Here is a 52,715-nt window from a genome sequence, read left to right on the forward strand (position 1 = left end):
TAAAGTAGCAGCAAGTCATTTCCCCGAGTGAGCAGGGAACACAACACGAGCGACTGTGTGCTAAGAGGTTTTTTGTCTCTCGTCTGTGGCGGAATCCTCCCCATGCTTTTTTTTTGGATGTGGTGACGATGATATGACGTAGGCCTATGCATGCATTTAGTGCAAGCGCAGTTTGGCCACTAGGTGTCAGGCCGCACCTGTTGTATGTTGCACATCTGCAATGTTAATGAGTGTTTAATGAGAGTCTATGGAAAAAGTGGACGAACTCCGCTGGTTTTTGCCTGCACAATGGATTAATAGGCTTAACGCACACTGTAGTTTCTATGATGAAAAGCACATAAGTGGTATATGAAACATTTTGAAAAGGTAAAAATAAATGTAGGCCTATAGCGGTTCCCCATGCCATGGGTCTTCGTCGCCCACTTCCACCCGGGCTGGTGCGTTCACTGCCCTCTGTGAGTCATCAGGGAGGCTGATATCCGATATCCACTCCTCTCTCCTCTCCACATCTGTGACTTTCGGTTCCCCTGTGTATGTGATGGCTGTACCGCTGTCTCCACGGAATATGATTATTATCTTTTGAATGAATTTTTGGACTTTATCATCAATATGCTGCGGGTCGTTGTTGAGTCCGCCAGTGGGATCCCTAAGAAGAGACTCGGAAACCCAGATCCAATCACAGGGATTGTGTTCAGAGGTGAGACATAGCATTGACTTTGACTTTGTTTTTGTTTTCTCATGGGAAAAAGCTGTTTGCTCTGTTCTGTTATACATTGTATCGTTTCTATCATATCCTCTGTCTATCAAATGCAGAAGTGTATAGTAGGTTATGCATATTTCCACAAAGTTTAATTTGAATATTTTGGCAGTGATTCATACACATCTAAGAGTAGAGTAGGCTACATCCTTATATGGTCAGAATAACCCTTTGTCCCCAGATGACTTTTTGGCCACAAGGATTGTTATTAATGTTTTAGAAATGCCATTGTTTTAGATGCCAGTTGTGCATCAAGTGTTCCTATGTTTCTATCAGATTGTTAAATGTTCATTCAGTCATTTATTGTTTATTGAAGGAAGCTTGTAAGTTTGTCTGTCATTGCAGGTCTAGCTCTCTCTTTGTTGTTCATCCTTCTTGAGTTTTTTGTCAATTTATCCGTTTCACTTTCACAGGTGAAAAGAAGAAAACCAAAACGATAGACAATGAACTGAATCCTGTATGGAATGAAGTAAGTGGGGGGATTTAAAGATAACTGTAAATATGGATTTGTGTATTTGGAAAAGATTACTCACTTGAGAGCTTCTGCACTGGGGTGTTGTAATCCTAGATCAGCTATGTTAGCACATTGTATCTTTGCATGCATAAATAAGGGGGTTATTATTATTAAATATATTAAAGGTGGAGTCAGTGATTCTGGAGAATGCATGTTGTCAAAATCACTTTTCGTCAAAATCCGTGAATATCTCCTCACAATCCACTACTTGTCCGAACTGTTTGTGGGCTGAAAAAAAAAAGCCAATGTTAATACACAGCCTTGGCTCTGTAAACTGGCATGTTGCTAGCTACTGTACAGTGGGCCCCACTTTGTTTACACACTTTGTTTACATACCAGTTTGTAGAGCCTAGGCTGTGTATTGACACCATATTTCTTTTCAGCAAACACACAGTATGGACAGGTAGCGGATAGTAAGGAGATATTCACAGATTTTAACAAAAAGCCTTCTCCAGAATCGCTGACTTCACCTTTAAGAGTGCTGTATGTTGGTGTATGATGGTAATTGTCTGTTCCTTCTAACCACAGGTGCTTGAATTTGATCTGAAAGGCTCTCCCTTGGATGCTTCTTCATTCATCAACGTAGTCGTAAAAGACTATGAAACAATTGGCAAAGACAAGTACGTGCATGGAACTTTTAAACAAGGACATATAAACCATATAAGCCTTTCACACAGAGTGACAAATTACTGAAGTATTTAAAATACACGCCGCCTTTGTGGAGGAGGGTCTCGCGGTTAAAAACATCCTCCTCATGACTGTGAATGATTGTCATTACGGCAAAAATTCCCAACTCATGTTACCCTAGGTATAAGGCGTGACTGCATACCTGACCTCAATGATTTACCTTTTTAGAATATCCTCTTACGTCACAATTTGTTCTAACAGTGTTGCTTTAACAGTTATTTTGTTCTTTTCCTGAGGTGCAGAGCAGTATTTTTTTTTACTTCAATGAGATGTTTAGAACCAGGAGTCACTGCGACCGTGTTAAGACTTGCATTGCCACGGTTGTGTCCTCACAATGACACTGCAGCTCTTAAGAGGAATGTTGCCTTAAAAGGGAAAAAAAGTAGTTTTTTGTAACCTTCCCCGCTATAGACTCATACTAAGTTATGTATTACTCTGCTTAATGTCCTATTGTTTATGCCTTTGTTAGGCTTGTGCATGCATTTTGTTCATTGTAAATCTGTCTCCTTTATTGTCTGTGTGCAGTGAAGACAAAGGGATATATATATATACCCAGTAAAAATTTTCCCAGTGAGTCATTGTAGTGATTGATTGTGTTTAAATCTAAATGTGTTTGAGGCAGACACTAGGGGTGGGGTGAGGGTGGTGGGAAGGCTGCCTTAGCCACGAATGCACTATGATATTTTTCCATGATCACTGCGTTGGAATAGGAAAGCCTGCGCTGGCTTGTCATTGGCACATATGTGATGACTGTGGAGCAGCTCATTCTGTTATGCTTTGGCAAATTAAGTTTTAGTCATTGCGCAAAGCTGATTCCAGAGGGAAATATAATTTAATTGAACATGCAGGCAAACCCAAACTTTTTATCATGTCTATATGTTTGAAAAAAATCATAGAAAGGAATGTGACTTTGAGAGGGTATATCTTATCTGTTGTTCTATCAAGATGAGCCATTTCTAGTCGCTCGACTGCTTGTGCAGACTGCTCAGTTTGTTTAGCAAATACCTTTTTTTGGTTTAGTTTTACAGGGGAGTTGTGTGTGTATACAATCTTTAATCTGTTACAGTAACACTCCTTGCATGTGGCCTCCTCTGCAGTCATGGAGACTGTAAATTGCCAAACCAGATTTCCTCTATGTCTCATCCTCCACAGCTGTCTGTGCTTGCCAACGACAACCACAGTTGTTTATGCTCTGTGCAATGACAACGAATGGCACACAGGTTGAGAACAAGAGAGGAGAAAAACCGAGCCCGAGCATAGGCATGAACTTGACTCTGCCTGTTTGCATATTGCTTACTTAAGACTTCCTTTTTCACCCTCCCCCCTTAGCCCTACATTTGTCATTCCTTGAACCGGGCAAAGACCGCCCAACACATGCCTGTGGTGGATGTTAATAGCTTCCATCCAAAAAGTTTTCTCTTATGCTCTCTCACATCATCTCGGGGGCCGGCCTGTTGTCACCAGCTGCTCCTTGTCACACAGCAAAGTATCCCACTTTTTCCCCCCTCTTGAAAGATGCTACTGCTGTTCCCAAATGGCCCCTTTGCCAAAACGAGACAGGAAAAGCAGAGAGAAAAATGTTTCTTGTGTACAGTAGGAATGTTATTTAGAGCTCAAGAGACCATTTGGCATTGTGGTATCCGTCTGTATCCAACATTCTAACTATGATGGATTTATTTGGTTTGGGATAAATTTAGAAAAAAATGTGGTTCATTGTGGTTATTAATCACTGCTGCCACATGACTTCTGTTTGGTAGCGAAAACAAATGAAATGTAGGTGTTGCTAGATTTGTCATAATTTATGAAGAAGTGAAATTGGGAAGTGGTAACCGTCAGCCACCGCCCCATTGTTTCATGTAGCTTATGCATCCTTTTGTACCAATGCCTTTTTAAAACACAAACCTTTGCTTCCCCTTCAGCTAAAACGGTTCATTTACTGATGTACTTACGATTGTCTGACAAAAATGTGTGTGATTGCTTCTCAGGTTCATTGGCTCGGCAAAAATCTATCTGAGAGACTTGGCCAGTGGTCAACTGAGGTCCCTCCCATCCAAGAATGTGCCCCTGCTCAGTGAGAAACAACAGGCTATCGGGGTAAAGTTAATTACATTCAATTCAAACAACTTTATTAATCCCACTAGGGACAATTGGCTATGAGCAGGTTTTCTTAGCATGAATAGCATGATCCCAAACAGATTCATTGGACTCACATATGACACTTTTGCAATGGTACCAGTAGAGCTGATCAAATGAACTGAGGTAACATTGACTTGTTACAGGCAACCATTAATTTGCTCATTGGGTATGAGCCACCTGGCGGCGCTGCTCCAAACCTCAATAACCAAACTGATGGAGACGTGTCTCAAGTGGATGCTGGTGAGTAGTTAGTTACTTAGTTAGTTAGTTTTTATCCCTGTACTACCCGGATGCATTATGTTCTCGGGTTGTCTATCTCTCCATCTGTCCGGAACATTCTTGTGAGCACAATAACTAATGAATGAACGCTTTGACGGATTTTCTTCAAACTGTGCACACATTTCGACTTTGACTCAAACATGAAATGATTACATTTTGGAGGTCAAAGGTTATTGCGACCTTAGATATTGTGAGGTTGCATTGACATTGTACCATATTGTAGCTTCTTAGAAGCATCACCTTCTTTAAAGCGTTGCCTACCACCACTGTACTTTCATCGTTATGCAATTGTTTGCCTCCCAAAGGCATATTTCTGCCATATAACTGTTCTAGTTCTTTCAGTGAAAGGGTGTTTGCTGAAAAATGGATTTCAAACATTGTTGTGATTTGGGTGTTTTCTTTCATCACAGGAGGCAGTGATGAGGGTGATGAGGGTGATGAGGGTGAGAAGGATGATATGGAGGCTGGAGGTCAGGGTGGAAGTCCAGGAGCTTCACCGAACCAGCCCGGGAAACCTGCCCACAAGCCGGTCCGCCTCAGCAGAAAGAGGCATAGAGCCCTGGCCAACAAGATACAGGACTTCCAGGTATTGTCTGGCCTTTTCATAACTCTGTTCCTGGATTATCACTAATGCCAGGTCAGGGGGTAATCCATACAGTTAATCACAGGAATGACAGCAGGCTCCAACAGTGCCAATCACTGTTGGTGAAGCTGGTTTAAAAGCATATACGTAGCTTTTCAAACTACCAATTACTTCCTTCTGCAAGAAGTTGAGCTACAGTAAAGCTAAATCTAGTTTTGGTTAAACATATTTAAAAAGTAGTTCAAACTGCTTTTTAAATGTGACATGACATGAAATTAGAAAAAATATAATAGATACAATTCACATGCTAGCAAAAAATGCCACTTACAATTTGTTCTTCACACGTCATGAATAAATCTTTTAACTTTTTCAAGTATCTAGATAAAGTGTCTCACTGTTTGTGTCACTGCCTCACTTCCTCCTCTTGCGATGTCCAGATTCGTGTGCGTGTGATCGAGGCCCGACAGCTGCCTGGCAACAACGTCAAGCCAGTAGTTAAGGTCAATGTGTGTGGACAGACTCACAGGACCAGAATCCGGAGAGGAAATAACCCGTTCTTTGATGAGGTCATTGCCATATTCATTATTGATCACTTGATTAGCATTGCCCTTTTTGTCTTTGCTTGTTTAACATCCTCTTGTCTCCTCTCTTTGCCACTCAATTTCTAACCAGAAATCTTTGAATAACTGTACAAATTTGGCAATATCTAACTAATTAAATGTGTACATTTGCACCTCTTTACCAAAAATATAGATGTTGGCCAGTGATAAAATCTTTATTTTATTTTTAACAACACATTTGAGATCAAAGAATTTACTGAACACATTTTCGATACAGACTTTTTTCATTGTATAAATCTAAGAATTCTATATACAGGTCTACAGGCATTTTTTTTCACCTCTTTAGCTTAAGCTTTCTCTTGCATCTAATTCCTCTGCTATGCATTTTTCCCTTCTCAGTCTCAATCTTTGGCAAAGCAAATCTCAAGCTTAAACAATAGTAAGTTCTATAATGTTTGTCAAAATCGCCACTTGACATCAAAATGTATCGTGGATGCAGTGACAAGAGAAATACTCTGACCTGTTTTCCTGCCCCTCAGATGTTTTTCTACAATGTCAACATGCTCCCCTCAGAACTGTTTGACGAGAGCATCAGTCTTCGGGTACGTAATTAAAAACATTTTATTAATATTTTTCCTGCAATTTTAGATTTTTTATGTCATTTCATACATCTGCTGAAGCTGTGATTCTGTGTTTTTTCTCGACAGGTTTTTGACTCCTTCTCCCTCCGAGCTGACAGTCTAATGGGAGAGTTCAAGGTACATGCCAATCAAAGTCCTCATCTAGGCGTTTAGTATCTGTGTCAGGGCTCAGTGAAGCAGAATTGTGACTTTTTATAAGATTTGGAATACTTCCAATAATTCCAATTTATTTTGCTTCCCCAGCTGGATGTTGGTTACATCTATGATGAACCAGGTCAGTTTTTCCATGTAAAATGCACACTCTGTGAGACATTCTGATTTGTTTGGATATATAACAGTAGGTATTTGAACTTGTTGAATAATTTCTCGTGTCCAGGTCATGCCATAATGAGGAAATGGCTCCTCCTGAGTGACTCTGAGGACTCCAGCTCGGGGGCCAGGGGTTACCTGAAAGTCAGCATCATTGTTGTGGGCACTGGAGATGATCCACCGGTGAGTGTTGCTTCTTACTCACTTTCAAATGACTTTCTACAAGACAACTATCAAACTATAGATCACGTTTAAAACAAGACACGGCAGGTGAATAGGGTAAAATGTTACATGCCAGTTGATTATTTACATTGTAACAATTATTTTTTGTATTACAAATATTTTTAATTTCTTTGTAATATAGGTCTGTATTAAAAATAATAATATGCACAGTCAAATGGGGCTATCTAACTGTACTGTCTGTTTATGGATGTTAGGAGTTTTGGGGTATCTGACATTTGTCACTCAGGGAAAGGAAACAGGAAATTACCCTTACAGATGGAAGAGACAATCTTACTATAACACTCATAACCGACTTGTCGGGACGATTTATTTAATTGAACTAAATGTACTTGTGAATGCATCTCTGTCTTGTCATTTGTATTGTTGTATTGAATGTGAGTGAGTTGAAAAAAAAGATGGTGGTATAGGAGAAATACACAGACGCAAATAGACAACGTTTATTCAAATTAACTCCTAAATGTACATTTTGGGCCTTTCTACATAAATACTGGTATGAAAGAAAACAGGTTATGGAAGCAAAATAGACAAAACTCTCTAAAAAGACCAGTGCTTGAATTTTTTTTAACTGCAGTTTCTTACCATTATAAACAAACCTCTCTCCTCTCCTCTCCTCTCCTCTCCTCTCCTCTCCTCTCCTCTCCTCTCCTCTCCTCTCCTCTCCTCTCCTCTCCTCTCCTCTCCTCTCCTCTCCTCTCCTCTCCTATGTACAGACCGAGAAGAGAGATGTAAGCGAGGAGCAAGACGACATAGAAAGCAATCTCTTACTGCCGGCCGGTGTCACCATGCGATGGGCCACACTCAGCCTCAAAGTCTACCGTGGGGAGGATTTGCCACAGAGTAAGTCGCCCAAAATTCCTTTAACCACTGGAGCTTCCAATCACGTTGGAAAACATGTTTTAAGAACCTGCTTTACATTGCAGTGGATGATGCCTTTGTCCAGTCGGTAAAACAAGTCTTCGGAGGGGAAGGAGATAGGAAGAATTTGGTGGATCCATATTTGGAAGTCAGCTTTGCCGGCAAGAAGGTATTTCATGTTTAAGTATAAATATATATGTATATATATATTTAAAATGTTGTAACAGTGTGAATATCATTAACTGTATATGCCTTTTGCATTTTCTTTGTTTTTAGCTGTGCACCAAAATCATTGAGAAAAATGCTAATCCGGAGTGGAATCAGCTCATCAACCTCCAAGTCAAAGTAAGAAAGATGGATATTTTGATGTTTGTTTATTGGCTTGATTGAAAGTCTTTAGCACAATTTAACACACACTCTATGTTTCTCTGCAGTTCCCGTCTATGTGTGAGCGCATCAAGTTGACTGTGTATGACTGGTAAGAGCTAAAAATAAATTCTCGCACAGATTAACCAGGGACAATAATATCTCAATCAATATTTGACGTGTTAGTTTCCTCTTGGCAGGGATCGTCTAAGCAAGAACGATGCCATAGGAACCACGTTTTTGAATCTGAGCACAATGTCTTCCTCTGGTGGAGAGATCGAAGGTAATCACATAATCTGTTATTTTTCTAACGATTGTCGTCACTCTGGGAATTTAGCTACAGAAATATGATGCTTAATATACGTGAATATGTTTTTTTTTCTCCCTCTGGAAACAGATGCACGGGCTGAAAACTGCAACACAGGGTCTGAAAGTACGTACGAAAATATAGTCGTATGCATGTTTCAAAATGTTTTACATTGAAAAATTATAACTGTTGTGTTATAGTAGTTTGGAAAATACTATTCATATAAGGACATACTGTAGTTAACCCCATAACAAGCTATTATTTCACCTTATTGCTTTGGACCTTAAAAACTGTGTGTGTGTGTGTGTGTGTGTGTGTGTGTGTGTGTGTGTGTGTGTGTGTGTGTGTGTGTGTGTGTGTGTGTGTGTGTGTGTGTGTGTGTGTGTGTGTGTGTGTGTGTTCAGTGAGCACCGCAGCATCAGAGGTTGGTTTTCTCCCAGCTTTTGGACCTTGCTATGTCAACCTGTACGGTAGCCCAAGAGAATTCACTGGTCTGCCGGACCCATACGATGATCTCAACTTTGGGAAGGTAAGACTCCCTTATCAGCCCAGAGATTAGTGTTCAGTATGGATCGTAACATGATATATTTCACCAACATGACAATGTGTACATGTATTTTTTTTCATTTTTATCCATTTGCAGGGTGAAGGGGTGGCCTACAGGGGAAGGGTCCTTGTTGAGTTGTCCACTCAGCTGGATGGAAAGGCTGAGAAGAACGTGGATGAGATCTCCAATGATGACATCCTGGTGGCACAGGTAAACACTGTATACTGTAGTTACTTGTGTATGTACTAAGATATTTCAAGTCAATTGGAGTCAGGGGGTGAGGGGTGTGGCCTTTTAAACATAAATTTTTTGATGGTTCAGAATAGTGCTAAGAATGATTATAGAAAGTTTAGTTGATGTAAGTGCTTTAGAAGTTGAGATTTTTGGTTCAGAGTATTGAAAAGACTAATGTTAAGATAATAGCTGTTAAAGATGCTTATATAGTAGAAATAAACAGACAACGTTTAGAAAAATAGACACCTTAATGCACATTTTGGACATTTTAGTTATACTAGTGTGAAAGAAATATAGGGTTCTGGGTAGATATAATAGGTAAATAGGTTTTAAGGTCAGGAAACACCAATAGCATACTACATAGGACACATAAACAAAAATAATCACAGAATAACCACCGACACTGCTGTATCCGCTTTGATTGCCGTCAGAAATACCAGCGAAGGAGGAAGTACTGCCTGTGCGCTGTGTTCCACAGTGCGTGCATGCTCCAGGAGCCGGGGGAGCCAATCAAGTTTGAGGTCAGCATTGGTAACTACGGTAACAAGCTGGACTCCACCTGCAAGCCCCTGTCATCCACCACACAGTACAGCTTTGCAGTGTTTGATGGTATGAAAAAAGTTCAGATATTAAAAAAAGAATTCTCAACTTTATTCCTTTTCATAATGTGGGGTGTTTTTTCTAGCCTTTGACCCTGTTTGATACATTTTTATTGAAAATAATATGAATGAAATAATAAAAAACATTGGACATATCTTTAGAAAGACTGTTTGCCATGACCGGGACCCAGACTTTAGAAAGTCTGGGTCCCGGTCATGACACCAAAGACACTGAGGACCACATGGGTAGCAAATGTTAGTTTGCGGTATACTCCACAACCTGTTTTTTAAAATGACTGGGTATATTTTATTTTGTATCCCTTCAGGTAATAACTACTATTACCTGCCCTGGGCTGACACTAAGCCTGTAGTGATTGTCACGTCATGCTGGGAAGACGTCAGCCATCGACTGGACTCGGTCAACGTTCTCCTCTGCATCGCTGACAGACTGGTGAGTTCAGTTCAGTTCAGTTTAGTTAAGTTCATTAAGATCTCAATTTTCTTCCGTCTTAAACAGTAGCTACTCTTTCTGGGGTCTAAATGATTTCATAAGAATATTACATTATCTGGATAACATAAATCCGTAAGAGTGTAACTAAAGTCAACGCAATACATCACAGACAGACAGACAGACAGACAGACAGACAGACAGACAGACAGACTCACAATAGAGAGTAAATAAGTGAGAGTTGCACATTGACACAGTGTATACCCAAGTATTGTGCATGTCTACACAGGTGGTACTGCTTATTAACATGTTCTTCTTTGTCTTTGTGATTCACCATAGGAGTCCCACCTCACCTCTTTAAAAACAGCCATCTTAGCCAAGATGTCTGAGACGCGTCTGGCAGAGATTTGGCTCAAACTCATCGACCACCTGACTGAGGATCTTGACAGGTAATGACAGGACCAGACAGATCCTGTATAATGCAGTAATGCTATGATGTTACTTAACTTTCACTAACAAGGGCTTGTGGTGTAGTGGTTTGAGCGCCCCCCATAAAGGCTCAGTCCTCATCACAGCAGACGTGGGTTTGTCATCCCCCTCTTTACCCCATTTTCATCTCTGTCTTTCTGCACTTTCAAATAAAGCATGTAAAATGCCCCAAAAAATGTATTTAAAATAAATAAATAATGATTTAATTAACAAGATTTGGACAGTTTCCAGCTTCCAGAGCTTGAGAACCAGCCCAATGTGACTTCACTGGATCTCCAGATGAAGAAACTGCGTGATGCAGCTGTGGACGGTATCAGACAGATGGCCAATCGCATGAGAGAGGAGGCAACCGACGTCAAGGCAACCGTCGGCGACATTGAAGACTGGCTGGATAGAATCAAGCAGCTGGCAGAGGAGGTCGGGAAGAAAAATAAACTGTTCCATGTTTTTTGTACTATTTTATTATTCTACTTACCTGGACTACAGGTGGAACATATCAATTTGCCAAAACCTGGTACAATATATCTCTCCTTACCTTAAACAAGATTAATGGTTCTTTTTTGTACATTTTCCCCTGTTCAAATAAAGCAACATTACATTACATTATGTTTCACACGGGATCTTTACTACAAGGGGGCCCAGGCTGCCACCTCTAGCAAAACAATAATATTATGATGTAACTGAAATGCTCTGTGTCTCCATCAGCCTCAGAACAGCATGCCAGATGTGATCATCTGGATGTTGAGAGGAGAGAAGCGGGTGGCGTTTGCCCGAATCCCTGCAAACCAGATCCTTTTCTCTAACTTCAGCGAACAGGCACATGGCAAACACTGTGGACGCACCCAGACCATCTTCATGCAGGTACAGAAGTAGTCATTCATTCTTTAATATTTTTTTTGAAACTTATATTTTAATGGGTTTTTCATTTTTTATACAGACAAAAAAGACAAAATAAGTAGACACATACAATACACACACAACCCCCACCCCCCACACCCCTCCCTCACACAGACAGACAAGAAATAATAAAAAAAAAAAAGATGATTAAGAAAACAAGCTATAAATACACACACAGAAACAAAAAGAGAAAAATAAACAAAACTGGGGCACACCACTCATGTCCACTGCAGATGTTGCTGTTATTAAGGGGGGTCAGACGCTTCGGGCTTTAATCTTTTTAATGATATATATCAGATACACTTCTCACTCTGGTAATTTCTTTTGTCAGTATCCTATGGACAAAAACAAAGGTGTGAAGATCCCTGTTCTTCTGCGGGTCAACATGTGGCTCGGTCTCGCCGCACATGAGAAGAAGTTCAACAGCTTCTCAGAGGGGAACTTCAGCGTGTATGCAGAAATGGTACAGTAGCTACTAAAAAAATATAGCCTACAGAATATGTACGTTTATATCCAACTTCAATATATCCTTTGTGTGCACATCACTCTTTAGCTAACCTACTCTCTCTCCTCAGTATGAAAACCAGGCCCAAGTGTTTGGGAAGTGGGGAACTACCGGCCTGGTCGGTCGCCATAAGTGCTCAGATGTGACCGGGAAGGTGAAACTCAAACAAGAGCGCTTTCTGCCACCACGGGGATGGGAATGGGAGGAAGACTGGTTTGTTGACCCTGAGCGAAGGTAAGTTAAAGAAATGTTATTCATCACAGACACACACACACACACACGCACGCATGCACGCACATACACACACACACATACACACACACACACACACACACACACACACACACACACACACACACACACACACACATACACACACACACACATTCTCAAATGGGAGCATCCTGTTATCACTGTGCAGTGGGGCACGCTCCATGGAGCCCTACTCACTCTATTTCTTCTCTGTCCTATATTAATTGACAGTAATGATACATCAGTGCCCATACCAGCCACAACACTGTACCAGATTATGAACACACACAATCACAGGAAATGAAAAGGAATTTCAGCATTAGCCAGTGTTTTGCTTTAAGGAGGTCTCTCTCAATCTATTAGTGACTGACTCCTACTTCTGAAGTGTTTACATTCTCCCCTCTAAGGTTCATGTAAATAATTCTTGAGGCCCCGTCTTCCTGTTCCTCTCTGTTGATAGTGGTTTTGCATTGCTACTATGTGAGTCACTGAGCTTTCCATCAACCTGTGTGTGGTGTTTTTTTTCTCCGCAGCCTTTTGACAGAAGCAGACGCGGGCCACACAGAGTTCACAGATGAGGTTTTTCAAAACGAAACCCGATTCCCTGGTGGGGAGTGGAAGACCGCTGGAGAGCCCTACACAGACGTGGTAACGGCTTAGGCTACTCTGCTCTCACGCACACAAACTCATTCAACTACATGAAGGCTATGTGAAAAATGTCCCTGAAGATAACATTACAAAAGACTGTCTATTCATGTTCATTTTTACAATGTTATCCGTTGATCTTGTGCTGATATGTGCTCACTCCAGGTGAGTTGCTTTGTAGTAACATTGACGTGTATAAAGATTTAGCTTTTTATGGGTGTGCCGGCCAAGTATCTTTGAGGTTGTGATTTGTAGTTTCAAATAGGGCTGTTACTAATCGTGAGGTCATCATTTTGGATTCTTGGTCTGAACTAAACCCCCCCAAAAATCTCTGATACACTGTCGAACGCTGCTTAACCAACAACGAACGTCAAACATACAACATTAGCCGCTAGCTTGTAAATAGTGGAGCATTTAGCAAGCTTAACATCACATAAATAAATGAGTATCCATGTTGAATGAGTGTCTATGTTGTGTAGAATGGCGAAAAGACTCAAAGCCCAACAGAGTTTGAGTGTCCACCTGGATGGAGCTGGGAGGACGACTGGAGCTTTGACAGTAACAGGGCCGTGGATGAGAAAGGTGACATGAACACAAACATTTTAATATGTGATCAGAATCTTCTCCTCAAAATCAGTGTTTTCACGTTTCGAAATACTGCAAGTCTGACTAGGTCTGTGTGTGTGCCTTCTGGCACCGCTAGGTTGGGAGTACGGAGTGACCATCCCTCCTGATGATAAGCCCAAATCCTGGGTTGCAGCAGAGAAAATGTACCACATCCATCGCAGGAAGAGACTCGTGAGACCGCGGAAAAAGACATCTGATAAAAAGGCTGTCGTTGATGTGAGGAAGCGAGTGATAATATGATGAGATTAACTATATTTGGGAGAGATGATACTTATTTCATATTGTTTTCTTGTCGTTTTACGCAGAGGCGAGAACCAGGGGAAGGCTGGGAATACTCTTCCCTGATTGGCTGGAAGTTCCACAGGAAGGAGAGATCCGCTGACACATTCCGCCGTCGCCGCTGGAGGAGGAAGATGGTTCCGTCAGACTGCATCGGGGCCTCCGCCATCTTCAGACTGGAAGGAGCATTAGTGAGTCCTGCTTAAAGGAAAAATTTATCGTTAACTTGTGTCTTCACACTCGAATTCAAGACAAGGCGATCCACATCCCTTTAACTGCGTGAATTTTAAAGAAATGAGCGTAGGTCACTCATCGCCATTTAGCTTAGCTCAATCACTAGTAGTCAATGGGCTGACAGTCAGAAGATAAACTTTACCACATCACTAAATGGTCCCGTGTGGTTGTTGTGACCTGTTTATTTACCACTTTATGTACACTACATACCGTTGACCTACTGACCTACTCTGCACAAACTATAGAGAGCATCATGATGTGGTGAATAAACAAGTTTGAGCAAACACACATGAGCATTTAGTGATGTTGTAAAGTTTATCTTCTGACTGTCAGTGGATGCAGGCTAACGTTCCCATTGACTACCAGTAGTTGAGCTAAGCTAATTAGCAATGATTGACAATTTCTTCTTCAAAAATGCACACACATTTAAAGGAATTGTTCCTGTAGCCTTGTCTTGAACCCTGAGTGAGGCAACAAGCCAAAAATATATTTTTTTGAACTATTCCTTTAATTCCCAGGATAAATATTTCACAATATGTATTGTGTTTAACAAAGAAGCCCCTAACGAGGCAGTTGTCATGGGAACAATAGTTGCTCTATGCCATCTGAGTCATATCCTCTTATTATTCCCCTTGGTGCGCCTGTTCCTGTCACACGTTGGCATATAAGGCCAAAGGGTTTATTTTAGTTCTGCATTCTTGTCATCACATTTTCTTCAACTTTGCTCAGATGTTTGGCCCTGAAGAGGTTTTTCGTTAGAACCTCACCTTGGGTTCTCTGTTCACAGGGTGTTGATGTTGATGAGAAGGCCAGTAAAACGGATGCAGCCAAAGTATTTGGTGCCAACACACCCACTGTTTCCTGCCACTTTGGTCGTAAGTAGTTTGGTCAGATAAAGTTGATTTCTGGTCACTCGTCGGTCTTCAAACTTCCTGGCTGGCTCTAATGCAAGATAACATTGAATAATAAACTCTGGATGAACACACAAACGTACCTAATCAGCAGTGTATCAGGTTTCCTGTGAGTTTACTTTTATTTTGGTAGTGACACAGTTTAAAATGCTTTCTCACCTCAGGGTCTCACACTTACCATCTGAGAGTCTACGTGTATCAGGCGAGGAATCTCTGTGCCATGGACAAAGACAGCTTCTCAGGTAAAAACACGTGGAACAATAACCACACAAAGCACAAGCCCAAGAGGGACGAATTAAATGTAATGCACCAGGAATGTACGATTTTTTACAAAGTCAAAATGAAAATACACATCACAGGTTAAGAGGTGGAGTCAGCAATTCTGGAGAATGCTTTTTCTCGAAATCACGATACACTACCTGTCTGTACTGTGTGTGTGTGTTGGAAAAAAAACTTTGGTGTTAAGACACAGCCTAGGCTCTGTAAACAAAGGGTATGTTAGCTTGCAACACGTCCTTTACCAAAGCCTAGGCTGTGTAATAACACCGGACCTTTTTCAACGCACACACAGTACAAAGAGTTATTGGATCGTGAGGATATATTCACTGATTTTGACAGAAAATTCATTTTGACAACAAGCGTTTTCCATAATGGCTGACTCCACCTTTAAATATTCCCCCCTCACATTTCCATCTGAAAAATTCCCTTGTCCTCTCCAGATCCCTACGCCCATGTGTCATTCCTACATGTGAGTAAGACCACAGAAGTCATACGGACCACCCTGAACCCCACGTGGGATCAGACCCTCATCTTTGACGACATCGAAATCTACGGAGACCCGCAAACTATCGCCCGCAACCCTCCTGATGTGGTGCTGGAGCTGTACGACAGTGATCAAGTTGTACGTTGATACATACAGTATATATTTAATCTACCAAATGTATTCTTCACAACTGTGTGGGCCCTGCTGCTAAAAACAACAACAATTAAACAGTAACCTTTATGGTAGCTTCACCTCAAACATCGTTCCAGGGATACAATTTTTATGTGAGGAAAGTTTGTTTATTCAGTTATAAGAATATACCTTAGAAAATGTTCACTTTTCTGACACGCCCAAATTTACATAGTGCACCTTTAATCTAACTAACTACTAATCAATTAATTTGTTACTAAATCCTTGTGTGCTGCTGTGCTTTGTTAACCAGGGCAAAGATGAGCCCATGGGTTGCTGTACTTGCCCCCCAGTAGTGAAGCTGAACCCCAGTGTGCTCGTCAGCCCCAAGCTGCTGTGGTTCCCCGTCACCAAGAAAGGACGCAGTGCTGGAGAGGTGCTGCTGGCTGCAGAGCTCCTACTAAAGGACAAGGTAAAGATAAAACAAAGAAAGTAAACGTTTAATACTGTTTAGTTTAAAGCCTCTGGAAACCTGGTCTAAAATAGTAAAAATCTAAATATGATATGATATCAAGTTCGGTGTCTCAATAAGCTTTTACTAAAATCAGATTGAAAAGAGATGTTGAGAAATATATAGCTTTTTTACTGCCCGTTTAACAGGACTGTGTGGGGGTGGCTGTATCAAACTGTCTCCATGGCAACAGACATTGTTTTTATAGAACATTTGGTCAGAAACTGAGTTGATTGGTTCAAAATACTTATTGTGTAATAACAACCACAGCATAGCCCGCATCATCTAAACAGAATTTCTGTGTATCCAACTTAAATGACAATATCTATCATTTGGATTGATGAATGTGCCTTACTCTTTTCAGATGCTTACTAACTCCCCTAATGCATTTACTTTAACTTCATGAGACTGTACTGAGTAAGGGATGCTGTGCTTTGCCTTTCAGGGGAACGAGGGGGATATGCCCCTGGTGCCTTCTCGGCGAGGAGAGAAGCTCTACATGGTTCCACAGGGAATCAGGCCTGTGGTTCAGCTCACTGCTATTGAGGTACTCCATCAAGCCATCAAGCCACTCTGCTCTTTTGCTTGGCTGTTATAAATTCCCTTCACACACTTTACATGATCAGACAAGACCAGCCCAACCCCAGCTCTTCAGATATCTGTAGTGGCTGCATTTCTCATCTGTGAATCTCCTACCACCATGTTAGTCCCTTAATCTGCCTTATAGGCTGTGAAAGTGTACACTATCAAGTTGAGATTTCTTGTTCAGAGTATTGAAAGAAAACTAATGTTGAAATAATGGCCGTTAAAAATGGTTGTAAAGGAGAAATATACAGACAAGCTTTAGTAAAATAAACACCCAAATGTACTATACACTTTGGACCTTTTTATATAATGTACACTAGTATAGAAGAAGACATGTTATGAAAGCAAAATAACCAAAAATCTCAAAATCAGTGCTTGAAAAAGCAATGTTTTCCCTACAGTGTCTCGCCTTAATGTGTTTTATTTGATCCCAGGTCTTGACTTGGGGCTTGAGGAACATGAAGACCTACCAGTTGGCCACGGTTTGCTCCCCTAGTTTGATAGTGGAATGCGGCGGAGAGATTGTTCAGACGGCCGTCATCAAGAACTTCAAAAAGAATCCAAACTTCCCTGGATCTGTGCTGCTACTGAAAGTGGTACGAACCTTTAAACTATATAAAGAGAATATGATACTGCAGACACCTGCAAGTATCAAGATGTACATACATTGCTTTATTGAAGAGACACAAGGTCCATTTAAAAGAGATACAACACACATAGCATGGAACATATTTTCTTACACGGCCCTTTTTATTGTTTTCTCGCCTAGCTTCTCCCCAAAGAGGACATGTACACTCCTCCCATTGTGCTGAAGATAATCGATCACCGGCCGTTTGGTAGGAAACCTGTGGTGGGTCAGTGCACCATCGACTGCCTGGAGCAGTTCCGCTGTGATCCGTATCGCATCAACAGTGAAGTCTGCATGTCTGCCAGAGGTATACACACACACACACACACACACACACACACACACACACACACACACACACACACACACACACACACACACACACACACACACACACACACACACACACACACATAATGAATACTGTATATATGCAAACACGTGTGCACTCAGGTAAATATTGACACACTCAGCTACATAGAGGAGATTCTCATTGTAATCTGTTTGCATTGACCTTGCAGTGGCGATGATATCTGCTGCCCAGAGAGATATCGTCATTGACATGGACGAGAGACCCATCCTGAAAGCTGAGGTAAATAAAAACGCTACAAGTGTTAGACGTACTTTTTTTTTACTTATTTTATTGATAAATTCATGGTCATGCATATATTTTAAACAGCAGCGTAAACTGGGATGTATGTAAATGTATGTATATTTAGCTGTATTTTTATTTATTTATGTACTTTGATAGAGCTGAATATGAGTTGATTGATCTCAAGGGGCTTATCTTTCTAATAGACTGCTATTAATACATTTTTTTGTTTCCAACTTTGCAGCTTCAAGCAGAAAAGGTGAGATTAACTTGATTTTACTGATCAGTCTACTCAAAGGTATAATCTCAATAAAGAATTAAGTTAAGTGTTCCGTTATTTTCCATTCTGTAGGAGGAGGAAGCAGTGGACTGGTGGAGTAAGTTCTACGCCTCTGTCGGAGAGCAGGAGAAGTGCAGGCCTTACCTGACAAAAGGATATGACACATTACAGGTGGGAACAAGTCATCACACATTGCGAAAAAAAACCATCACATCATTTATTTAATCTTTGCTCGAGTGTGTGTTGCGTTTACGAGCTTCAGCTTGCTAGCTGTGTGCAGACAGGGTTGAGGCCAGAAACTGCTGAGATTGTGTTCTCACATGTTGACAAGAGAAGGCAAATATTGAACTTCCAGTAATTAGTTTTTGAATGAAAAAAGAAAAAATAAGACAAATGCGGTAGTTCTGTTAAGACTTGCAACTGAGGTGTTAAAGTTAAGTCATGTTGAAAGCTTAAAATAATCGAAAATGTAACCTGGATTTTAAAAATTTTCTTGTGTGGTTTTTCAGGTCTATAACTCTGAACTGGAGGAGATTGAGGAGTTCCAGGGACTCAATGATTTCTGCAGCACGTTCAAACTTCAGCGCGGAAAGACTGAAGATGAGGAAGAGGATCCCTCTGTGGTGGGAGAGTTCAAGGTAAAAAAGACAGCATCACTGTATATATATATACCTGAACTATTTAAATGTGAGCAATCACTGCTTTTGGCTGTTGCATTCCTTCTTTTTGTGGCCTCTGTCTGCCCTCTGGTGGATACTTTATGAATTTCAATAAAAGTCTGTTTCATCGTCCCTAATTTTACATACTGTTATATTGGTAGGAATGTCATTTTAAGATCTTATGCAATGTATTTAATGTGTAAAATACATGTTAATTGACTAATGCCGCTGTCTTCTTTGGTGGTATTCAGGGCTCATTCAAGATCTACCCGCTGCCTGATGACCCAGGGGTGCCGGTTCCTCCTCGTCAGTTTAAGGAGCTTCCAGAGAGCGGACCTCAGGAGTGTCTGGTCAGGATCTACGTGGTGCGCTGTATTGACCTGCAGCCCAAGGACACAAATGGCATGGTGAGTCAGAATGTGATCTAGTATAAACAAAGGGCCCAACATGTAGGAGAAGATTCTGATGTAGGATTTTAACTCTGGCTCAACGTTAGGGATGGGGCCGATCCGATCCAGTATCGGTATCGGGTCCGATATGGCCGAAATCTGCGTATCGGATATCGGACTGACAGCTCCGATATTAAAATCCGATTTTTTTTTTTTTTTTTTATATATATATATATATATATTTTTTTTTTTTTTTTTTTTTTTACTATGTAAGAGCGAACATGCGCCGACGTTCGGTGGAGGGAGAGAGGACATCACTTTATAATTTGACATACAGTACATATCAGTTTGTTAGCCAGTGAGCTAACCAAAGCTAATCCAAGTCAAGGAAGTGGAGAGGCTTGTGACAAATTCTACTATGTAAAATACAGCCAGAGAGAGAAAGACTGTTTAGACAAACAGACCACCACATATTCTAGTGAGGCAGAAGTGATCATTGAGAAGGATTTCTGCCTTTTAAGATAAACCTATATGCATTTGTGTATATTTATTGCTCTTTTAAATTAGAATTGCTTAAGCCTTCCTAGCCTAATACATAACATCACCACCAACGAAAAAATGTATAACAATTATGATATCGTATCGGTCAGTATCGGTATCGGCCGATATCCAAACCCCAGGTATCGGAATCGGATCGGAACTAAAAAAAGTGGATCGTCCCATCCCTACTCAACGTCTAGATTTTTGGTCTTTAAAGCGATTTAAATGTACACATAATTAGTTGGGTATTGACAAGTTTGCATATATATTCGAACATTTCTGAAAAAAATGTAATAGTTGTTTTAATGTAAGTAATCTACTGGCAAAGTTTCACGATATCTAGAAGTGGAAGTGAAGCGGAGAACATTTGTTTTGCATTCTCATTTCAGTGCGACCCGTACGTCAAGATTACACTGGGGAGGAAAACCGTGGATGACAGAGATAACTACAAACCATGCACCCTCAATCCAGAGATCGGGAGGTGAGGGCATGCCAGTGATGTGTCCAGCTCACTTCACATTTTAAATTTCTGTTCATTCAAATGATTTAGACCAGTTTGTTTTAGTATTTGTTTAGTAAAGGAGTCTTAAAGGAGAAACAAATGCATTATATGTTCTTCATTTTTTTTGTGCAGGGTGTTTGAGATGTCCTGCTTCCTGCCTCAAGACAAGGACCTGAAGATTGCCGTGTATGACTACGACTTACTGAGCAGAGATGAAAAAGTGGGCGAGACGGTCATCGATCTGGAGAACAGGCTCCTGTCTCGTTTCAGGTCGTGCTGTGGCGTGCCGCAAACTTACTGTGTGTAAGTAATGGACTCCACATCTACAGTACAGATAATACACCCTACAAACAAGCGTGTTGGTCCCTTAAAGCCATTCTAACAGAGCTCCAATTGTCTTGCAGTTCCGGGGTGAATCAGTGGAGAGACCAGCTTAAGCCTTCTCAGATCCTGCAGAATGTGGCCCGGGTCAGAGGCGTCCCTCCTCCACGCATAGAGGGGGACGGCAGCTCACTGTCCTACTCGGGAAAAGAGTACAACCTGCAAGATTTTGGTACAGCCATTTAAGTTTTTAATTATTTCCATTGAAGTTTGCCCTGTAACATACTACAACAATTTATTATGGTGCTACTTTTGTATTTTGTTCTTATTTTGGCGTTCATATCTTGCACCGTAGGTAGTTATAATGTCCCTTTCGTCCTTGACTTTTGTGTTCCACCATGTCCTTCGCAGAGGCGACCACAGTGATCCACCAGCACTTGGGCCCAGCGAGGGAGAGGCTGGCCCTGCACGTCCTCAGAACAGTGGGCTTAGTACCAGAGCATGTGGAGACCAGAACCCTGTGCAGCTCCTACCAACCCAACCTGTCTCAGGTTAAAACAACATCTATTGATATAGACAGGGGGGGTAGAGATAAATTATGACCGTAGTGCTGTGAAATTGTTGTTTTATGTTAATTTATGATTGATTTGTCATTCTCCATAAATGCAGGGACAAATTCAAATGTGGGTGGACATTTTCCCCAAGAGCCTGGGTTTGCCCGGTCCTCCCTGTGACATCACTCCACGCAAAGCCAAGAAGTAAGAGACATGGTTTGACAAGCTGATATTTCATTGCAGCGAATTGAGGCGTATAATATAATAATATATAATATATACTGTAATATAATGGGTATCATTTAAAACAGGTACGTCTTGCGAGCCATCATTTGGAACACAAGTGACGTCACTATGGATGAAACGAGCATCACTGGAGAAGACATGAGTGACATCTACGTTAAAGGGTATATCACTAATCCTTTCTCTTACCTCAACCCTTTCATTTGTACTGTATTTACATATACATATGTTTGCTTTAAAGGCGGAGTCAGTGATTCTGGAGGGAGCTTGTTGTCAAAATCCGTTTTTGTCAAAATCTGTGAAGTATTTTCACTGATCTCGACATTCTCCAGAAACCGCTGACTCCACATTTAAATATAAATCTTTTTACCCACTGGCCTAATTTACAAATAACTAATCTGAATTGAACTCTAACACCTTATCTAGATGGATGCCAGGTATGGAGGAGGACAAGCAGAAGACCGATGTCCACTACAGATCTCTGGATGGGGACGGAAACTTCAACTGGAGGTTCATCTTCGACTTCGACTACCTGCCCACAGAGCAGCTGTGTGTCGTCTCCAGAAAAGTGAGTGAGACCATGGAACTTAAGCCTCAAGTCATAACTGTATAATTTGTGTTGTGATGGTACAATGGTGTAATGATTTCAATTAAGTTTCACAATTTTTTTTACAGGATCACTTTTGGAATCTGGACAAAACTGAATACAGGATTCCCCCGAAATTGATCGTCCAGATATGGGACAATGACAAATTCTCCCTGGATGACTACTTAGGTGAAACAGCATTGTCCAGAACCCCATGCTATTCAGTTACCATAAGATAGTGCTCTTATAAAGAGAAGTGACCTTCTACAATAAAAGACAAATTATGAATGTTCATCTATTCTATTTTCTATCTCTATTACAGGTTCAGTTGAGCTGGACCTACTCAATCTGATTCCTCCTGCTAAGACTCCAGAGAAGTGCAGCACGAAGATGTTGCCCGGGATGGCGATCTCAGCTTCCTCCAAAAAACCCCAGCCCAACTCACTCTTCTCCCAGAAGTCTGTTCGGGGCTGGTGGCCATGTACCACTGAGCAGGACGGGAAACCTGTGCTTGGTGTATGTCTTTTATTCTTATTTAACCTGTTATTAATACAGGCAAGTCATTAAGAACAATTTCTTATTTACCATGGCGGCCTGACAAGCGACAAAAGCCACTTAGGGGAAGGGAAGGAGATCTTGGACATAAAATACAACCTAAATACCAAACTGCAATTGGCAATGAGATCACAGACAGCATTTAACAAGTATAACATGAGAAGTGCACAGGTAACATGGATGAATATGAAGGGAGAAACCTTACAAGCATACATAGATGCATAGATCAGTGAAGATTTATGTATGCAGCACAGGCCCTATAGTTAAGTTTTTTATTTTTTTTCATGGTAACTGGTTTGAGATTGTGTTTCAATATATTTTCAGGGTAAAGTAGAGATGACACTGGAAATAGTGGAGGAGAAGGAGATGGAGGAGAGACCTGCCGGGAAAGGCCGCGACGAGCCAAACATGAATCCCAAACTGGACCAACCCAAGTGAGGAAACCCTTAAAAACACTAAGAAAGCATCAGAAATATGGATTTTTGTTGTTTGATTAATTGCTTATCTTAATATGAATGTACCTGTCGTGAATTAATTTAGCTGTTTTTCTCCTCTCAACAGCCGCCCCGACACCTCGTTCTTCTGGTTTACGAGCCCATGCAAGACCATGAAGTTCATAGTTTGGCGAAGATTCAAATGGATTTTCATTTTAGGGGTTATCCTTCTGCTGGTTCTCTTGTTCCTCGGCATCCTGTTCTACTCCCTTCCGGTAAGATTCCTGAATTTGTTGATTATATACTGGTTTTAATATTTCTGAAACTGCTATAAATGATTTTTTTATTCATTATGCATATGTATGAAGTTTGTCAGTATTTTGTGATCTGACTGAATTATTCCAAATCCACAGAACTACATCTCAATGAAGATTGTGAAGCCCTTCTCTTGAGGAGCATTGCAGAGCAGCTGTCTGTCTAACCCTCCACTACAGAATCTACTGTCCTTTTCACTGTTCACCCTCCCTCACGAATATGCAATAACATCCTCTGTTGATGCCATAGCACACTGATATTCAGCATCACCTGGTCACATAATTAGACCTGTCTGTTTTTCATTTCATGCACTATCAATGTTTTTTATATTCCTTGTGTATAATCTCTCTAATTCTCAAATAATAAAGTAATAAAATAAAGTAATAAAAAAATCAAGAATGTTAAGAATTACATATTTTAATAAACTGTTATAAAGAAATTGTCAGTATTTTGTTATTTTGTTTGCACACATTTGAATTCAGTAAAATAGTTTGGAACTATCTAATAACACATATATTTGATCTTATTAAAATACCAACATCAAGATAAATACAAACTGAGTACGCCTGTCCATTTTGGTAAACATAAAATGCCAACCAGAGCATGACTTTACCTAGACGTTTTTTATTTCACTTTATGAATAAAAACTTAAAAAAATAGAAAACCCATTAGCAATTTAACAAATTGCAAATATAAAAAATAAGTTCAACAAGAAATAAAGTGTTTTATTAAAGTGTGGAAAATGTGACTTGTTAATATACATTTCAAATATATATATTTTTTATATTGATTGATAATATTGTTGTTACTTTGTTACTTTTCATGACTACTCAGTATGGGCCATAGATAGTATAATAAAGGTATGGGCATGCATTTATGCTTTTAGACAGTTGCACGACAATAAACTCCCATTTCTGACCCAGTTGCTGGGATACCATCTCAGGATCCCGCCTCTTTAGAGTAGGAAAAGCGATTTGATTGGCTCCCGACTCTCCTGCCGTCAAGCGTAGCAGCTGGCTTGAACAACGGGTAAAAAGTAAACCAATAACCCAATAACCCATAACCGGACGGTGACAATTGGAGAGATATGTTGTCCGGGGAGAAATAGTTGTATATGAAAAGGATTAATGAATAATGTCATGCATCTCTGTCGGAAGTCTCACACAAAGAGGGGCGTGCTCGTAAGTTGTATATTTTTGTTTTTAATGGAGACTGCAGCGCTAGCTTGATTAGGTTGAATTACGTTAGAACCATTTACGAGAATAGGAGCTAGCGAATAAAAGCTAACGTTGTATATCTGTAGCCAATCAAAGCTAAGTTAGCTAAAGATGACTTGTTGTTTTTGCCCCTGCAAGACGTGCTCGCCTCAAGGGAGTGAGCTCCTATCCATGTCTCTCGTAAAATGATATATTGTGCCAAAACTCGAGTGACAATTATTACTATTAATATTGTTTAACTTGAAGCTAATGTCCAAAGTATAAGTGTGAGGGTTAGTTAGCTAGCCATTGTAGCTTTGTTTAACCTGCCAAAAGCAGCTTCGTCATTGTACACAATGACAGAAACTGAAACCAAAAGGTTTAATCAAAAGAGGGCGAATTAAAAGCCTAGCTCAGCCTCATGACACGAGAAAGTAGACCGAGCAAAGTCCAACAAACACACCTCAGAAGTTTTACTGGCTCCAATGTAGCCTCCGTTCAACAGCAGACAGAATGTAAACAAAGCTTTGTATTGGGATCATGTCGCTCTGTCATAACTTTGTAAGTTTGTTATGTAGAAAATCGTAAAATACGGCGCAGATAATCAACCTCTGAATGTTTTTCTTTCTCAAGCAGCTGTTTTTGACCCACCCCTTTTGACCTGTCAAAGATGGATGAAGTGATGGATTCTCAGATGAGGTAATGCAGTCAAGTTAGGTTTAGGTTGCATGCTTTATTGTAGCTTCTATTTAAGAAGTATAACATACCTGTTATAACGGGTACACTGTCATCCCGGGGAAAGGGAATTTATTGTTTTCATCAAGATAAAATAAACTCTGTAGATTCAGCTTACTAACAACACCCTCTCTTCTCTGTTTCTGTCCTGCTCCAGCGTGACGGCTGACGTCATGCCAGACAGTGTAAAGAGTGACGCGCCAGAAACAAACTTAACAGATGTTAAAGAAGACAAACTATTTTCTGAACCAGAAAAGTGTGACACTACAAAAGACTGTGCGGTAACAGAAACGGAGAACACACAAGATGGCGTAGTAGTAACGTCTCAGAATTCAATGGACTATGGGTCTGCGTGTGGGCCGGATGAATCTGCCCTCACGGTCGGCCAAAGTTCAAACAACGCTCAAACGCACTCTTCAAATGGACAGAAATCTAAGAGGCCTACTTCTCCTAGTCCACACCCTGTTAAAACAACCAGTGTTGCTGCTGGACACTCCCCAAATCCCAAACTCACCCTCTGTCTTAGCATGAGTCCCATGAAGGGCAAGAGTACACCCAGTGACGTAGAGATGCTCAGTCCAGACAGCCCCGTTTGTAAATCCATGCTGGAAGTCAAGAACTCTTCAGACAAGGATCCCGATGGCAGTGCCAGTGCCGAGGCTAAGGTATCGGCATCTCAGCCGTCTGTCAAGGACTCTGATGACTCTAGATGTTCGGCAAAAGACGGGGGCCATTTTGTTGCCATGGGAACTGAGGATGCTGAGACAGCGGAGTGCAGTGGCCCGTCAGATATGAGCCAGGACTTCATTGGAAGCCAGTCGGGTGCAGGTTGCGAAAGGTACAAATGAACATTTTCACTTCTCTGTAGGGCAAATAATAATATAGTAATATGTTGAAAAATGTATGGTTATCACAACTGTTTATATAGCGGTATATTATGTATGGCAAAGACTGTTTGAAGGGCGATACATTACAGCCTATTCCATGTGGTATTTAAGTATTTGTTTAATTATCGCAAGTGATATTGTCCTTGCAATATTCAACAAAAGTATGGCGTAGTATTGCATGTTTTCCTGATATTGTGCAGCCTTACTTCTCTGAACCACCTTTGTTTTTAATATAAGTGAATAACATTTCCTGTTGTGTCCTGGCTCTCAACCTCCTTCAATAGTAGAGTGATGTACTGACCAGATCTCTTTTTTAAAAAAATTCTGTGCAGTGCTCCATTCGAATTGGATAACATGGACAGAAGATGGCTGGGGACGCCCATAGACGAGCTGAACAGAATGCCCCAGTGTGCCCCGCCACTGTCTCACCTGAAAGCACTGCCTAACCACACTGTCGCAGTCAGGGTGAGTCTGAGCCAACAGCCAACGTTTTCTGTAATGTGTAAAAGAGAATATAGTGCAGTCAAAAAAATATTGTGGATGCAGATGTGACTACATTGCGTGATTATGGGTTTAAACTTGGGTGTTTTGAGCAAGATAGGGAAACGTGGGAGAGAGAGAGAGAGAAGGAAAAAGAAAAGCTTGTAAGATACGGACAGTGGGAATGAGACATTTCTTGGCAGAGTGAAGCAATCCTACACGATCCCCTCAGGGCATCTTGTCACTATAGCTTTAAGTCCTATCAGACTGTGTCCTCCACGGTCCCACGGGAACACTGTCAGTGCGGCTGTCTAGCTATTATTTACTCTAACCATCAACTAACCACTGCCACCAAGGCTATATCCCCCCCGCCCCCCATATAAAAATAATACTACATATTTATTTAATTTTTTTAAACAATTACATCTCCTCATTACTGTCAGGACAGCCTTCAGTTGTTTATTCAGCCAGTAAAGAAACATGACTTTTAGAAGTAATGAATTTGAAGGACTTCTAACTTTCACAACTTCACCAATACCAAGTTTCATAACTATTGCTACTATTGCACCTTACAGTAAGTTATCTCAATCACTACTTCTCTACACACAACTGTAACCAGACAAGACATTTCATTTTCTCTCTGCTAATTGTCTTCCCCTGTTACAGACAGATCTCCTGAGAGAGGGAGAGCTCCCTGTCCCGTACCCAACCAAGTTCAAAGACGCGTGGGATGAAGTGTCCGTGAAGATGCCCTGCTCCGAGAAGAATCTGTTTCCTATGGAGACTGAGGTGAACTACTGCATCACAGCTTTACATGTGTTTCAAAACATGACAATATACCACAACAATGTTATTATTACTTTTGAACATAGTAGTAAAACTAGTATGCCATTTTGCTGTGTCATGTAGGACGGAGGTGGTGTCCAAAGTCGGTGGGAGCTTATCCACACAGCCTTGCGCGGAGGGTTCAAAAGTTCTCTGGATGTGAGGGTAAGAGACCAAACATACTCTAAATAAAGCCCCTTTCACACTGGCCAATAAACCAGCTTACATCCAACCTTTCTCTGCAGTGTTAAAGCATACAATCGGCATTCACTCCCACATCAAATGACTCTGCAGTAGACACGTGTATTTATCGGCTTTGCCTCCATTTATGTGGACATCACACCCAGATAAACAAGTTAATTTGCACATTGACGTGGGCGCCAATGTCCGTCATAGCATTGTGCAGCATTTAGTGGGGTTTGACCAAAATATTAGCCTACCCGCTGATTTTGTTGTGAAAAGGGTATAAGACATATCTGTCCAGTCCATCCTTAAACAGCCTTTTAGATGTAAAATGGATTGCGTGTATCACTTTGTAGTGCTATGTCCTCACTAAAAATAAGTTAATTGTATTTTCCTTCTTCTATATGTTAGCAAACAATAAAATTGTGCATTATATTTATCCCCGGTAGGAAGGAGTAGCACAGGCTTGGTTAACTGTCCTGAACCCTCATACTCTCCACTATCCTCTATATATTGTCTCAGTAGAGCTGAACACTCTAAGATTGTAAATAAGTGGCACCAGAGAGACACAAAGTTGGCTTCTGAACATGACTGAGCTGTCATATATCACCAGTTAGGCTGTTTGCCTAACTGGTGATATATGACATCACTTGGAGTGTTAGCTCATTTGGCCAGCATGCCTTTGATACATGAGACTTTCTGCCCATACATTAACCCAATTGAACTGTCACAGCAGTTTCAATTATCCTAAAACCTATTCCATGGACAGCCACATGGTGGCAGAATTTGCAACAAATACAGCTTGTAATGTCATGTATTGGAAGACGAATTGTAATCTGTGCTCCTAAATATATCCTGAGTATTAAATGTGTTGTTAGTCTGCTGCCATACAGTTTAAGATAAATGAAAAAATACAGTTCAATAAATAAATAACTCCTTATTCTTCCCTCTAGGATGCGATATTGAGATACAACACAGCCCATGCAAAGAAATGGGACTTCACGGCCCTGAACCTTCTTTGCACAGAGGTAAGCTGTCCAAAACATGACTGGTCTTTTAGAAAAGATGACGCAGAAAGCTTATAACAATTTCCGTTATCCCCACTGAACATAATGTATTGCCTGAACATGTGTTAGGGCCGCTTAAAAAACACACAATATTTGTGTATTAATATTTAAGAAAAAAAATCCTGAATGAAGTTAGAACTGATCCTAAACTAGAATTGTTATAGCAAAGGGAGCCTGTATTTCTGTGTTTGGCTGAAAACCCATCTGTGAGCATACCCCCCCCCCCATAACCCCTATGGAGTACCTGAGAGTCTCCCAGGAGCACACAGCCATCACACAGTTAGGACAGATAAGCAGCCAGCATGGCGGCAGCAGCTGTTGCAGGTGAATCAGGGGAACGTCTTTTCTTTTTTTCTTCTTTCTTTCTCCTGTTCTCTCAATACTTCTTAGACTGTATTATAGTTAAGCCCTGTAATTAACGGCACATACCTGTTGTTAGAGAAAACCTTTTCCCCCTGTGGGATGAATCAGGCTTTTGTTGTTATGAGATTGCTTTTTAAAACAAGAAGAATTTCCAAGCATCAGTCCTTTTGTAGAAATCCCTTTTCTTGTAGGTACAGCTATTAGTACTACATGTCTACTGGCACCATATTAATTTTAAAGTGAGTTTACTGAACGTATACGGTACATTGCCACCTAAAGTGGCCATAAAAAGTCTTCTTTGGAATACATAGCAAACCATTTTTAGCTAGAAGCCTAATTTGGTCACATGCATTTAGTAAAATGTGTAGCTTATCAGCAAACTCTTTCTGGGTGAGTTCTTTTCTGTGTTGGAGCCTTAAGAAAAAAGATAATTATTTTAATGGAGCCTTTACAATAAGTAAGAACATTTGTACTTGTTATAGTCTATTCAGATAGATATTAGGACCTAATGTTCGTCCCTACTTTGTCATTGATTACTCAGCCAAATTCAGGCCGTTCCAAATGGTCTTTTCTTTAATCCTTTCAGAAACTTTTTATTTTTTTCTCTGGGTGGATCAATAGCGGTCCAAGCCTTTTTATAGCATGATCCAATTAAATTAAAAGGTTCCATCAAACCTGTAAAGATGCCGAGCACAGCCAGCAAAAACACTCGCCCTTCTAGGAGTCAATTGCGCCAATTGCGTTCTTTTTTCTGCTGAGGGATACAGCAATGCAGGCTGGTGCTCACAGGAGACGGACAAGTCATTTATCGGATATCAAAAAGAATAGTTTATTATATAATGTGTACAGTCATTTGCATAGTGGATAGAAAAACGTGAATACATGCATGTGTACACAGATACAAAATACATACTGTTCGTGACTGCTTTCTGTCAGTTACATTTGGATCAGTAGATGGTTGCAGGGGGATGGAGCTTTTAGATCGTCATGCCAACACACTGAGTATGAATGATTTACAGATGCCATTCCAAAGCAGACATGCTGCAAGTCAGCGATTTATCTTTCACACACAGACTAATGTAGTGAAGAATCACATAGAATTGTTAAACCATTCGTTGGGCAACCCAGTTGGTTACTAATAGACTGTTTACATTTCACTGCTTTTCTGATCATAACATTTAAAAAAATAAAAAAAAATAAAATTGTTTGCCTGTTTTGCTTAAATTTGTTTCTGGTTTGAATCCAAACTCAAGATTCAAGATTTAATATTAATGTTTTGTACTCGCGTACAGAGTGAAATCGAAATGCTGTTTCTCACCAGCAAGCACCATCAAAGACTAAAAATGAATTGAAATAAAATAAAAACACATCCGACACACAATTATGCAACCACGTTTAAAAACACAAGAGTTATGCAGGATTCTTGGTCAAGGCAACTGTTGTACTACTCAATCGGGCTGGCTAATTAAATCTGGAGCAGCATTTTTTTTTACAGCATTGGGGTAATTGTGGAGAGGTACATTGCCCCTGGGCAGGTGATTGACACTTCCGCTCAACGTGTAATAGCCATAGGGGGCTGTAAAAAAGAGTTATCCAAATTAGAGCTTGTCCGTAAATTGTCTTAGAGATTGTCCCCCTGCCAAATGAAACTGTCACTGTGTCACTTTCTGATAAATGTCTGGGAGCTGAGCGGGAAAACGGTCCGGGAGTAAGTACGTATGCACAGCTGATGCTCCGATAGAGAATGCACATTTAGCTTCAAGACAACAACACAATCCCTCTCACGTTTACTTTTTGTCACTTGGTCTCTCTCTTACACATTGATTACAAATACATTGAAATATCAGAGTTTCCCATTAAATGCATTTTTTTGCAGCAGGTTACAGAGCAAATACACAGTCATACAACACAGGAGAGGGCAGCAATCTTCAACCTCATAGTACAGCCATTGACAAAATAAAATGCCGGGGAAAAAAAGAGTTTTACAACCACTAATTGACACACCTTCTGTTCAACATTTCTTACAACTATTCTAACAAAAACACTCTAAATAGAGATGTCCTGCCAGGATATGAAAATAACTTATAAAGACCAGAATGGATGGAAGATCAATGTGTAATCGATCATTGGCCCATGCAGCAGTAAATCTGGATTGTCCTGTTGGATATCAGTCTCTCAGAAGTATTGATGTGAAAGATGTAAATTTCTGTATGCAGCCCAACGTGTGTGTTGTCGTAGTGGCCAGCTGCTGTAGCGACAGGTCAGAAGGATATTTGTACCTATTTTGGGGAGAAAAGGGTTGTCTTTGTCATTTTTTTAAGGGGGATAACCTCCCCCCCCCCTCCCCTGAAATCTACGCCTATGGCTGTGCAGAGGCTGCGGAGTCATCTTTCTGCTGCATCACTTACCAGCCTACCCATCTATTAGTCCCTTAGGAGCGCTTCACTATGTCTGCCAGCTCATTACAACTGACAGCGTTTAGTCAGACCCGCTCTGCTCTGCGGCCATATAAATGCCCTCGGCCAAATCACCCACCAAAAGACTTCCTGCCTGAAATCGAGCCACCCTGCCACTCTCTCTCTCTCTCCCCACAATTGGTCATTTGCATGTGCTCCAGAAGGTCCATTTAATCAACGCATGCTCCCACTGCTTACCTTGATAGAATAAGGAAAGAGATTGATGATTGTGGGTGACATTCCAAGCCAATACACTCATAAGTGATTGCGTTGTAAATCTGGGTCTATGATGGAATAACTGGGTGTTTATTTTAGCGGGGATTGCAGATGGATGCTGAGGTAAGCTACATGCTGAAGTATGGATGTCCCGGCAGCAGGCCATGGCAGGGGGAGCTCACAGATTGATGGTGGTTTTCTTCTAAGACTGGTTCTGTGTAGCGAGTAGCTCTGCAGCTCTTTCACTGCTGAGGTGTTGGTGTGGATTATTGATATCCAAGGAGTGAGAGTTCACCCTAAAACAACAATAAAAAACTCCCTATACCTACACTGACACTGAGTTTTCATGTTGGATATGAGAGAGATGAGTATTTTTTTCTTAGATATTGGTTACTGGTATTGGGTTATGACCTCAGGCTCACTGTCTAACAGTTATTAGACCGACTTTTTCATCTAGTAGTTGGCTGTGGCCGGCTACTCATATTTTTCCGACTCATTCTGTCTCTTTGACAAGCCAATATTGAACCGTATTGAACCCTAAAATACATTACCATAAGGTGATCACATTACTTGTTGTAAATCATATTGTATACAATTAGTTTTTTTCTTAATTTATAAAAGTACGCTAAAAACTATTAAAAACTAATTATAATAGATATTGAACAGAATCTCTATCAACACAAATTGTATATTTGAAAAGGGCGTAGTTGGAAAGGTATACATTTTTATAAAATCATATACTTACGGTATATGGCATTACTGAACCAACCTGTTACCTGTATGTGGTTGAACATTTTTTTTAAACTTATTTTTTTATGTCTTAATTGAACAAATGTTCTAATATAAATCATGAACTAACACTGTCAAAATAATGCATTTTTCTATGACTTTTTTTTCCTTCTTGATGTTCTTAGAATGATTTTTTTCTAACTTTGATCAGTTTACTTTGAAAGAAAAACTGCCGACATAAGAGTAAGATGTTCCAAGTTTTTCTTTACTCTGCCAAGAAGTGATTTGGTTGGACTTCAATGCTCTTGCTGGATTCATCTTTTACTAAACATTTTAGCTTCTGTGGCGTTCCAACCCAATATGTCTCTCTTCCGCTGTAATCAGTCACTCTGCCTGCCTGTTCTGAGTAACTGCCTGCCTAATCAGGCCGTCAGCTCCACAGAGAAATCCCATTTAACAATATTTCTGCTTGCATGTCTCCTTTTATTGTCTCTTATCTCCAGTTTCTTGAGCATCGCGAGGTCCAATGCCTGTTTGAGGAGATACTACCAGCCATGGTTGACCTGGCACTCAGTGCTACTCGTGTCTGTACAATGGTGAGTGCAGTTTATTTCTTTTTTCTATTCTACATACTACAGCTGACCGTAAAAAATAATCTAGTTAGCATGCAGTAGGCACACAATTGGGACATACTTTTACTTATTTATTTCATCATAACATTGCGCTTTGAACTTGCCTCTTGCTAATATATCCGTCACATTGCTGGTTGTTTTCATACAGAGGCTCTGTTGATGTGACATCCCTTCCGGTGCACACTGGATTGTGTGACCACAAAAATTGGGACACCGACATCCTAAATGTTTTTTCTACCATACATAGCAGAAAGTATTGGTATCGGAACACAGGTTATGTTTAGGGCAGATTGTGGGAGTTCTGTGGGAGAATATCAAAGGTGTGAGTCACTACAGTGAATAATGGGTTTAAAAAGTCAAGCAGGGAGGTGAGTCAAAGGGTTCAAGGTGGAGTCAGCCATTCTGGAAAATGCTTGTTGTTTTTTTGTCAAAATCAGTGAATATCTCCTTGCTATCCGCTACCTGTCTGTACTGTGTAAGCGCTGAAAACCCCCACAGTATTTATACACAGCCTAGGCTCTGTAAATAGTTCTGTAAACAAAGGGTATGTAAACAAAGGGGCCCACAGTATCTCGCAACATGCCCGTGTACAGAGCCTTGGCTGTAGGTTAACATTGTTTTTTATTTTCAGGGCCAAACAGTACGAGGCAGGTAACAGATCGTGAGGAGATATTCACAGATTTTGACAAACAATTTTGTGTTTTCCTTAGGAATTCCACAATAGCTATTCCCCCTCTAAGAAATGTATTTTATGGAACAGGGTTTGATATCAGCACTGTTGAATCTCAGAAGCCCTCTGTCTTTTATCACAGGTCTTTTAAATGTCATTCCCATTCGTCTTCATTTACGTTCTCTCTCATCAATTACAGCAATGCAAGAATTCCAAGATGTGTATTTTTCAAATACAGTTATACTGTATATCTATTTCAGAGTCTTCAGTTTTGATTTAATAAAGTCAATTAATCTCCCACACAATCTGTCTTGTTGTTCCTGGAGACAGAAACCAGGGCAGAACATCAAAGTTTAAAGGAATAGTTCAACATTTTTCATCTTTTTCAAAATTGCTCCCGATGGTTCAGAGAGCGCCTTGCATGGCAGCTACTGCCATCGGTGTATGATTGTGTGTATGAATGGGTGAATGTGGTAAGATATGTAAAGCGCTTTGGGGCTGAGAAAATCGGCTAGAAGGCGCTATATAAGTCAAGTCCATTTACCATTTACAATAAGTTAAAATATTTTTATTAACTGAACTAGGGATGGAATTTCTGGTTCAGATTTCAGCTCTGAATCACTTATAGCGGTTTGGATAATGAAGCTTTCTGACTATGTTTTGCAGCATTAACCGTCAAGGCTAACGTTTACGTTTGTGTTATTAGAGCCGGTATTGATCTGCTAGCTGGGCAGCCTTGGGAGGCTCTTTAGCCCTAATCAGTGAAGATAGATGGGCCCTGTGTGTCTGACTGAACGAACCTGAGGGATAGCAAGAAAACCAGGACCTTAATTACTACTACCACCACCAGCCATTTACCTAATGGAACTCTCCTTGTCTCCTCGGCTTGCTAGATTGCTAAACAAATTATCTACCTCCATTCATCCTCCCCCTCAGACCTACAGTACTGCACCCATGTGACATTGTGTAATTCTTCTTTGTCTGTCTTCACAATTCTGATCTCCTGTCCCTTATTTTTTATTAGAGCTGCAACAGATCACAAAACTCACGGTTTGGATTGTGTCACGTTTTTTGATTCACAAATCGGAAAAAAATTTGGATCAATAACAACAAAATTAAGGCAGCATTATTTGTCAAGGTTAAGGCAAAGATAACAAGACAAATATAACTTTGCTTTCAATGTATTTTATTTTAAACAAGGACAAGTTCATTTAAAAATAGCCTGTGTCCACATCATCATAAAAAAACTCAACTGAAGATGTCTATCCAATTTGTTGCACCACTAGTTTCTGGATTGATTCTGATTTCATTGACTCTTTGTCATTCTCTTTCCAGCCTATTCCCTTACTGAAGTCGAAGACGAACCACTCCCTGACTCTGTCTCAGGAGCAGATAGCCTGTCTGCTGGCAAACGCCTTCTTCTGCACATTTCCCCGACGCAACTCCCGCAAGTCAGAGTACTGCAATTACCCTGAGATCAACTTCTACAGGTAAAAAGGCACACCAACCCTTTGCTGAAAACTGGAGAGACACAAAGCAAGAGAGATTGTAGCCATTACTATTTTTATTCACAAAATGGGATTTGGCCATTAAGTCTTTAACGGAGTCTATTTATTTTAAGCAGGAGACAGAGTAGATGTTAGATTCAGGTATTGATTCTGTGTTGCCATAGTTGGTCTGCACACTTTAATAAAAAGCTTATTATGCTGTCTGACAGCAACATGATTGGTATCATTATCCTATTATATAGTATTATATATTATATTTTTCTAGTGGGAAATCATTGTGGAACACCCCGTGTTTTCCATTTTTTTTTTAGCATAGTTGCACGGTCAGGTTCTCTCAGTCTTTTCCAGTAACTGGGCATACATACATATATACATATATATATATATATATATATATATATATATATATTTGAGATATATTTGTATTATTTTTATTAGTTATTACAACTATCTTTAACTATCTGGTAGAGTTGTATTGAGTCCCTGTTTTTAGCAATCCTTCCATTTAGAGGAAAACAAACTGATTTCCATAAGGGGGCACTACTGCCTTGAAAACCCTGAATACATGAATTCTATGTTTTTACTTAGCCTCTCTACTCATTAGGTGAGTGTCCAGTTACTCTAACATACAGTAACATTTAAGCTTCTCATTCAATGTGCATGCAGTGTGTTGTAACAAGGTGAACTGATTTGATCTGACCAGTAAACAGATTTACAACTTGTGGTAACCACATTTTTTATTTATTTCTTAAAAAAACAACAACATATTTATGATTTTTTTTTAATTGTTGTAATCTTACATTACATGCTTAACTTCCCCTAACACCTTATAGAATTAAGGATGGGCAGAGACTCTTTGAACTCCATGTTATTGTCCAGTTGTTGTGTGTGGGAGGGAGAATCAGAGTAGGAGTGTTAAATGGATGTTCTCTGTTTCTGCCTACACAGAACCAGTGATCTGTTAAGAAAGCCTGGGACGGCTAATTGAAACAAATTTGTTTTGATAGACTCTTTAAAGGTGCACACACCTGTCTGTCTGTCTGTCTGTCTGTCTGTCTGTCTGTCTGTTTATGGCTTCTCTTAATCTTGCTACGTCATCCTTTTTTAAACAGAGGGAAGTGACGTATGAATGCAGGCAGGCCCATAATTGTAAGAGCGATAGCTGTTTACTTGTACTTTTTTGGGAGAAAAACTTAATTGTTGTTATTTTTGTTATTTCTGCACCATACTTTTGTTACTGACTTTCAGTAGACGTGTAACTGAATTAGCTGGATTGTTTTGGGACACTAACGTCTTGTGTATGTCTCTTTGCCTCAGCTCATAATGGTTGGATAGTTGAGATGTTGTGTATGGGTGAAGCATGGTTGCTAATGAGATTTTCTTGCCATCTCAATTACTGTATGTACGGACTGAGGGCTTCACTGGACATAATCCAGATATCACCACAACTCAATTTCCCTGTATTTCTTTTAGGCACCATCTCCTCATTAGTGCCATATGTGATAACTTCTGCTGTGGCTGCCTGACATACTGCAAATGTCTGTTTGGTAACACCTTATTAAGATAGCGCTTACACCATTTATAGAACATATACAATGGCTTTAGTACTATATCTATATACGGATTAATTAAAAATTTTCACCCACTATTTAATTTCTTTACAAAGTGCCTTACTCATGCTCTCTGAACCCCTAACCCTAAGTCCGCTAGTCGGTGTCTATTCTGCAAAATGTATCCTGGAGGAAAACTTGCTGATGGGATATTGTAAGTGAAGCACAGGGGGACGAGGATGAGATTTCCAGCATCAAATCACACCTTGCAGAAGACAGAATGACAACTATATATATATAGGATTCAGTCACACAATATATTGCGGCAATTTCCATTTTAAAGGATGGCCACATTAATTATCTGTTTCTAGTGCACTGTAACCTTATCTCTATACAGAATATATCTATAATTGTGATATCCCCTCACCACTGTCTAACCGCTAGTCCTAAGTAAATCTAGCGGTAATATTTTATTTAATAAATTCCAGTGACGGTCATATTGACAGTGTGATTTGGTTCACATTCTCCTTTCAAATTCCTAAATTGTATCTGAACTCCAATCGTACTCTTACAATCAGTCATCTGTATGTGTGCTGTGCATGATATCTGCCTCCACATCAGAAGTTAGCGGTCGGCTAATTGAAGAGGCCTCTGTATAATAAGGTAAGCATTGATTCTCGTTGCAGGGCTGGCTGTCTCAGACCCAATGCCTGCACTCGGTTTTGCAAGATACTTGGGCGGCCTGCCTTCAATATCACTATCAGCATTTCTGCCCGGCAGCGGAATATAGCAAAGAGGCTCTGTGTTTCTGAGAAGATGAGACGGGACAAGACAGCCAGTGCAGTCTACTCTAAAATGGTCCATGGATCGTTACTGGCCCTCTCTGCCTCACCCTCTCCCTCTCCCTCTTTCTCTCTCCCTCTCTCTCTCCCTCCCTCCCCCTGTAATTGAGGGAGTGTCCGTCACTTTGCTTATCGTCTACAGTAGCGCTCTGTCTTGGACAAGCAGAGCAGCAAGCAATCTGCTGATTGCTGTTTTGGCACAAGTGTCAAGGTTTGTCCTCCGTTAAGTGATGGATAGATTTCGAGGGGGGGAGGAGAGAAGGACTGATCCCCCTCAGTGTTTTCCTCTGATTGAGAAGAAAATGACATAGGAAACCTCTTTGTTTTAATAGTTCAGTCAACAATGCATGCTGATTATTGAGAAAATAACCATCCGTTGTGTTTTATAAACTGTGTGAGCAAGAAAGTCCTCCCTAATTTGCAGGAAAATAGCCTAATTGGTAATGCTTAAACTGTCAGAGTGGACGAGAAACAGATAATCATGTGACCATCCTTAAAAATGAAAAATGGCGCAATATATTTTGTCACTAAATCCTACATATATAGTTTTCATTCTGTCTTCTACAAGGCTTGATTTGTGGCCATACTGGAAATATCACCCCGATCCACCTGTGTTTCACTAACATTACCTCACAGGCAGGTCGTCCTCCAGGCTACATTTTGCCGAATAGACCCTGACTTAGGAGCTTGGGGTGGGTGGTTCACTGAGCATGAGTAAGGCACTTTGTAAGGAATTTTAAATAGTGGTGTGAATAAGCATTTGATACACAGGAATTGCTTTTAATGAATTTGTTACTTTCTTACTACAGAGTCCTTTTAGTGCATTAGCTTTTCATTGTGTTTGTCCCCTCTGTTTTAATTATTTTTTACTGGCCTGGACAGAAAGCGGTAGGAGGCCAAATATGAATGCTGAACTATTATTTGTCACAAGCTTAGGTCGCTTTTAGTGGAGGGAGTGCACCGGTATGGGGTGATTTTAAGCTGCCTACACGATGCTGTATTTTCCTCCCTCCTCTCACTATTCACCCTAGTTTTTCATGTTAACTCTCTGTAGAACTAAGACATGGCCTGAGGCAGTGCCATTGTGTGAAGAATGGAGGTAGATGGGAAAGACATCATGCCAGTTGAAAAGCTTGACCTCACTCGGGCTATTGTGCAGTGAGCTGAAGATAATGCCTCAACATCAACCACTGTGATCTGATAAAAACACATACAATATCATTTTTATAAAAAGAATAATATTTCTGTCCGACTCCGAGACTCTAAAGACTTTCTATTCTTCTGTTGAAAATAAATCCCTAATCCTCATTTTGCTTTTTGTCTCAGGTTATTTGAAGGTTCGTCGACAAGGAAAATTGAGAAACTGAAAACTCTGCTTTGTTACTTCAGGAGAGTTACCGAGACAAGTAAGTAACTGAAAAAAATCCCTAATATGTAGCTCTGTTTTTTTGCTCTGTAATGATATCCATGTTCCTAATGTTTTGATGATTTTCTTTATTTTATTTCTCTTTATCAAGGGCCTAAGGGTCTGGTAACATTCACAAGACAAATATTGAAGGATCCTCCAAACTGGAACAGGTATAACTCTCTATTCTACTATGTAATGAATTTAATGAGTCCGTATTAAAAGAGATTCTTTTTTCAAATATGAATTGATTGCTATTGAAAAAAACAGTGACTTTCCAAATGTAGTTAAATTGTATCAAAAATGTATTTAAATGTCTCTACAAGTTGATTAAAACAAATCAGAGTTCTATTGATGTTGTCTGAACAAGGACCACTCATATAACATCACCACAGTTTCTTGGCGTCTTCATCCATTCCTACCTATGAAACACACTGATGGCAGCGTTGTACTATTCCATTTTTAAATTCAAACATAATCATAGCCAGAGTTCTTTCCACCAACTTAGCATGGGGTTATCTTCACAGCAGGGATTGGAAAGTTCTTCAGTGTCCCAGATGAGGCTCAGGCTACTTATCTAACCTCCAATAGCATGGATGTTAGACTGCTCATACATATTCAAAAGAAATAAAAGATGGTGTTGATCTGAAGAGTTGTCCTATACAGTAAAGACTAGAGAAGTTTAGGGTTTTAATGTATTATTTTATTTTATTTAAAATGTAAAGCAACATTGAATGCTAATTCTCCTTACATTCGAACAAGAGCTATTTCTTTTAAAAACGTTTGCAATGAAATCCCTTTAATAATGAATTTAGTCATTCATGTTGAAACAGTTAATTACTCTTTAGTGAAAGAGTATTTTTAAGTTTTGCATTCTGTTTTGTGTGAAGTTCCCAGACTAAGCTGACACGCCTACATATCACTTGTGAGGGGACGATTGAGGATGATGGATACGGGATGCTGCAGGTAGGAATTGCTTTACACTTTTGCATCAAAATACCAAGTTGAACTAGTTATTAAACACAGCATTACAGTTAGAATATACAATGTATGGATGTTTTTCTACCAGTGCCCGCTCAAGTTAAAAGACTCCTTGTTGTAACATTGGTACCACAACATCTGTGTCGAAACTGTTGGTGTCTCATTCAATACAGCGTGCCTGTTTTTCACTTGTTGCTGTGTTCAAACCAGACTAACATGATGGTTACCCCCACCATTCTTTCAATTTATCTTTCAAAAGTCAAAGAGACTCTTTTGCTTGTCTGAAAAGTTGTCCACTCACTCCCTGCAGAAAACAAAAACAAAACAAGGTGTACAATTTGCAGTGCATATCTGGGAAGGTTATCGTCTGTATGACTGCATTGTGTCACTCCCCACTCCCCTGGTTGTCCTCTGGTGCATTTCTTACTGAGGCTGACAGCTGAGTTATACACTTGAGTAGCTCAGAGAGGCAAGGGTGTAGTGGGAAGACCCTTGGGTGGGGGATGAGGGAGAAGGAGGAAAAGATGACGAGAGGGAGAGCCATCATACTGCGGCGACCCAGTGGGCCAGTAGCCCTGCAGGAGGATTGATAGCTACTTCACCAGTCTGGGCACCGGCTGTGTGTTGAGTTTTTGGAAAGGGCACAATGGGCTGTCATTCTGTCAGAAGGTGAGATTGAAAGGGTGACAAGGGTGAGCTTATGGGTGAACCAGTAAAGGAGGTGTGGAGTTGAGCGACTGGTAAACACGCATGCACGCACACACGCACACACACACATACACACATGCACACACACGCACACACACACACACACACACACACACACACACACATACACACACATACACACACGCACACACACACACACAAACACACACACGCACGCTCGTACAAACAAACATGTTCACTGTCACACAGACTGACGTAGCTGTGGGCCAGTGAGCAGAACTTTCACCCCTGACAGTATTGTTTGATTGAATGGGCCGTCCTCTTATCCATGCCACAAAAACAAGGCGTGAGCTTACAATGCATGAAGCTCCAGTACGGTGTCAAAATATTTTCCTACATCGAAACTGGAGTCCCGGAAAATAACCACAAGCTGCTGTAATTCCCCAGGGATTTCAACAGATAATTTTGTTTTTGTGTCTCAGTGAATCATACCATGAACTTTAGGACATTGATTAACAAGAGTAAAGCAAGAACAAAGTCCACAGCCATGCCAGCAGCTATGTGAGGTTGTACCGTTGTGAGAACTGTGATACTTTGAGCTAAATGCTAATGTTGGCATGTTAACTCAATGACAATGCTAACAGAAATAAAGGTTAAGTATGTAAACCATCTTAAGGTGAGAAACTGGAAGAAAAAATTTAGTTTTTCAAGCACTGCTCAATTTTGAGATTTTTTTTGGTCTATTTTGCTTCCATAACATGTCTTCTTTCATCAGTGCTCCCACCTTCATCAGAGTAGGAAAGAGCACCTATCTTAATTTTTGCTGCAATAGATTTTTGTCTTTTGGGTTACGTTTATTTTTATTTTGAAAACACACAAAAACATGCTCACTAATAATGTAAATATTATTGGTGTTCCAACAATATCTTCAGAATGAATGTGTGTTGTTTGCTCCGATTTCTTAATTTGATTATTTACAAGCAGGAAGCAGTGCAGGGATCCTTAGATATGTATCTGTATTAAACGACCATAGAGGTTGACGGATAATAAGGAGACATAAATAGAGTCATTTGTTCAAATAATGGGAGTGACAGTAGCTAGACCTCACAGTTCTTCCCAACTGCACTGAATGGCTAGGGCAAAGGGCACTATATTAAAATTGAACAATAATTTGTTATCTTGTAAATATATGGTCCAGCTAATCCCGTATTAACTTGCACCTCAACCATGTGTTTTTCAAATGGGTCCTTGTCTATTCCAACTATTCATGAACAAAAAACACATTTTTTTTTTAAAATTCTTATTATCTTTTTTATTCTATCTTATTAGGTGGACTTTGCAAATCGTATGGTAGGTGGAGGAGTAACCGGACATGGGCTGGTCCAGGAGGAGATCAGGTTCGTCATCAACCCTGAACTCATTGTCTCTCGACTCTTTACCGAATGTTTGGAATACAATGAATGCCTCATTGTCACAGGTAAACTACATTTTCAGCCTTCAGGTACTGCTTTGTATCACATTAATTACTGTCTCTCATGATCACATTTACTTTGTTTTATCCGGAATGTGTGACTGTCGTTTGACGTTCCTTCCTCCCTTGTGGCTTTCTTGTCTTCGCTTCATTTCTTGATTTAAAAAAAAAATGCGATAAAACAGAAAATGATTGTCCACGGAGATAGAACAAGGGCTTCAGATTTACAGAGCAGTTAAATGTCATCATAAAACAAAGTTTGAAGAGTACAATAAATGCCCACAAAACAACATGAACATAACAAGATAGGTCAAGAATTTAAGATCAATCACGTAATGGGATACGGAATAAAATACCTTTTTTCAAGTTTTCTGTTTCCATTTGTAGCTGACAACGACAAGTAGAGAGAGTCTGGTTGGTGACCTCAGGATTGCCTTTTCAGCTATTAGCAAATGAAGTAGTTTGTCTCTATCGCGGCGTGATTTCTGGCACACACTAAAGGGGTTGTTGTTTACATCTGTGTATAAAACAGATGGAGTCAGCACCTCCTTCCAGTCTCAGGCTGTGCTACTGTACCAGGAGATACAGTTAATTTCCCTCATTTGGTTGGTATTACGTTGCAGCCTCTAATCAAGGGATGTGAGTGTATTTGGTTGTAGTTCAGTTTTGAGGTAAAGATGGAGCTTCTGCAGTGTTCCAGACATTATACTAGACCATTGCAACGTTTGTCGCTGTTCTTCATGGCTGTAAGTTACATGGACAAAAAATTGCACTGTCAAAAGCATCTTTGTGGTGTCCTCATACAGATAACATTAAAGGTTTTTTACAAGTTACTTTCCACCCAGTTTAGACTTTATGTGACATGGAGTGTATTGGGAATGGAGCCTTTGTGGAGCAGACATATACTGTGCTGTTGCTGCCATTGTATATTTCTTGGCTGCTGTTATCTGACATTTAGCATCTTGTAGATCAATAGTAACAGAAAACCAATGTGAACTGGTCATACAAGACCATAGAGCAGGTATCATGCTCGGATGGTATACATGAATAAGGGGTGAGTCCCCTTATACATTGTGCATATACTTAAATACGTATACTTTCTATACAGAACATTCATTGCTTGTTATGTTCCTCTTTCTCCTATAGACACCACACACATCTGCGTGTCTTCAGATTTCTAGTATTGCTAGACTACAGTAATGTTGTGTTGTTGTTCTCCGAGTTGTTTTCTCCTGTTCATTGAGCCCTGTGTGTTTATTGGGCTCCTTTCATTTTTGTCCCATCCTTCTATCCATTTCGGAAGGTAAATCCATCGCATTGATTCACTCAGGACTGCCCAGTTATCCTTCATTTCTCTCCAGCAGGATTGCTCTATTCTTCAACCTCCAACTCACTCTGCTTCGTTCAACCTGTCTTAAGTGTGTTCTTTCTCCTCCTCCCCTTCTCGCCCACAACTGTTCAAAATAAGTGCAAGCACGGCGTAAGATCTGGTAGGCCCATTATAGTTAAAGGTGGAGTTAGCGGTTCTGGGGAATGCTCGTTAACTTGTCAAAATCACTTTTTTGTCAAAAAAAACTGTGACTATAAAAAAGTGATTTTGAATGGAAACAAGCATTCTCCAGGATCACTGACTCCACCTTTTTAATATTTGTAGATTATGTGCAATTACTGCCTAAAAAATTTAAAGATAAACATCAATGTAGGAGTTGACGAACTATAAAAGCTTGTATGCGCTAAATCAAACACATACACGTGCTGTCATTCTATTGCATGAAGTCTTGTCTCATTGCCCCCTCACCGCGGTTCAAAATAAACGTCCTTAATTGATGAATTAGTCAATTGATTTATGCCCACATAATTTTTGTTTTATTGTCTAGTTTGGTTGGCAAAACAATATTTAACATCAGCATGTCCTGCATTCCATTGGGACATTAAAATGAGCCTTCAGATTTGCCTTTGATAACGCAAGAGGCGTCATTATTCTGGTTTGATGATTATCCGTTTGACATGAGGGCATGTATTATAACCTAGCCATGTGTGCACAACCTCAAGTATAAATGGTGCTCCCACATGTCTGCTCTTGATTGATTGTGTTGGTATGTCCGCTTTGAATTTGTATGCAATGGCAAAGACACACAATATGAAGAGAATAGGAGTTTGCCAGTTCAATCGACTACATCTCATACAACTTTAAACTTTACATATTAACATTTATTTAGAATGACTGACTGAAGTGGTGAAACAGCTTATTGTTAACTTTTACAAAGACCAAAAACTAGTCTGAAATGTGAATAATTAAAGGTTTATTAAGACCCATATAATCCTCCAAAAGAAGGGAGATTTGAGGTTTAAGACTCAAAGGTTTAAGGAATCCTGCCTTTTTATATTATCAGTGTTTGCACACATTCAGAAAGAGCCAACATTATTCCAGTTAAAGCCCCTGACCAGACCTGTAATACCACCAAACAAACACACACCGTCAGTTCTGTAAAGTCAATGTTAAAATCGACTTCTGTCTCCATCAGTACCTTTGTGCCCAGCAAGCTAAACATTATCAGTCTTGTATGGCGCCATATTGTCTTCTTTGAAACTCCCACATCTTCCAAGTCACCTTCAGTGGACAGTCACCGCGGCCCCTCCCTCTCTTCCCATCATTCTGCCTGCCTCTCTCTTCCCCCTTCTCCGCCTCTCCACTTAACTTTATTACATTTGGACAGAAAGGAATTTATAGCCCGGCTAAGGTCGTAGCTCCACTAATGGAATGGGCCAGTTACGCCATAGATTCATTAAAACCTTGCAGAATATTCCTTGCACGCATACAGTGTTTTCCCGTTATGTCTAGATTTTCTTTCTTGACCCTTTTTATATTCGTCTGTTTTTCTCTTTTGCCGAGTTAAAGGTGGAGTCAGAGATTCTGAAGAGAATGCTTGTTGTCAAAATCACTTGTTGTCAAAATCGGTGAATATCTCCTTACAATCCGCAAGCTGTCCTTAAAAAAAAAAGTGGTTCTAATATACAGCTTAGGCTTTGCAAACTCATATGTAAACAAAGGATATGTAAACAAAGCTCATTCTCTCATTCATTTTGACAATATGCATTCTCCAGAATTGCTGACTGCATCTTTAACCCTGTGGCATTGTCTTTAGAGGTTTACTAACATGTGTCTTACACGTCACATCAGTGTTCTTGTCCGTAGGCGTTTCCGGATCGGAAGGTAGATGAGGGGCCCTGATGTTATCTAGTGATGGAAGCTTGTTTGGCAGGAGGTTGTCATGGGCGGTTGTTAGGATAAATAGGATCAAGGTGAAGGAGGAGGCTGATGGAGGAAGTGATATGGTTACCCTGTGGCTTGACATTAGGAGTCGTGATGGTCGTCTAAAGTAATTCATTTGACTGGGTTTGGACTATGGCGCAACATATTACAAATAAATGTTCTTTTTATTCCCTCAGCCGAGGCTTAAACTCTACATAGAATCATAGCTTTCATTTGTCCGGGTGTACTGTCATTTTGGGGTTATGTCCTGGCTGCAATACAGGCCCATTAGCTTGATTCATACTTTGTCTTAGAAAGGTTAAAACAAAATCATAATTCATGCCTAACTTTGAGTCTATCTTATATTCTCAGGATTTGTAGATGCTACTTGCTTGAAATTACATCAAGTAAATTAGGAGAAAGTAAAAGCAGTGTTTAATTACTAGGTTTCTGGTGATGATTTCAAAAAATGACATTTACAATTGCTTCTAAAAAACTTATTTTTTCGTATTATTGTGAACCTAACATCTAAACTCTCTCACTCTACCAGCACACACAGTAGAATCTGCATGACTATGTTAACCACATGTTTATAACTCCTGCTCCGAAGTGCTGAGTAACGCCCTCACAACTTATGCATAATGTATGGGCGCCTTTTAATAGGCATCATTTTCCGAACAGAGCACTGCTATATTTGTAATGAAGAACGAGCAAACCTTTTGAGCTCTGAGCATATCCCAGTTACACATTATAGAAAGGCTAATGTCTCGGCATGAGAGGTGTGTTGGAAAGTAAATGAGCGATACAGTCATGTTTCATGTTTTCCCCAAAGCATTATGCAAATGTAGCCCAAGGTTAGCTTCTTCTGTTCTTCTGAGCCTTTCTTCCTATTATGGCTGAGAGCTTTTCATTTTCAAAACCCCAAAGCGGATTACTTATTAAATCAATGGCCTTTATTTATGACAATCCAATACAAGCTGATACTGTGCACTCACATGGGGAAGCCACAGCGAGCACTACATTTGATTTAAGAAATAAGGCGCTGAAGCCGATTTAGGACAACTGTGTGCTGCTCTGACTGTGAAATATTAATGTTTTTTTAAATTTATTTCTTGACTTTTATTTGTTATTGTTCTGCAGGTACCGAACAGTACAGTAAATATTCTGGCTATGCTGAGAGTTACAAGTGGAAGGCTAAACACAACGATGAGACTCCAAGGTAACTTTACTCAAATGGCAAAATCTACTTATTGTTCATTCTTTTATTCATTTTGTTTTTATTATTTATGTATTTTTTTAAATTGTTACTTTATTAATTTTTTGAATGGTTCAAAATAAAGATTTCCTCCATCAATTAATTTGTTGTTTCGGGATTCTTCTGGTCTTTTGTTTTGATCTAATAAGACATTAAATTCAGACAGAAAAAGTTTGACCAAGCTGGGACAGTCTTTCTAAGTCATTGTCAGTCCCATCTCCCAAATTGTTTTTATTTTAATTTTAAGGGATGACTGGCAGAGACGCTGTACAGAGATTGTGGCAATCGACGCTCTAAAATTCAGGCACTTCCTAGAGCAGTTTCTCCCAGAGAAGATGGACAGAGAACTCAGCAAGGTGAGAAAGGCATAGTCATAGTCTGTATTTGCAATAACAACAATTAGTTGGATTAAATACAGTATTACACAGCAGTACTTTCATTTACTACAGCTTTTTCTATTTAGGAATTAGGCAAAATAATATGCGATAGGGTGCACTTACATTTCCTTACAGAATTTTACACTTAAACAATATAGCTTGTTACTTTTTGATGTCCAGCCATCGTGAAACTCGCTAAACCTACTTGTGATACAACATTTATAAATTCTAATATATACTGTATTGTGCAAATTGTTGTTATTACTACTAAAATATTGAAAAGTTTCTCATGTCTTCTTATTCCCCACTTTCCCTTCCTCTTTCCATTTGCATTTTTTCCCAAGGCGTACTGTGGATTCTTCCGACCTAACGCCAACAGCAAGCACCTCTCTGCAGTCGCCACGGGCAACTGGGGCTGTGGAGCTTTTGGTGGAGACACTCGGCTCAAAGGTATTATTAGCTGAATTACAAACGGGGAAAGGAGAACAAAATATGTAGAGCAACAAGTATTTAGAAATTAAAGCTATAGTGTGTATGTTTTTCATATACATTCATTTTGGTTACATTCAAGCCATCGCCAAACGAGTTGACACAGAGTTGTCAATCAGCTCTACAAAACTCTCTCTGTATTTCTAAGTATGGCAGCGTTTACAAACTGGTGTCACCCCCTGACACTGGCACAGGACCTCAAAAAAATCCCAAGAAGCGCCCAAGAAATGTTCCAGTTGTTTATTCTACAGTTTAGAAAAACCTGGACGTACTGTACATCAGAAGGATGAAAAAAAAAATCCATTTGCCATCACCAAAGGCTTACCACATGTAGATGGGCCGACAGTGTTGTTGAATTTCCTCAGAATTCCTCATGGGGGGCGACAAAAGCTGTGCACTATAGCTTTAAGGTTTTTTCATATGTGGAGCTGAGTTGTACTGCTGATGCAGGGTAGCATAAACATAATACTTCTCACATACAAATTTTAACCCTGAATTCTAAAACACAAGGTAAATATCAGTGGTCAGAAAGTATTCAGCTGAACTGTAGGACATACTGTACAGTACAGTACAACACAGTCACAGTACCGGTCTCTCTAACCCCCCTGGTCAATTAGTAGCTCTCCCAGGGTGTCACTCAGCCCTTCCCTCACGCCCTTTATTGATCAGCTGACACACATTTATGTTTTCCATTAAAAGGCCAATTGATTACCGGGAAGGGACACCATAAATCCAGGCTGATGCAGGTCTCTCCCAGCTAACACAACATTACTCTTCATAAGCAGCGGCTCCTTACTGTCCCCTTGACTACACCATGCTGCAAATTTTGACCAGCTGTGTGTCTACGTTAGATTCATTTTTATAATCTATCTATAATATATCCTAACAAAACGTTGCCAGTTGATTACTTACAGTATATTAAAACAATAATTTTTTTCTGAAATGTTTGAATACATGTGCAAATGTGGCAATATCTAACTAATTATGCAAACATTTGCATCTCCTTAAAAATCTAATGTTATGTTGGATAAAGCCATAGTTAAAATCTTTATTTCATTTTAACAGCATATTGATGTCCAAAGCTTTTTTGGGATGCATCCTTTAAAAAAAATGCTATGTACAGGTCTTAAAAATGCATTTGTCATGTTTTTAAAAAGAAATGTATCATAAAATAAGAAATTAACAAACTGTTACACCTACTGTAAATACAATATAAATGTCCTGCATTATGGATGAAAATGCGATAACTATACGTTTATATTTATGTGCAGGTTCATTTAGCAATGAAGCCTTTATTTCCTCTTTAGTGTGATAAGAATAGAGCCACTGGACTTGACAAAGTCCCCTAGGAACACATTAACTTTTGGGGACCCCCGCCCTTTCCGTGGACCCCTGCACATTATAAGCACAGCTTGTATTTTTAGCAAGCAAAGCAATAACTGTATTTTACATTATAGTCCTGGGGCTGACTTGTGATGTGGTAGTTACAGACGCTGCTGTTATGTTGTCGTAAAAGATTACAGACCTTTTGCAAATGATGGTTTTCCCTGTTTATTAATCTGGAATGTATATCCATTCTGTTAAATATTTAACAGTCTTAAGACCTTATTTGCAATGGGGCTAAAAGATTGAGTGCCGTCGATGGGGCTATGCTACCAGTGGCGGACTTTTGACTCTTCTGATACAAATGACCCCTGTCACTTGTGGGGTTTTTGTTCTGCCCAAAGCCTTGCCTTGTCCAGCTTATTACTTAGTTTCCTACAAAAGAGTTAGTTTTCAGTGTCAATTACACATTTATGATTTTGTTCTGAAACTGGATATATTCTTTGCTGTTCTCCTTCTCCCTCTTTCAGCGCTGATCCAGTTGATGGCTGCAGCCGAGGCTGGGAGGGACGTGGCGTACTTCACCTTTGGAGATGCGCAGCTTATGAGAGACGTCCATGAAATACACACTTTTCTCACTGGGAGACAAGTCACCGTCGGTAAGACTCACACACAATACCAAATATTCTTCTAGATTTTTTTTTCTCCTTTGTTTTCTTTATCATTTCCACATATAATACAACATCCTCCGGAGGACCATTGCACTACCAGTGCTGTTTCTCTCAACCAGCAGATGAAAGTTCAAATTATCAAAGGGCACTGAGACTGAAAGTTATCCTTTTAATAAAATCAAACAATACAAAGGAGGTTAAATGAAGAAATTAAGCAATGAAAATAAGATGAATACAAAATTAAAAAATAAACATACCAAAAATATCAAGTTTTTAGAGTCCAACAGGAGGTGCTATGCCAAACAGATTTGGGTTTAAGACTGTCCTCCTAAGATCGAAATGGTTGCCATAGGAGAGCTCTGTTGAGCTCTTTCAGTAAATGACATAATTAACATGCATGGTGATGGAATCAGCCACTATTGGACTCTTGAGGCTCGTACGACACATGGAAATTGTCCTTGCTGGCGTCTTTACAGGGACAGTGCGTATAAATAACAGAACGTATTCCATCTGTATGTTAAGTTATTCCACTTTGTGGGCCATCTCCGTTGCTCAGCCCATCCATTCAGCCTTTAGCTGCAGAGTGGATTACTGCCTGAACTGACCCCAGCCTCTCCCCTCCCCCACTTTTCATTTTTCTTGCGCTGACATTTATTGAAGCCTTTCAGAGAAATTCCCCTCCAGCCATCCATTTCCTAAAGTGGAGCTAGAGAGAAAAAAGCTCACAGTGTGTGTGTGTGCGCGCGCGTGTGATTTATTAATAAGCCCGAGCACACTTTCTTTTTTATTTTACGTTAGTTTCTCTCTCTCTTCTTTGCTGTTTGACTCTCAACCCGTTTGTCCTTTTTGTCTATTTCTCTTAAATCTTATTTTATCTTCCTCCATATTTCTTCCTTCTCTCGACCCCTGCTACACTCCCCTCCCCCTCTCCATCCCCCTCTCCATCCCTCTCTCCTCACCACTCCCAGGGCGGCTGTACAGCCTTTTGCACCAGTACTCCAGTTCTGTGTGTAAGAATTGCCGCACGCCCCGACCCGACGAGACCCTCTACAGTTTCATCTATGAAAAAGTCTCTTGCTCCACGACCGCCGACGCCCCCGACGCTGCAAAGGATTGTGGGACGTCCCCTTCGACGCCAGACTCTCAGTAACACGGGGAGAGTCTACATGTGTAAAAGGGACTCCAGGTTCATAGACCTCAGTGTGCACTTGCCTACAATCACTTTTTCTCCTCTCTTTCTCAAACACACACACACACACGCACACACACACACACACACTTAAACACACACACTTAAACACACACACTCCCTTTAAGTTTGTGACCCCCAACACACAAACTACCAACACACAGTCTTGCCTTATTATTGGAGGCTTGTAGTACAGTACATCACCAGATGTGGTGAAATGTTTCAGAGACTTATAGCAATAGTAAATCCTGGTTGCTGGTAGGCCTTTCTTTACTTAAAAATGTGATGTGGTATTATTCAGTTTTGACATACTAATTACAAATATGGCCAAATATTCATCATATGCATGGTTATGGACACTTTTTCTCATTAATTATCCAGGTCATGACACTACTTTATGGCTATCTTGTCCTACATTGTATTATATGTTGCTCCTATAAGTCAGTGGTGAGGTTCCTGAATGCTGGGAGATGATGAGATGCCATACTGTAGTCCCGGAGCACGCATGGTAACATTTATTTATCAAATATTCTGCAAATATATGCTGCTCTTCAACACGCATAATGTCTCTGAGACTTATTTTGACACGAGTCAACACTATCAATCAATCGATCCCTGGAATTTAGGGTAATTTTCATCTCATATTCAGTGTTAAGCGCATTATTGCTACTGTATATACAAATAAAGGGGAGCAGATTAAGAACAAATTGCACGCAAAATATTATTTTTGTTAATGGTTTTTACTCAATATTTACTTTGGGGATGTAATTATGTTTTTTATTATTTACTGTATTTTCTGATTGACGATGTGGGTTCTATTTAATAATGGGTTCATAGGCTGTAAATGTATTTGCATAGTGCTGTACTGTAGGGTTTCAGTTGTACTCTTTTAAATATATAATTTCTTAATTAAAGTATATCCTGTTAAAACTGTATTGCTCTGCTCAAATCAACATGATGATTTACTTATGATCAAATAATCATAACAAAACAAGCAAAACCCTCCATTTAAACCATTTTCATACAAATAACCAACTACATCATAAAGTCATTCTGCAGTATTCTCTGTGTATTTTATTTACATCAGGGAATTGTAATTATTCACATATAATCTAGAAATAACATATTTTAATTCTGACATCAAACAGAATTAATTTCTTCTTTTTTTTATACGTATCCGTGCCTTTGCTCCACACTTAATCTCATGAAATCATACATAATTTAATCATTTCAAATGAGATTGATTTTGTCATAATATGTGTAACAAAGGCTTTCAGACAAATTAGATTCTGCCTCCAAACATGCTTTATTAGATGAATTAGGGATCTTAAATAACCTCATGACGTGGACGTCCATAAATGGTGTGTGTAAGGCTTGGCTGTGGTAAGTGGATTACACATTATCTGCTTCTCTTCTCCCGCTCTGCTTGTATTGGTCCCCGGCAGTGACCAGAGGATCTGTCGACTCATGTACAAAGTCAGTTTAGTTTTGGCAGGCCGAACTGCTGACGGCTGCTGTTACCTTAGGTCACCTGGACTGGAACTATCTAGGTTACTGGTGCCTCCTGGATTAAATCAGAGGTCTATTTCAGACACTTATCATTGACTGAGTGCGCTGTGCAAATCCTACAAATGAATAACCTTAGTCAAAGACACTGATGACACATTTCAACTCCAATTTAACCAACAACTTTTGTCACCAGAAATGGGTTAGAGAATTGTCACTTGATGCATTTCTCCATATACAAGACAAAACCAAAGTGATGTTATATTTCCAATCAGGATGTTATTTCACACCAAGCCG

At 40.0% G+C, this 52,715-nt stretch overlaps 2 protein-coding genes across 3 annotated transcripts; both read left to right on the forward strand.

Annotated features, from left to right (window-relative positions):
* Positions 1 to 463: 463 nt before the first annotated feature.
* On the forward strand, positions 464 to 24,092 carry myofl (myoferlin like). Its single transcript, XM_080036685.1, has 54 exons — positions 464 to 697; positions 1,171 to 1,226; positions 1,800 to 1,891; positions 3,944 to 4,052; positions 4,238 to 4,334; positions 4,784 to 4,959; positions 5,394 to 5,522; positions 6,056 to 6,118; positions 6,224 to 6,274; positions 6,401 to 6,431; positions 6,534 to 6,649; positions 7,420 to 7,546; positions 7,630 to 7,733; positions 7,841 to 7,909; positions 7,999 to 8,042; positions 8,131 to 8,213; positions 8,328 to 8,363; positions 8,642 to 8,766; positions 8,881 to 8,994; positions 9,450 to 9,627; positions 9,944 to 10,068; positions 10,405 to 10,514; positions 10,779 to 10,971; positions 11,260 to 11,415; positions 11,783 to 11,914; positions 12,027 to 12,190; positions 12,742 to 12,856; positions 13,333 to 13,435; positions 13,557 to 13,696; positions 13,786 to 13,950; positions 14,781 to 14,868; positions 15,069 to 15,146; positions 15,624 to 15,805; positions 16,110 to 16,268; positions 16,753 to 16,854; positions 17,327 to 17,488; positions 17,662 to 17,827; positions 18,042 to 18,112; positions 18,357 to 18,371; positions 18,465 to 18,563; positions 18,902 to 19,030; positions 19,303 to 19,458; positions 20,370 to 20,461; positions 20,615 to 20,785; positions 20,887 to 21,035; positions 21,215 to 21,354; positions 21,473 to 21,561; positions 21,669 to 21,764; positions 22,027 to 22,168; positions 22,276 to 22,375; positions 22,509 to 22,702; positions 23,066 to 23,175; positions 23,303 to 23,450; positions 23,589 to 24,092. The coding sequence occupies exons 1-54, from the start codon at positions 610 to 612 to the stop codon at positions 23,625 to 23,627; spliced, it is 6,168 nt and encodes a 2,055-aa protein (XP_079892811.1). The 5' UTR covers positions 464 to 609; the 3' UTR covers positions 23,628 to 24,092.
* A 439-nt stretch (positions 24,093 to 24,531) lies between these two features.
* parga (poly (ADP-ribose) glycohydrolase a) lies at positions 24,532 to 51,835 on the forward strand. Of its 2 annotated transcripts, none has more exons than XM_080036282.1 (18): positions 24,532 to 24,671; positions 25,320 to 25,385; positions 25,579 to 26,259; positions 26,641 to 26,773; positions 27,455 to 27,577; positions 27,698 to 27,778; positions 28,750 to 28,824; positions 33,131 to 33,223; positions 35,265 to 35,419; positions 39,156 to 39,235; positions 39,347 to 39,407; positions 40,125 to 40,200; positions 42,214 to 42,361; positions 46,749 to 46,827; positions 47,111 to 47,219; positions 47,585 to 47,690; positions 49,583 to 49,711; positions 50,692 to 51,835. In XM_080036282.1, the coding sequence occupies exons 2-18, from the start codon at positions 25,357 to 25,359 to the stop codon at positions 50,871 to 50,873; spliced, it is 2,340 nt and encodes a 779-aa protein (XP_079892408.1). In that variant the 5' UTR covers positions 24,532 to 24,671; positions 25,320 to 25,356; the 3' UTR covers positions 50,874 to 51,835. The 2 variants fall into 2 exon arrangements, with proteins under 2 accessions (XP_079892408.1, XP_079892407.1); XM_080036281.1 differs by having other exon boundaries at positions 25,323 to 25,385.
* The last annotated feature ends 880 nt before the right edge of the window (positions 51,836 to 52,715 follow it).

This window comes from Ammodytes marinus (genome assembly GCF_949987685.1).
Source record: "Ammodytes marinus genome assembly, chromosome: 11".
In the NCBI taxonomy this organism is placed as follows: domain Eukaryota; kingdom Metazoa; phylum Chordata; class Actinopteri; order Uranoscopiformes; family Ammodytidae; genus Ammodytes; species Ammodytes marinus.

Coding starts and splice junctions, on each gene's coding strand:
- parga (XM_080036282.1), top strand. CDS start 25,357: ATGGATGAAGTGATGGATTCTCAGATGAG. Junction 39,236..39,346: donor CAGGAGAGTTACCGAGACAA/GTAAGTAACTGA, acceptor CTCTTTATCAAG/GGCCTAAGGGTCTGGTAACA. Junction 47,220..47,584: donor TGGACAGAGAACTCAGCAAG/GTGAGAAAGGCA, acceptor TTTTTTCCCAAG/GCGTACTGTGGATTCTTCCG.
- myofl (XM_080036685.1), top strand. CDS start 610: ATGCTGCGGGTCGTTGTTGAGTCCGCCAGTGGGATCCCTAAGAAGAGA. Junction 8,043..8,130: donor AAGTTGACTGTGTATGACTG/GTAAGAGCTAAA, acceptor TCCTCTTGGCAG/GGATCGTCTAAGCAAGAACG. Junction 22,169..22,275: donor TGTGTGTCGTCTCCAGAAAA/GTGAGTGAGACC, acceptor TTTTTTTTACAG/GATCACTTTTGGAATCTGGA.